This window comes from Ambystoma mexicanum, chromosome 8 (assembly GCF_040938575.1).
Source record: "Ambystoma mexicanum isolate Mex_15411 chromosome 8, UKY_AmexF1_1, whole genome shotgun sequence".
Taxonomy (NCBI): Eukaryota; Metazoa; Chordata; class Amphibia; order Caudata; family Ambystomatidae; genus Ambystoma; species Ambystoma mexicanum.
In genome coordinates, this window is record NC_090929.1 from 895424747 (window position 1) to 895496835 (window position 72089).

A 72089-nucleotide genomic window follows, 5' to 3' on the forward strand; every position below is an offset into this window, starting at 1 on the left:
AAGACGATAAATGCCATATTGACGGTAAATCACGGCTAACAAAAACTGCCTTGATGTCATGATGCCTGCCCCCGGGAAGCCAGACCAGGCCCAGCAACCCCGGAAGCAGGCATCATGCCATTTGGAGCATGCCCAAAAACCCCAGTTAGGGGCTGTTTGGGTGCAGTCCTGGCGCCTATGGCGCCAGGCTCATTTCAGAAAACGTACCTAATGCAGACCATGCTGCAAACTCACCTGGTGCAGACCATGCTGCACGAAGCCAAAAGCTAAATCGGGCTTAGGAGGGACTATTTACTTAAGGGACTACTTTTTTCTCGGGTGGGGGCTGTGGAAGAATACTTACCTGGGACTTCTTCCTAGGCTATTTAAACCACGCCCGGACAGCCACACGTGCTTCGCATTATTCTGCATTCAGCAGCGTAACGCTCACGGTGCCTCCAGCATCTTCCAGTCTTCAGCCACGCCCGCTTCAGTCCTGGACCACCTGGAAACGAAAAGAAAGAAGGAGAAGAGGTTCAAACTTGAAACCTTACCTGAATTCTTGATCCATCGCGCCGTCGATATTGAAGAAGGAGTCATCGCACGCGCATCGTCACGCACCTCGCAGCGCCGCGCTGTTCTCACCATCCAGTGCAGGTTTTCCTCACTCCATCACCGCCGCTCCCCGGCCCTAATGGGAAACCACTGGACATTACAAGCTACCCCCCAAAGACTTACCCGATTTACCGCAGGGGGAACTCACCTCATATCGGGTCGGCGCAGTTAACTCTGCATCATCGCCGTACCCCGGCCCCTAAGGGGAAAACCACTATAGACTTACCTGACTCTCACCAACTGCCCTTTGGACTCTTCGTGGTGGTTAAGTTGGCAACCTACAAGGAATCGGAAAGAGTGAAGATCAGATATTTGAACTCTTACAAACTATTGGATCCTAGAGTCAATACTGGAACTCACCAATTCCTCCACGCCAGTGAAGTAACTGGTCATCTATGCGCCCCTCCGCTCGATGCAGGATGGAGAGCTCACCTTTCTAAACCATCAGGTGAGAACAAGAGGGAACATCGGGAGTGGTCAGTGGGCAGACAACGGGAGTGGAAGGTGGGTTAACGCTCGAATTACGGGAGGTTAAATCCCTTTCTCCTTTGCAGAAAGATATTCATACGAGCCGACAAACAAAGTAAGTGGGGGTGTCCAGTCAGTCATCTCGGCTCTACGTGGCACCAGGCCGGTCCAGATCGACGTCCCTGTGGGAACCAGGTGAGCGTAACTGTCATGATGGCCGCTCCCGGGGAGCCGGTTCAAGCCCTGCGTCCCCGAAAGCGGACATCCAGTCCCCAAGGAAGGACCCAGCAACCCCATATAGGGGCCCTTTGGACAGTGTCCTGGCGCCTATGGTGCCAGGCTCATAAAAGACATCAGTCCTGGTGCCATAGGCGCCAGGCTCATTATGGGAGTGCTTGGGTGCACTTACCTGATGCAGACCATGAGGCCTTGAGGCCTGAAAGGAACTACTTTACCTGTGGGACTAATTTACCATCCGGGCGTGGTCGGGGAAGGATACATACCTGATTGGAGGAAGGATACATACCTGGAGCTTCTTCCAAGGCTATTTAAACCCCACCCGAACAGCCACACATGCTTCGCGTTGTTCTGCAACTAGCAGCTGGACGGTCACCGTGTCTGTTCCTGCATCCTGACTTCTGCCACGCCTGCCAGCATCCTGGATCACCTGCAAAGGAAGAGAAGAAGAGAACAGACGAAGGAAAAGTCCTTACCTGCTAAAACCGCATCCCGGACACATCTCGCCGACAATACTGAAAAGGAAGACTTTTATTTAAAAGCTCATCGCGTCGATCGCTGCAGCGCCGCATTCCACTCACCTTTACAGGGCGCCTCCATGTTCAGCAGCGATCATCCGGATTTGCAGTCACGCTCCAGCGCCTAGGGAGAAAAAGACCAGAACAAAAGGTGAGAGAGAGAAGGGAATAAGGAAAGCTAAATCTCCATGTTAAGACTTACCTGTTGATTCATTCCCTCTCCATTTCGAGTCCGCGCCGCATCCTGGCATTTCCGGACTCCGACCCCTAAGGGGAAAAAGAGACATCAGCGTTAATGAGCGAATGAAAAGACATTACCAAAAAACGCTCATTAAAGACTTACCTGATTTCTACAAGGATTTCACCTCTCATCTCGGGTCGGTGCCTGTTCCCCGGCATTCCGTACCCCGGCCCCTATGGGGAAAAAGACACTAGCATTAGTACATTAATGCATGGACACAAGGGGAACCTCTTATCAAAAAACTTACCTGGAAGCCAAGCAAGTTTGGTTCTCACCAATCCGAAAATCCAGTGAAGTAACTGGATACCAACGCGCCCCTGCATCAAAAGCAGGATGGAGAGCTCGTCCTTCCAGACCCTAAGGTGAGACGCTACGAGGAATCACAGAAGGGTTTCGAGGAGGGTGAGAGGGGAAAGTGGGAGGCCGATTGCATTACCCCGCAGACAGTTAATCCCCTATTTTCGCCTACAGAAGGATACTTCTGCGATCCAGACAAGCCAGATTTGGGGGCCCGGTCCAGTGTGTCTTCCGAACCCTGCGCATCACCTTAGAAGAGGTCACAGCAGCGCGAACCAGGCCAGCGCCTCCGTGGCAGTCAGGTGAGCGTTACAGAACGCGAAGCCTTCCTACAAATTCCCACCCAGGCGCTATGGAAAGTTCTGAGACTGATCAGTTGGCCCAATTACTGGGGGAATTACGGGCCGAAGTACATGCCGCTCGTCAAGAGATTAATGCCCTCACGAGGGAATTAATAATATCAAAGGAAAGAACTGATGACCTGGCCAGACAGCTTTTGCAAGGTCAAGCTGGGCAAACTCCTCTACCCGGTTCCGGAGGGAACCCCGCTCCTGTGGTTTCCAGTAACCCTGTGCAGATTAATCTACCTGGAAACATGCCGCTGGCCCCACCCGAACGCTTTGCTGGGGACCCCAAACGATTCGCCGTATTCATGAATCAGTGTCGTTTGCACTTCCTATGCAGACCTGGGGCCTTCCCTAATGATCAGACCAAGGTAGCCTTTGTATTGACATATCTCAGCGGCTGCGCTGCCGATTGGTCAGTTCCAATGGTTACTCAAGATGACCCGATTCTCCGTGATTTTCAAAGGTTTCAAGCAAGCATGGAAAGGTTATTTGCTCGACACTCTCAGGGGCAGGCTCTGGATGACGAACTTCTATCCCTGCGACAGGGCAATCAGGACCTCCTATCCTATATTGCAACCTTTAATAGACTAATTGTGGAAACGGGATGGCCAGAGGATAAAAGAGTCACGTTGTTTTATCGAGGCCTACGCGGAGAACGTAAAGATGTCTTGGCCCAAGTTGTAAATCCGCCCCAAGAATGCAGAGAGTATATAGACTTAGTGGTCCAATTGGATCACAGACTTCAAAACAGAAAAGCAGATCGGTCCAGGTTTGAGACCCGGGTGTTGGTCAAGACCCATGCTATTCCCAAGGGAGTTGATGTCTCTGAGCCTATGAAAATTGGAGGGGTTAAAGGACCCTTAACTCAAAAGGAACGTGAAAGGAGGCGGCAGTTAAAATTATGTCTTTATTGTGGGAATTCTGGACACTTTCTACGAGATTGCCCGGCAAAACCGCCCCGAAAGGCGGTAGGAGCCGCTGATAAAAACCATGAAGACTCTGTTTCGGGAAACGACTCTGCCCGACAAGTGTAGGGGTCCGCTTGCCGAGCTTGAAAACTAACTCTCAGACCTCGCATTTCATTGTGCCAATGGTTCTTGTAGATCCAGAACAGCCTAAGCGGTTGCATGCAATAAAGGCATACATCGATAGTGAGGCTATTGGAAACTATGTGGATCGTGAATTGGTCTCTAGGATTAACCTCCCTCTCCGTCCTAAAACCAGCAAAGATGTCATCACCACAGTCGATGGAACTGAAATTGCCTCTGGACCGGTAACACATTCCACTACTGAGGTGACTCTTATTGATCCCGACGGCCATCGGGAGGGTGTTGTGTTTGATGTAATCAAGGCTCCACAGTTTCAGGTTATTCTTGGAATCCCTTGGTTAGAGACACATCATCCTCAAATTGATTGGCAAGCAAAGAGAATAACCTTCCCGGATTGTTCACAGACCTGCTACCCAGAAAACCTGAAGATTAATCTAGCATCTGTAACCTCTGCCTACATGCAACTACCTCCGGAATACCAAGACTTTCAGGACGTCTTCCAAAAGGAACAGGCCAACATGTTACCTCCTCACAGATCGTACGATTGCCAAATCGATCTGGTGCCCGGTGCACAACCCCCTTGTAGCAGGATTTATGCCCTTACCAAACCTGAGAATCTGCATTTGAGACAATATTTGGATCAATACCTAGCTAATGGTTTTATTCGCCCGTCAAAGTCCCCGGCATCCTCGGCTTTGTTCTTCGTGCCCAAAAAAGAAGGCGACCTTAGAACTTGTATCGATTACCGCTCATTGAACCAGATAACGGTTAAAAACCGTTATCCTCTGCCTCTGATCCCTGAACTCCTTGACCAGGTGAAGGACACTTGCATATACACCAAGTTAGATCTCCGGGGGGCTTATCATCTGGTACGAGTTAAAGAAGGCGACGAATGGAAAACTGCCTTCCGTACTAAATACAGATTATTCGAGTACCAGGTGATGCCTTTCGGATTGTGTAACGCGCCGGCTGCCTTCCAATACTTCATGAATGATGTCCTTCGGGAACTCATCGATGTTTGTGTTGTCGTATATATCGATGACATTCTGGTGTACTCCTCTTCGGAATCTGATCACAGAAAACACGTCAGGGCAGTACTTGAAAAACTGCGCCAACACAAACTATTTGCTAAATTGGAGAAATGTGTTTTCCATACCACAGAAGTCGAGTTTGTAGGTTTCATCCTGACACCCAAAGGAGTCCGAATGGACTCAAGAAAAGTGGATGCCATCCTCAAATGGCCATCACCTAGCTCTGTAAAAGGGGTTCAAAGTATGCTCGGCTTTGCCAATTTCTATAGCAGGTTTATCCTGGAATTTTCACGCGTGGTACAACCCATTACTGCACTCTTGAGGAAAAATAAACGTTTTGAATGGTCTGAAGAAGCTGAGCAGGCCTTTCAGGATTTAAAAGCTAAGTTTACCTCCGCACCTATATTGAAACACCCACGTCCAGATCTCCCTTATGTCGTCGAGACTGATGCATCCAGCCTAGCCATGGGAGCTGCCCAGTCCCAAAGAGATCCCGAAACCAACCAACTGCATCCCGTAGCATTTTGGTCCAGAAAATTCTCGGCACCCGAGGTTAATTATGCAATCACGGACAAAGAACTGTTAGCCATTAAGTCCGCTTTTAAAGCCTGGCGGCATTATCTGCTTGGCGCTCGACATACCATCACACTGATCACTGATCACCGGAATATACAGTATTTGAAAACCGCCAAGGCTCAGTCATCACGGCAGCTCCGATGGGCTTTGTTTTTCGCTGAATTTGATTTCGTGATTACCTATCGACCTGGCTGCAAGAATGGCAAATCAGGCGCCTTATCCCGAATTGGAATGGGAGAATCTGATATAAACTCAGAACCAGTACCAATAATTCCCGAACAGAGGATTCTAGGCATGACTTCATTACAGACGCTTGAAGATATTCAAGCCAGAGTGAAACAACTCCTGGACACTACAACCTTACAGGATTGGATACAAAATGGGTCAGACTTTACCATAGATAATGGTTTACCTTATTTCCAAGGACGCTTATTCCTGCCACATAAGGAATTACACGAACTAGTTATTTCCGGTTATCATGATACATTAATAGAGGGACACCCCGGTATTGCCAAGACAGAGGAAAAGGTGAAACGACAATTTTGGTGGCCCTCTTGGCGAAAAGATGTTAAATCTTTTGTGACGTCCTGTGGTGTTTGCGCCCAAAATAAAAGTCAAAAGAAAAGGCCAGCCGGTCTCCTTCAACCTCTAGACATACCGCCAGCACCCTGGCACACCCTATCAATGGATTTTATTACGGACCTGCCTCCTTGTTCGGGGTACAATACTATTCTGGTAATTGTGGATTTGTTTTCCAAAATGGCCCACTTTATTCCTTTGAAAGGTTTACCTTCAGCTTCTGTCCTAGCCAAAGAATTCCTCGAAAATATTGTTCGGCTACATGGATTCCCATCTATACTAATCTCTGACCGGGGAAGCCAATTAATTTCCCACTTCTGGCGCAAATGTTGTCGAATGGCGCAGATCGACGTAAGATCATCGACCAGTCACCACCCTCAGACCGATGGTCAGACCGAGAGGACAAATCAGACCCTTGAGCAGTACTTACGGTGTATGTTACAGCAATCTGAAAGCAACTGGAAAGACATTCTTTGGATAGCCGAATACGCATATAATAATTCGGTACACTCTGGAACTGGCCACAGTCCTTTTTATACTTTGTTTGGGCATCACCCTCGAACCTCAAACCTTGACTCACCTCAGAACCTCGGAATGCCTACAGTAGAACATCTGCATTCTACAATTACCCAAGCCTTTATAGAGGCAACTACGCATTTACAACAAACCAAGAGAAAATACAAGGAGAATGCTGATCTACATCGGAGTGAAGCACCTCCGTATCAGATTGGGGATCAAGTTTGGTTAGCTACCAGACATTTACCACTCAAAGGGCCTCGAACTTTTAACCCAAAATATCTGGGACCTTATTCTATTACGGCAATAATTAACCCAGTGGCTGTTAAACTTGATTTACCAGCTAGTATGCAAATTCACCCTGTTTTTCATGTGTCACTTCTGAAACCAGTGGTACCCGGAACCCGACTACTCAAACCTCCAGAACCTATTCTAATAGATGGGGAGCCCGAATTCGAAGTGAAGAACATTTTAGACTCAAAAATGTTTAGGTCAAAACTGTTCTACCTAATTGATTGCAAGGGGTACGGACCTCAGGAGAGGTCGTGGGAACCCAGTGACCATGTGCATGCACCTCGATTAGTCAGGAAATTCCACCGACTCTTCCCAGACAAACCAAAACCCCCTGAGGGAACAACCTTGGGAGGGGCCTTGGGGGGGAGTGCTGTCATGATGCCTGCTCCCGGGGAGCCGGTTCAAGCCCTGCGTCCCCGAAAGCGGACATCCAGTCCCCAAGGAAGGACCCAGCAACCCCATATAGGGGCCCTTTGGACAGTGTCCTGGCGCCTATGGCGCCAGGCTCATAAAAGACATCAGTCCTGGTGCCATAGGCGCCAGGCTCATTATGGGAGTGCTTGGGTGCACTTACCTGATGCAGACCATGCTGCAGGATCCCGGCCTCCTTGAGGCCTGAAAGGAACTACTTTACCTGTGGGACTAATTTACCATCCGGGCGTGGTCGGGGAAGGATACATACCTGATTGGAGGAAGGATACATACCTGGAACTTCTTCCAAGGCTATTTAAACCCCACCCGAACAGCCACATGTGCTTCGCGTTGTTCTGCATCTAGCAGCTGGACGCTCACCGTGTCTGCTCCTGCATCCTGACTTCTGCCACGCCTGCCAGCATCCTGGATCACCTGCAAAGGAAGAGAAGAAGAGAACAGAAGAAGGAAAAGTCCTTACCTGCTAAAACCGCATCCCGGAGACCTCTCGCCGACAATCCTGAAAAGGAAGACTTTTATTTAAAAGCTCATCGCGTCGATCGCTGCAGTACCGCATTCCACTCACCTTTACTGGGCGCCTCCATGTTCACCAGCGATCATCCGGATTCGCAGTCACGCCCCAGCGCCTAGGGAGAGAAAGACCAGAACAAAAGGTGAGAGCGAGAAGGGAATAAGATAAGCTAAATCTCCATGTTAAGACTTACCTGTTGATTCATTCCCTCTCCATTTCGGGTCCGTGCCGCATCCTGGCATTTCTGGACCCCGGCCCCTAAGGGGAAAAAGAGACATCAGCGTTAATGAGCGAATGAAAAGACATTACCAAAAAACGCTCATTAAAGACTTACCTGATTTCTACAAGGATTTCACCTCTCATCTCGGGTCGGTGCCTGTTCCCCGGCATTCCATACCCCAGCCCCTATGGGGAAAAAGACACTAGCATTAGTACATTAATGCATGGACACAAGGGGAACCTCTTATCAAAAAACTTACCTGGAAGCCAAGCAAGTTTGGTTCTCACCAATCCGAAAATCCAGTGAAGTAGCTGGATACCAACGCGCCCCTGCATCAGAAGCAGGATGGAGAGCTCGTCCTTCCAGACCCTAAGGTGAGACGCTACGAGGAATCACAGAAGGGTTTCGAGGAGGGTGAGAGGGGAAAGTGGGAGGCCGATTGCATTACCCCACAGACAGTTAATCCCCTATTTTCGCCTACAGAAGGATACTTCTGCGAGCCAGACAAGCCAGATTTGGGGGCCGTGTCCAGTCCGTCTTCCGAACCCTGCGCATCACCTTAGAAGAGGTCACAGCAGCGCGAACCAGGCCAGCGCCTCCGTGGGAGTCAGGTGAGCGTTACAGTAACAGAACGCAAAGCCTACCCCCAAATACCCACCTGGGCGTCATGGAGACCTCGGAAACGGATCAGTTGGCCCACTTATTAGGGGAATTAAGGGCCGAAGTGCATTCCGCCCGTCAAGAAACTAATGCCTTCAGGAGAGAACTGATAGTATCAAAAGAACGAACCGATGATTTGGCCAGACAACTATTGCAAAGCCAGGCTGGACAAACACCTCTACCAGGACTTGGGGCAAGTCCAGCTCCTGTACCACTGAGTAACCCGGTGCAGATAAATCTACCTGGAGCCGTTCCCTTGGCTCCGCCTGAACGCTTTGCCGGAGACCCAAAAAGGTTTGCTATATTCATGAATCAATGCCACTTTCACTTTTTATGTAGACCTGGAGCCTTCCCGAACGATCAGGCCAAGGTGGCCTTTGTGCTGTCATATCTCAGCGGCAGTGCGGCGGATTGGTCCATTCCACTAGTCAATCAGGATGACCCGATTCTTCGAGATTTCCAGGGTTTTCGAACAAGCATGGAAAGACTATTCGCCCGACACTCCCAAGGACAGGCTTTGGATAACGAACGTTTATCCTTACGGCAAGGCAATCAGGATCTTTTATCTTACATTGCAACCTTTAACAGATTAGTAGTGGAAACTGAATGGCCTGAAGCCAAGCGAATCACATTATTCCATCGAGGGCTTTGAGGAGAACTCAAAGATGTTTTAACCCAAATAGTGAGCCGGCCTCAGGACTGTGCTGAATATTTAGATTTAGTGGTCCAGTTGGATCACAGACTTCAAACCAGAAAGGCTGACCGAGCCAAGTTTGAGAATAGGGTGTTGGTTAAAACCCACGTAAGCTCCAAGGGAGTAGATGCCCCAGAACCTATGCAACTTGGGGGGGTTAGAGGACCCCTAACGTAGAAGGAAAGAGAAAGAAGACGACAACTGCAATTATGTCTCTATTCGGAGCTACCGGTCATTTCCTTCGGAACTGCCAAGTAAAACCACCAAAGAAAACTATAGGAGCAGCAGACGAAAGCCATTTAGAACATGACTCGGGAAAAGATCAAGCCCGGCAAGTGTAGAGGTCCGCTTGCTGAGCCTAAAGAAGGACACTCTGACCTCGCATTTCACCATACCCATGGTCCTTGTGGATCCAGAGCAACCATCACGCATGCACGTGGTAAAGGCATACGTTGATAGTGCAGCCATAGGTAACTAATTGGCTTCCAGGATGAATCTATCTCTCACCCGAAAGACCACTGCCGATGTCGTCACCACAGTGGATGGAACGGAAATTGTCTCTGGGCCCGTAACTCATTCCACTGCAGAAATGACATTGCTGGGTCAAGATGGGCACCGAGAGGTTATTGTGTTTGATTTGATCAAGGCCCCAGAGTTCCAACTAATACTGGGAAGACCTTGGTTAGAAAAACATAATCCCTGCATTGTTTGGCGAGAGAAGAGACTAACCTTCCCAGAATGTGCTCACACCTGCTACCCTAAGAAAACTCAAAACTCAGTCCTGGCCCCAGTAATCCCAACTGCCACGCAATTACCTGCTGAATACCAAGACTTTCAGGATGTCTTCCAAAAGGAACAGGCAAACACTTTACCACCTCACAGATCGTATGATTGTCAAATAGTTCTGGTACCAGGAGCACAACCACCTTGCAGCAGAATCTATGCCCTTACGGAACCCGAAAACCTCCACTTGCGTCAGTACCTTGACCAGTACCTTGCTAATGGTTTCATTCGCACGTCCAAGTCCCCTGCATCTTCAGCTTTGTTCTTCGTACCAAAAAAGGAAGGCGACCTTAGAACATGCATAGACTACCGCGCTCTGAATCAGATAACCATCAAGAATCGATACCCATTGCCTTTGATACCTGAACTACTAGACCAGGTGAAGGATGCTTGTATATACGCTAAACTAGACCTTCGGGGGGCATATCATCTGGTACGTGTCAAAGAGGGCGATGAATGGAAGACTGCTTTTCGCACCAAGTACGGATTATTTGAGAACCAGGTGATGCCTTTCGGACTATGCAATGCACCAGCAGCCTTCCAATTCTTCATGAATGATGTCCTCCGAGAGCTCATCGATGTTTGTGTGGTCGTTTACATCGACGATATCTTAGTATACTCCTTATCAGAATCAGATCATGTAAAACACGTCCGAGCAGTCCTAGAGAAGTTACGCCAGCATAAACTATATGCTAAACTGGAAAAGTGCGTCTTTCACACTGCAGAAGTGGAATTCCTTGAATTTATTCTGACCCCGAGAGGAATCAGGATGGATACACGTAAGGTGGACGCAATTCTTAATTGGCCTTTGCCAACTTCAATCAAAGGCGTCCAAAGCATGCTTGGCTTTGCCAATTTCTACCGCAGGTTTATCCCCGACTTCTCACACATTGTGCATCCCATTACAACGCTATTGCGAAAGAATAAACGCTTTGTGTGGACAGAGGAAGCCGAAAACGCCTTCCAAGAGTTAAAAGCAAAATTCACATCAGCCCCTGTATTAACACACCCCCACCCTGAGCTTCCATACATAGTGGAAACGGATGCCTCCAGTTCAGCCATGGGAGCAGTGCTCTCCCAAAGGGATCCCGAAACTAACCAGCTTCATCCAGTGGCATTCTGGTCAAGGAAGTTTTCGGCTCCCGAATTAAACTATGCCATTACCGACAAGGAGCAATTAGCCATCAAGTCCGCCTTCAAGGCTTGGCGGCGCTATCTGCTGGGTGCCAGACATACCATCCCGGTCGTCACCGATCACCGAAACTTGCAATACCTAAAGGCAGCTAAGGCCCAATCTTCGCACCAACTCCGTTGGGCATTATTCTTCGCCGAGTTTGATTTTGTAATAACCTATCGACCAGGTTGTAAAAATGGTAAAGCAGACGCCTTGTCCCGAATTGGAATGGGAGAAACAGAAATAGCCTTAGAACCAGTACCCATAATTCCCGAACAAAGGATCCTTGGCCTGACGTCCATACATTCACTGGAGGACATTCAAGAAAAGATCCACCAGCTCTTTGATTCAGTTGCCTTGCAGGACTGGGCCAAGACAGGTCCAGAGTATTCTGTCACCGATGATTTACCTTATTACCAAGGCCGGCTATTTCTGCCACAAAAGGAACTTCAAGAACTTGTCATTTCCCTGTACCATGATACCTTACTGGAAGGGCACCCTGGAATTGCAAAAACTGAAGCCAACATTAAGAAACAATTCTGGTGGCCCACCTGGCGCAAAGACATTAAATTGTTTGTCATGTCTTGTGGCATTTGCGCCCAAAATAAAAGTCAAAAGAAAAGACCCGCTGGACTATTACAACCTTTGGATATCCCACCCACTCCTTGGCATACCTTGTCATTAGACTTTATAACAGATCTACCCCAGTGCAATGGCTTTAACACCATTTTAGTTATTCTACACCTTTTTTCCAAAATGGCTCACTTTATTCCTTTAAAAGGGACACCTTCAGCTTTAGCCCTGGCCAAAGAGTTCCTTGAAAACATTGTTCGCCTACAACGGCTTTCCATCCGTGTTGATTTCGGACCGGGGCAGTCAATTCATTCCGCATTTTTGGAAAAAATGTTGCCAATTGGCGCAGATAGATGTTAGGCTTTCCACCAGTCACCACCCTCAGACCGACGGTCAAACAGAGAGGACCAACCAGACTCTTGAGCAGTACTTGCGTTGTATGCTACATCTGTCTGAGAGTACTTGGAAAGACATTCTTTGGATTGCCGAGTATGCGTACAATAATTCCGTACACTCGGGAACCGGACAAAGTCCTTTTTTTACCATCTATGGACACCATCCTCGAACCTCAGACCTTGATTCGCCCCAACACTTGGAGATGCCTGCGGTGGACCATCTCTACTGTTATTACACAAGCCTTTAAGGAAGCAACTGCACATTTGCGAAAGGCTAAGGAAAAATACAAGAAAGATGCGGAACTGCACAGGAGTGAAGCACCGCATTACCAGATAGGGGACCAAGTATGGTTGGCCACTAAGCACATCCCACTCAAGGGAACACGGACCTTTAACCCTAGGTATTTAGGACCTTACTCCATCAAGGCCATCATTGACCCGGTGGCTGTCAAGTTGGACCTACCTGCTCATATGCGGATTCATCCCGTTTTTCACGTATCCCTTTTGAAGCCAGTACAACCAGGAACAAGACTAACCAAACCTCCGGACCCCATCCTCATAGACGAAGAGCCTGAATTTGAGGTTAAGAGCATCTTGGACTCAAAAAAAGTGAGATCAAAAATCTTTTATCTAATCGACTGGAAAGGCTACGGTCCTCAGGAAAGGTCTTGGGAACCTAGTGACCATGTGCATGCACCTCAATTAGTGAAGAGGTTCCACTGAGAATTTCCTAACAAACCAAGGCCAGGGGGAAGAACGACTTTAGGAGGGGCCTTGAGGGGGAGTGCTGTCATGATGCCTGCCCCCGGGAAGCCAGACCAGGCCCAGCAACCCCGGAAGCAGGCATCATGCCATTTGGAGCATGCCCAAAAACCCCAGTTAGGGGCTGTTTGGGTGCAGTCCTGGCGCCTATGGCGCCAGGCTCATAAGGATAAAGTCAGTCCTGGCGCCATGGGCGCCAGGCTCATTTCAGAAAACTTACCTAATGCAGACCATGCTGCAAACTCACCTGGTGCAGACCATGCTGCACGAAGCCACAAGTCAAATGGGGCTTAGGAGGGACTATTTACTTAAGGGACTACTTTTTTCTCGGGTGGGGGCTGTGGAAGAATACTTACCTGGGACTTCTTCCTAGGCTATTTAAACCACGCCCGGACAGCCACACGTGCTTCGCATTATTCTGCATTCAGCAGCGTAACGCTCACCGTGCCTCCAGCATCTTCCAGTCTTCAGCCACGCCCGCTTCAGTCCTGGACCACCTGGAAACGAAAAGAAAGAAGGAGAAGAGGTTCAAACTTGAAACCTTACCTGAATTCTTGATCCATCGCGCCGTCGATATTGAAGAAGGAGTCATCGCACGCGCATCGTCACGCACCTCGCAGCGCCGCGCTGTACTCACCATCCAGTGCAGGTTTTCCTCACTCCATAGCAGATTGTGCATTTCCAAACCGCTCTCCGATATCTAAGGGGACAAGAAAAGCCAGGTGAGCACGGGAATGCAAAAGGGCAATACAAGCTACCCCCAAAGACTTACCGGATTACCACGGGTGGTACTCACCTCATCTCGGGTCGGCGCAGTTAACTCTGCATCACCGCCGCACCCCGGCCCTAAGGGGAAACCACTGGACATTACAAGCTACCCCCCAAAGACTTACCCGATTTACCGCAGGGGGAACTCACCTCATATCGGGTCGGCGCAGTTAACTCTGCATCATCGCCGTACCCCGGCCCCTAAGGGGAAAACCACTATAGACTTACCTGACTCTCACCAACTGCCCTTTGGACTCTTCGTGGTGGTTAAGTTGGCAACCTACAAGGAATCGGAAAGAGTGAAGATCAGACATTTGAACTCTTACAAACTATTGGATCCTAGAGTCAATACTGGAACTCACCAATTCCTCCACGCCAGTGAAGTAACTGGTCATCTACGCGCCCCTCCGCTCGATGCAGGATGGAGAGCCCACCTTTCTAAACCATCAGGTGAGAACAAGAGGGAACATCGGGAGTGGTCAGTGGGCAGACAACGGGAGTGGAAGGTGGGTTAACGATCGAATTATGGGAAGTTAAATCCCTTTCTCCTTTGAAGAAAGATATTCATACGAGCCGACAAACAAAGTAAGTGGGGGTGTCCAGTCAGTCATCTCGGCTCTACGTGGCACCAGGCCGGTCCAGATCGACGTCCCTGTGGGAACCAGGTGAGCGTAACTGTCATGATGCCCGCTCCCGGGGAGCCGGTTCAAGCCCTGCGTCCCCGAAAGCGGACATCCAGTCCCCAAGGAAGGACCCAGCAACCCCATATAGGGGCCCTTTGGACAGTGTCCTGGCGCCTATGGTGCCAGGCTCATAAAAGACATCAGTCCTGGTGCCATAGGCGCCAGGCTCATTATGGGAGTGCTTGGGTGCACTTACCTGATGCAGACCATGCTGCAGGATCTCGACCTCCTTGAGGCCTGAAAGGAACTACTTTAGCTGTGGGACTAATTTACCATCCGGGCGTGGTCGGGGAAGGATACATACCTGATTGGAGGAAGGATACATACCTGGAGCTTCTTCCAAGGCTATTTAAACCCCACCCGAACAGCCACACGTGCTTCGCGTTGTTCTGCAACTAGCAGCTGGACGGTCACTGTGTCTGTTCCTGCATCCTGACTTCTGCCACGCCTGCCAGCATCCTGGATCACCTGCAAAGGAAGAGAAGAAGAGAACAGACGAAGGAAAAGTCCTTACCTGCTAAAACCGCATCCCGGACACATCTCGCCGACAATACTGAAAAGGAAGACTTTTATTTAAAAGCTCATCGCGTCGATCGCTGCAGCGCCGCATTCCACTCACCTTTACAGGGCGCCTCCATGTTCAGCAGCGATCATCCGGATTTGCAGTCACGCTCCAGCGCCTAGGGAGAAAAAGACCAGAACAAAAGGTGAGAGAGAGAAGGGAATAAGGAAAGGTAAATCTCCATGTTAAGACTTACCTGTTGATTCATTCCCTCTCCATTTCGAGTCCGCGCCGCATCCTGGCATTTCCGGACCCCGACCCCTAAGGGGAAAAAGAGACATCAGCGTTAATGAGCGAATGAAAAGACATTACCAAAAAACGCTCATTAAAGACTTACCTGATTTCTACAAGGATTTCACCTCTCATCTCGGGTCGGTGCCTGTTCCCCGGCATTCCGTACCCCGGCCCCTATGGGGAAAAAGACACTAGCATTAGTACATTAATGCATGGACACAAGGGGAACCTCTTATCAAAAAACTTACCTGGAAGCCAAGCAAGTTTGGTTCTCACCAATCCGAAAATCCAGTGAAGTAACTGGATACCAACGTGCCCCTGCATCAGAAGCAGGATGGAGAGCTCGTCCTTCCAGACCCTAAGGTGAGACGCTACGAGGAATCACAGAAGGGTTTCGAGGAGGGTGAGAGGGGAAAGTGGGAGGCCGATTGCATTACCCCGCAGACAGTTAATCCCCTATTTTCGCCTACAGAAGGATACTTCTGCGATCCAGACAAGCCAGATTTGGGGGCCCGGTCCAGTGTGTCTTCCGAACCCTGCGCATCACCTTAGAAGAGGTCACAGCAGCGCGAACCAGGCCAGCGCCTCCGTGGCAGTCAGGTGAGCGTTACAGAACGCGAAGCCTTCCTACAAATTCCCACCCAGGCGCTATGGAAAGTTCTGAGACTGATCAGTTGGCCCAATTACTGGGGAATTACGGGCCGAAGTACATGCCGCTCGTCAAGAGATTAATGCCCTCACGAGGGAATTAATAATATCAAAGGAAAGAACTGATGACCTGGCCAGACAGCTTTTGCAAGGTCAAGCTGGGCAAACTCCTCTACCCGGTTCCGGAGGGAACCCCGCTCCTGTGGTTTCCAGTAACCCTGTGCAGATTAATCTACCTGGAAACATGCCGCTGGCCCCACCCGAACGCTTTGCTGGGGACCCCAAACGATTCGCCGTATTCATGAATCAGTGTCGTTTGCACTTCCTATGCAGACCTGGGGCCTTCCCTAATGATCAGACCAAGGTAGCCTTTGTATTGTCATATCTCAGCGGCTGCGCTGCCGATTGGTCAGTTCCAATGGTTACTCAAGATGACCCGATTCTCCGTGATTTTCAAAGGTTTCAAGCAAGCATGGAAAGGTTATTTGCTCGACACTCTCAGGGGCAGGCTCTGGATGACGAACTTCTATCCCTGCGACAGGGCAATCAGGACCTCCTATCCTATATTGCAACCTTTAATAGACTAATTGTGGAAACGGGATGGCCAGAGGATAAAAGAGTCACGTTGTTTTATCGAGGCCTACGCGGAGAACGTAAAGATGTCTTGGCCCAAGTTGTAAATCCGCCCCAAGAATGCAGAGTATATAGACTTAGTGGTCCAATTGGATCACAGACTTCAAAACAGAAAAGCAGATCGGTCCAGGTTTGAGACCCGGGTGTTGGTCAAGACCCATGCTATTCCCAAGGGAGTTGATGTCTCTGAGCCTATGAAAATTGGAGGGGTTAAAGGACCCTTAACTCAAAAGGAACGTGAAAGGAGGCGGCAGTTAAAATTATGTCTTTATTGTGGGAATTCTGGACACTTTCTACGAGATTGCCCGGCAAAACCGCCCCGAAAGGCGGTTGGAGCCGCTGATAAAAACCATGAAGACTCTGTTTCGGGAAACGACTCCGCCCGACAAGTGTAGGGGTCCGCTTGCCGAGCTTGAAAACTAACTCTCAGACCTCGCATTTCATTGTGCCAATGGTTCTTGTAGATCCAGAACAGCCTAAGCGGTTGCATGCAATAAAGGCATACATCGATAGTGAGGCTATTGGAAACTATGTGGATCGTGAATTGGTCTCTAGGATTAACCTCCCTCTCCGTCCTAAAACCAGCAAAGATGTCATCACCACAGTCGATGGAACTGAAATTGCCTCTGGACCGGTAACACATTCCACTACTGAGGTGACTCTTATTGATCCCGACGGCCATCGGGAGGGTGTTGTGTTTGATGTAATCAAGGCTCCACAGTTTCAGGTTATTCTTGGAATCCCTTGGTTAGAGACACATAATCCTCAAATTGATTGGCAAGCTAAGAGAATAACCTTCCCGGATTGTACACAGACCTGCTACCCAGAAAACCTGAAGATTAATCTAGCATCTGTAACCTCTGCCTACATGCAACTACCTCCGGAATACCAAGACTTTCAGGACGTCTTCCAAAAGGAACAGGCCAACATGTTACCTCCTCACAGATCGTACGATTGCCAAATCGATCTGGTGCCCGGTGCACAACCCCCTTGTAGCAGGATTTATGCCCTTACCAAACCTGAGAATCTGCATTTGAGACAATATTTGGATCAATACCTAGCTAATGGTTTTATTCGCCCGTCAAAGTCCCCGGCATCCTCGGCTTTGTTCTTCGTGCCCAAAAAAGAAGGCGACCTTAGAACTTGTATCGATTACCGCGCATTGAACCAGATAACGGTTAAAAACCGTTATCCTCTGCCTCTGATCCCTGAACTCCTTGACCAGGTGAAGGACACTTGCATATACACCAAGTTAGATCTCCGGGGGGCTTATCATCTGGTACAAGTTAAAGAAGGCGACGAATGGAAAACTGCCTTCCGTACTAAATACAGATTATTCGAGTACCAGGTGATGCGTACAATTAGACCATCTTCACCCAAGGGGAGACCAAACTTTAAAAATCTGAATGAAATTAGAGTACAACTGGATCATGTTAAAACTAACCGATAGTTTGTTAGATAGTCAGGTCAAAAGGACTCCTTTAGATCTGCCCCTTAATAATAGTAGGGTCAGTGTAAAAGCAAAACAAAATCTGATATATGGACAGGCGACGTTCTCTTCATCTCGTGTAGTAAAATGACATCATATCTAGGCAATAATGCAAGCCCTATCGCATCATTGCATTTAGAAGAATTACCAGCTACATTTCAGGAAACAAGTTGCCACCAGCATCTAGCACCTACTCCTGGTTCAGGATATGTTATTTAAAGTGCCATTATCATCCATCACAGAGTCCATGTTATCAGTTATATGCTCAGTTAGGTCTATCACACCCTCACCGTCCTTGCAATATTCAGTGCACATGTGAAGGTTTGATGTAGCCCACACTACTGGACACTTTTCATGAATACATTATATTTCCTTTGCATTTAGAATAGAGGGAACACAAGGCCTTTAAGTGAACAGAAAATGGACAATGTCACAAATGGGAAGTTATTCCGGTCTGCATTCAAATGTTTTAAATATTGTTGTCCATTGTTGTTTTTTTTCAGAAACCTTGATGAACATGGCGAATGTAAAGTTCTTTACTGGGTCACAAGTGTGGTAGATGCCAGGCAGTGCTAATACACCTGCCCACACTACGTGTCTGCTCTACTGTGGGGAAAGAGGGAGGTGGCTCAAACATTATGTTTATGTGCCTCTGGTTTAGAATGTCGAAAAGGTGTTATCCCTTATCAGGTGCTAGTGATATGGACTTCCGCAGACTCCAAAAGAGAATAGAACCACTAGCTCAGGTCATCACGGCCAGTGGCTGCCAAGCGACATGACCTGGACTTTAACTGTAATTTCGGAAATAGTAGGTCTTTAAACTCCAGTGCAGATACAGTGTCTTGAAAAAAGCTGGTATTTTGAACATGCCACTGTTTTCATTTCACCAGGTGTGTCATTCACAGCATTGTTTGTGCTGTTATGTTTTTAGGGAAAACTAACTTAACAAAATTTGGGGTGAACTGCAAATATGAACAGAAAAAAAGGCCTGCTCACTTAATGGCAGCTGTTAGGAAAGATTTCATATTGTAGGTAATTTTCCTTCCATGTGGCAACCCCCAAACTTTTTGCTGTTGTTTTACACCCTGATCTAGACTTTGCCAGAGAAGCGCAGCCTTCCGCCGCACTCCTCTGGGCTTTTGCTCCATTCTTACGGGGAAACTGACATGCCCTTAAGATGGTCAGTACTGGGAAACGTTGTTTTCCGTAGTTCTTTCCTCATGTTGCAGCTTTCACGCAACATGGCACAAGAGGGCACTGTAAGCTAAGTTACTGCACTCTTGGGTCTCTAGTCATTCTAGAGTCCCTAGTAACTCTCGATGGATTTATAACGAACTGTGCAAGTATGTCACGGACGGGACTGGTGGCAGCGATTGTTTCTTTGTGTTTTGAACTCCCTTTTGCCCTGTTAACCGTGCTTCTCGCGTTTGGCCAAAATGGCTGGCCTGGCTTCCAAAATGGCCAGACCACAAGGTTCTTTGTCCTGTCCGCTGACCGTCTTGCCCCTTCATCTTCCCCCAGGTCGAACCGACCCGGTGCCATCCTTTTTTGGGCATGTACTTTCCCGTGAAACACAGATGCTTTTGCGGGCTTCTACAGGCCTGTTGTAAGCCTCCAGGATGTGGCCTGGGATGTCTGGTCCCAATACACATCCTGGGTGCCAGAGAGTCTAGTGTGTCTTGAATGCCTGGGACCACCGTGGTCCGTGATAGGTCCACGTATGGTGTGAGTGTTTTGTGAGCAGATCTCCCATTGGGCCCTCTTCGTTTTGGCGCAAAGGGAACCCTGGATACGAGGAGGCTGGAAACACCGCTACCATGTCGATCTCCTGAGTTCTCACAAACAAAGGATAAAGGAGCCAAGTATCCTGCAACTAAGAAGCTGAGTCAAGGAATCGCTGGTGACCCGCTGAAGGTTTGGCACCCTGCACTGCTGTCGTCCTGTGAGACCCCTCTGCCTCTGATCGAACTTGAAGGCCTGTACTTCGACCCTTTAGAATAGTGGGAACAACTATTCTCGGCATCTTCACCAACTCCTGTACGTGAGCGTTCAGAAGCGTCCCTGGGCCATCCAGCAGACTGACCAGCCTACACAGGAAGCTTACTCTGTTACCGCCGTCTGGCAGCTGCTGAAATCCGAGCCCTGGACACTCTCACACGCCTCGCACTCTTGGTGTTCCCAGGTCTGAAGTGAGAAGTGTACATTGGGCCTGGAATACAAGCGGCTGCCGAGTTGCCCTGTTGAGGTAACCATCTGTGCGTGTTCGTTGCGTTTGGGACACCCTCGACCCTGAGTTCTGCTGCCGCGGAATCTACACGGCGCCGAGACGTCCCTCTGATCGCATCTGAACCTGCCAGCGAAGAAACTAACTCGGAGAAGCCTGGGTCTGCCTGCATCGGGGACCGATGAGTAGTCAATGCCATGAACCGGTCTCCCTCCTGCAGAAGCCTGTGGCTTTCCCCCGCTGTTGAAAAGCAGCACCCCTTTCTCCGTACTCGCGCCCTGCTTCTGCCCACAAGTGGAGGCTGCGCTTGAGTAGTGGAGGTCTGTTCGCCATTGTTTGTTCACCTCTCTGAACTGCCTGATTTCCCCAAAGAGACACTCCTTGGCCCGTTGGCACCCGCGTGTGCAGGTACTTTTGAGCACAAGGCTCCACTCTTCGTAGGGCTCGGACTTCCTTCTAGTTAGGTGGTCTCTGATGCCGAACTGGGCCTAACGATTACTTGCACTGACTGTTTTCCTCCCCATCTAGGTGGTCTGCATATTTCGTGCTCCTAACTTGTTAGACCCCTCGGTCCTGTATATATATTGTATTGATTGTGATGTGTTGGTTTACTTGCGTTTTATCGTGATTCTTTACTATGGTCGATGTAACAAAGGCCTTGTAATAAATGTGTCTATATTTTTAATATAACACCTGCCTGGATTAATTTGTAAGCGTCCTTGCTTTGTGTGCTCATTGCGGGCTTTCAGTCACCCTCACCCCTCTTGAGACCTAGTCTTGACCGCCGCCATCGCTACCCTGATTGGTCTGGCTTGTCCAGAGGTTACCCTGTTCCAAGAAACTAGGCTGGCCTTCTGAACCTCTGCCCCTCCAGGACAAAGTTCAGAAATCCATCTTAACAAATTGGTGTACAGCGGTGGGATCCGACTGAAGGTATCCAGTGTTGCGCACGAGCGAAGGCATTTCAAGTTATTCCTACCAGGACACGTAGTGAATTGTCGTAGTATAACTTTTAAAATGCCATAGTCCTATCTAACAGTATGGAAACAGGTACCTTGTTAACTTTAAATGCTTCTAAATCCAAAACATTGAAAAAGATATGTGCTGAAAGAGGTGTCTCCTCGCAAGGCACAAAAATGGAGTCCAAAGAATCATGGCGTGGCAAGAAGCTCAGCTTGACGCTATAGCTTCCGAGGACAGTGCAGAAGGAGGTGAGGCTGCTCTCACTGGTAGAACTAACAGTTCTGCCGCTGCACTAGTCCACCGCGACCATGAGGACAGGGAGGATGCAATGGCCAATGTTTCCTCTGCCAGTGCTGATGGGGAAGCCATGCTTGAATTCAAGAAACAAGAGCTGCTGTTTAGGCAGAAGGAGCTTGAGTTCAATATGGCCAAACTCCAGGAAGAGCTTGAGTTCAATAGGGTCAAGCTAAAAATCGAACAGGCAGAAAAACAGAAAGACAGGGATCACCAGTTGGAACTGGCCAAGCTTCAGGTTGCAAATGGATCCAAGGGTCCTGGACATGGGCCTGGGGCCTCCTCTCATCCAAGGGTTCCAAAAGATCTGCTCAGTGTATATGAGGAAAATAATGACATTATGGACTGGCTGAATACATTTGAGTATGCATGTGAAGTTCAACAAGTTGACAATGCTGATAAAATTGCCTGGTTACTCAGCAGACTGTCCCATTCTGGCTGCAGTGCCATTATGGAAATGTCGAAGGCTGAGCGAGCAGATTTTGCAATGTTGAGGCAAACTCTCATTTTAAAGTTTGGAAAGACTCCTGCCCAATATTTAAAACGATTCCGAGAGTATAAGAAAAAAGAAGGTGGTGCTTGGGTATCTTATGTAACCGAATCCTTAAAAAACTTGACTGGCTGGGTCGAAGGTTATAAGGTTTCTACCTTTGAAGGTATGATAAGTCTTGTCATGCTGGAACATATTTTTGCATCTTCTTTCCCTGAGCTTAAGCAGCATTTGGCGGATTCTAAGGAGATAGATCCAAAGAAACTTGCCATTGCAGCAGATTTATGGGTGTCACATTGAGTGTCCCATAAGGACAAAACTCATCCTAGTAAGCAGGAGGAAGGGAAAAAGTCCAAAGATAAGGAGGGTGGAGAATCTGATAAATCTTCTTCTCAAAAGGGCCACAAAAAGAAAAATAAGGGTAAGACACAAGAGAACTCACAGGGTAGTGGAGGTCAGCCTCCGAAACAGAACTCTGGTTTTAGTAAGCCTCCCTACGTAAACAGACCCAATGGATCTCGTTTTGCTTGTGGAGCAACTGACCATGTGAAGGGGGATCCCCGGTGTAAGGTTAAACCTTTGGGGGTCCACTCCGCTAATCTGGCCTTCTCCTCCAACGAGGAAGAAGCGATTACAGGAGCATCCTTCTCCTCAGACTCCTTCCCCAGTGGGATAAAAGCTGAGGTAGTTTTAGTTTCCCTGGGTTCCTGGGAGCCTAAAGTCGCAGAGGCTTATGCTAGGATTCCAGATAATACCAAGCACTACTTTAAAGACAGTGTGATGATCAATGGAGTCGATACTCCAGCTCTTAGGGATAGTGGGTGCAGTCGAACTGTAGTGGATTCTACCTTGGTAGACTCAGAGGAAGTTGCCAGAGCTACTCTGATGCCCACTAAGTTGGCTGACGGCCCACCTCACATGTTTCCAGTAATACCTGTACATCTTACTCTCAATGGTACAGCAGTCAGGATTCCAGTGAGCATTCAGAGGAACGTCCCAGGAAAGGTCTTGTTGGGCAACGATCTCAGAGCTTTAGGGCTCGTGGGAGACACTGCTGACAGACCCTGAACACGGTCTCAAACACTGGCAGCATTGGCCAAGACCAATGCACTGCCCCAGCCAAAGGGGAAACCCAAGGCTAAAGGAGTAAAGAAATCAAAACGAGGGAAAGAAAATATTCCCCCAAACTCACCTACCACTGTGGTGGAGGAAGTTGGTCAATCGCCCGAACCTGACAAGGAGGCGGCGATACCTGAAGTATTTGAGCCCAATGACCATCCTGAACTAAAAGACTTGTTAGTAGAAGGTGGTCCTGACAGGGAAGAGTTCAGTAAAGGCCAACGTGAGTGCCCATCTCTGGAAGGCCTAAGGAGACAGACCTGCTCCCAGCTTGAGGGTGAACCTCCTGGGAAGAATCAGATTTATTGGGAAGGTGGACTCCTGTACAGTGAGCACACAGAGTCTACAGAAGGAGACCATAGGAGGTTGGTGGTTCTCCTTGCTGTAAGACCCTTCCTCCTGCAGCTGGTGCATGAAGTGCCCCTTGCTGGTCACCTTGGTATTAAGAGGACCAAGCAAGGGTTATCCATGCACTTCTACTGGCCCAAGATGGGGGTGCAAGTAGAAAGTCACTGCAGGAGTTGTGCCTCCTGCCAGTTATCTGGTAAGAGTGGCTCAACAATCCAAGCTCCATTGGTACCACTCCCAATTGTGGGAATACCATTCGAAAGGGTAGGGATCGACATCGTTGGTCCCCTTGACCCGCAAACATCCTCAGGCAATAGGTGTATCCTGGTGCTGGTCGACTATGCTACCAGATATCCTGAGGCCATCCCATTGAAAACTGTAACTGCCAAGTCAGTTGCAAAAGCATTACTTGGCATCTTTACTAGGGTTGGCTTCCCTAAAGAAGTTGTGTCTGACAGAGGCAGCAACTTTATGTCAAAGTATATGCAGGCTATGTGGAAGGAATGTGGGGTCACCTACAAGTTCTCCTCCGCATACCACCCCTAGACCAATGGTCTGGTGGAACGGTTCAACAGAACGTTAAAGAGTATGATTGGGGCTCTGTAATAACCTCAAAGAAGAAAATGGGATCTTCTTTTACCATGCTTACTGTTTGCCTACCGAGAGGTACCACAGGAGGGTGTTGGCTTCAGCCACTTTGAACTTCTGTTTGGTCACCCTGTGCGGGGACCCTTAGCCATAGTCAAGGAGGGATGGGAGATGCCCACTCCCCCTATTACTACCAACGTAGTAGACTATGGGCCTCATCACGAGTTGGGCGGTAATGCCAGCGCTATTAGCGCCGGCGCTAATAGCCCTACCGCCAAACCCCCCGGCGCTATTAGCGCCGGATCATGGGTTTGGCGGAAGGGTTATTGCCCATTCCCCATTGGGCCCATTCGGGAATTCCTCATTCCACATTGGGCCCAATGGGGAAAATTTGCGCTATTACCGCCGGCGGATTTCCCACTGGCGGTAATAGCACCGAAAATCTGCAATTTTGCTGTGGATTTATCCGCCAAGGCCATGATCTGGCGGACCCTTAAATGCGATGGTAATAGTGCTAACGCCGCATTTAAGGGTTACTGCCAGACTCGTGATGAGGCCCTATGTGTTAGGGCTCAGAAAACGGATGGTACTTCTGATGGGTCTGGCTAGTGACAAGTTGAAGGCAGGACAAGCGCTGGTGAAACATTGGTATGACCAGAAAGCTTCCCTCATCAACTTTACACTTGGTCAGCAAGTCCTGATTATGAATCCCATAAGGCCTAGAGCTTTACAGGACAAATGGTCAGGCCCTTACACAGTGGTGGAGCCCCTGGGTGAGGTCAACTATTTAGTGGACCTTGGAAGGCCTGGACAGGCTCCAAAAGTGTTCCACGTAAATAGGCTGAAGGCTTTCGTCCCAAGAGTCGAAATCGCAGCACTCCTACTGGCTTCAGATGTTGAGAAAGAGGAGTCTGAACCTCTCCCCGACATGTTCCAAAGTGGTCCTTCAGATAGCTCCTTTGAGGGTGTCCGAGTGGCCCCTCACCTGACTTCTGATCAGCAGGCTGAGGTGAAAAGTTTGCTTAGGCAATTTTCCCCCCTGTTTTCCCAGTCCCCTGGTTTGACACCTTGGTGCAAACATAACATAGACACAGGAGGCAGCGTACCTACCAAAAGTAGAGGGTACAGAATGTCAGACAAAGTACGGTCTTACATTAAGACAGAGGTCAACAAAATGTTAGACCTTGGGGTGATTGAACTCTCTAGTAGTCCTTGGTCCAGCCCTGTGGTGTTGGTTCCAAAAGCAGGCACTTCTGAATTGAAGTTCTGCGTGGATTACAGGGCTCTGAATGCTGTCACCAAGACAGATGCACACCCCTTGCCTCGAACAGATGAGCTGGTGGATACCTTGGGTGCCTCCAAGTACCTCAGCACGTCTGACCTCACTGCGGGCTATTGGCAAATAGCCTTAGCAGAACATGCCAAGGAGAAGACAGCGTTTTCCACTCCAGACGGTCTTTACCAATTCAGGGTAATGCCGTTCGGGTTGAAGAATGCACCTGCCACTTTCCAGAGGCTTGTGAATCATGTGTTGAATGGGTTGGATGAATTCTGTCTTGCATATCTGGATGACATAGCAGTTTTCAGCGCCACCTGGGAAGACCATGTGAAACACCTCGGGATTGTGCTACAGGCTCTTCGGAAAGCACACTTGACCATAAAGGCTAGTAAATGCCAGATTGGACAAGGCTCAGTGGTTTACCTTGGACATGAAGTAGGTGGAGGGAGGATACAGCCTCTTCCCAGTAAAGTACAAGCAGTACAAGACTGGCCTACCCCCACTACACAGACCCAAGTGAGAGCCTTCCTAGGTCTCAACGGGTATTACCGCAACTTCATGGCAGACTATGGCACCTGACTGCCCTCACCACTCCGAAGAAACCCAAGAAGGTAACTTGGACCGACGAGTGTGAGAAGGCCTTCAACGGCTTAAAAGACTCCTGTCCTTAGGGCCCCGGATTATCAAAGACCTTTTATTGTCAGACAGACGCCTCTGACACTGGGATAGGAGCTGTACTATCGCAAGTAGATGTCAAGGGTAAGGAACACCCTATTGGGTTCATTAGTTGCCAGCTTAAGGACAGAGAGCTCAGATGGTTCACAGTAGAGAAAGAATGCTTCTCTGCTGTGTGGGCCCTACGGAAGCTGAGGCCCTACCACTATGGGACCCACTTCACTGTGCAAACTGAACATAAGCCCTTAAAGTGGCTGATGAACATGAAGGGAGAGAATCCAAAGTTGCTTAAGTGGTCCATAAGTCTACAAGGCTTTGACTTCACTATTGAGCATAGGCCAGGTGTCCAACATAGCAATGCTGATGGGTTGTCCAGAATGTTTAACCGACCTGAACAAGAGACTCATCCAGGGGTGGATTAGTTCCCCCTGTCCTTAGTCTGGGAGCGGCGAGTGTTAGGAAAGATTTCATATTGTAGGTAATTTTCCTTCCATGGGGCAACCCCCAAACGTTTTGCTGTTGTTTTACACCCTGATATAGACTTAGCCAGAGAAGCGCAGCCTTCCGCCGCACTCCTCTGGGCTTTTGCTCCATACTTACGGGGAAACTGACATGCCCTTAAGACAGTCAGTACCGGGAAACGTTGTTTTCCGTAGTTCTTTCCTCATGTTGCAGCTTTCGCGCAACATGGCACAAGAGGGCACTGTAAGCTAAGTTACTGCACTCTTGGGTCTGTAGTCATTCTACAGGTCCTAGTAACTCTCGATGGACTTATAACGAACTGTGCAAGTATGTCAAGGACGGAACTGGTGGCAGCGATTGTTTCTTTGTGTTTTTAACTCCCTTTTGCCTTGTTAACCGCGCTTCTCGCGTTTGGCCAAAATGGGTGGCCTGGCTTCCAAAATGGCCAGACCACGAGGTTCTTTGTCCTGTCCGCTGACCTTCTTGCGCCTTTCCTTCCCCCAGGCGAGCCAACCCAGGGCCATCCTTATTTGGGCATGTACTTTCCAGCAAAACACAGATGCTTTTGCAGGCTTCTGCAGGCCTGTTGTGAGCCTCCAGGATGTGGGCTGTGATGTCTGGTCCCAATGCACATCCTGGGTGCCAGAGAGTCTAGTGTGTCTTGAATGCCTGGGACCACCGTGGTCGTGATAGGTCCACGTATGGTGTGAGTGTTTTGTGAGCAGACCTCCCATTGTGCCCTCTTCGTTTTGGCGCGAAGGGAACCCTGGATAAGAGGAGGCTGGAAACACCACTACCATGTCGATCTCCTGAGTTTTCACGAACAAAGGATAAAAGAGCCAAGTATCCTGCAACTAAGAAGCTGAGTCGAGGAATCGCTGGTGACCCGCTGAAGGTTTGGCACCCTGCACTGCTGTCGTCCTGTGAGACCCCTCTGCCTCTGATCGAACAAGAAGGCCTGTACTGGTACTTTGACCCTTTATTATAGTGGGAACAACTATTCTCGGCATCTTCACCAACTCCTGTACGTGAGCCTTCGGAAGCGTCCCTGGGCCATCCAGCGGACTGACCAGCCTACACAGGAAGCTTGCTCTGTTACCGCCGTCTGGCTGCTGCTGAAATCCGAGCCCTCGACACTCTCACACGCTTCGTACACTTGGTGTTCCCAGGTCTGAAGTGAGAAGTGTACATTGGGTCTGGAATACAAGCAGCTGCGAGTTGCCCTGTTGAGGTAACCATCTGTGCGTGTTCACTGCGTTTGGGACACCCTTGACCCTGACTTCTGCTGCCGCGGAATCTACATGGCGCCGAGACATCCCTCTGATCGCATCTGAACCTGCCAGCGAAGAAACTAACTCGGAGAAGCCTGGGTCTGCCTGCATCGGGGACCGGTGAGTAGTCAATACCCTGAACCGGTCTCCCTCCTGCAGAAGCCTGTGGCTTTCCCCCGCTGTTGAAAAGCAGCACCCCTTTCTCCCTACTTGCGCCCTGCTTCTGCCCACAAGTGGAGGCTGCGCTTGAGCAGCGGAGGTCTGTTCGCCATCGTTTGTTCACCTATCTGAACTGCCTTATTTCCCCGAAGAGACACTCCTTGGCCCGTTGACACCCGCGTGTGCAGGTACTTTTAAGCACAAGTCTCCACTCTTCGTAGGGCTCGGACTTCCTTCTAGTTAGGTGGTCTCTGATGTCGAACTGGGCCTAACGATTACTTGCACTGCCTGTTTTCCTCCCCATCTAGGTGTTCTGCATATTTCGTGCTCCTAACTCTTTAGACCCCTCGGTCTTGTATATATATTGTATTGATTGTGATGTGTTGGTTTACTTGAGTTTTATCGTGATTCTTTACTTTGGTCGATGTTACAAAGGCCTTGTAATAAATGTGTCTATATTTTTAATGTAACACCTGCCTGGAGTAATTTGTAAGCGTCCTTGCTTTGTGTGCTCATTGCGGGCTTTCAGTCACCCTCACCCCTCTTGAGACCTAGTCTTGACCGCTGACATCGCTACCCTGATTGGTCTGGCTTGTCCAGAGGTTACCCTGTTCCAAGAAACTAGGCTGGCCTTCTGAACCTCTGCCCCTCCAGGACAGAGTTCCGAAATCCATCTTAACAGCAGCTGGCAACACTTTGGGCAATGACCAACAGAGGTGAACTGGGGGGTTTCAGTTTCAGTCCTAGAATCCGTAAATCATCCTCAATGGACGATGGGGGTCAAAAGAAACTTGCCATTTGGTGCCATAAGACCATACAGCAGCCTGAAAACACATAAATAAATGATTCACTATTAAAATTCTTCATGCACCCATTTGTCACATAGGACTGGTTTAGTGGTTACGTCATAACGAGGAAACCTAGATACTTCTGAGCACAGATCACCTAGTAAACCAAATGTGTGTTTTATGACCTCAGGAGTACCCCTTCATCACATGTGCCTCATTTCCCATATCCCATCAAAATTGTAAGCACTTAACAACAGGCAAACTCATTTGTAAATCCCCATATACAAGGTGGACATACATTTTTAATGAAGAATGCAACTGACCTCTCCCACTACCGTAGGAATGTTACTGCACACCTACTACTGTATAATTGTATATAATGTTTATCCCTCTGCTACTGTAGATAATTACCCGGTTTATTGTATAATATGTATAATGTGTAAATTGTGTACTGCTTAAAATGTAAGAACAGCGCTCAGTTGCCTCAGGGCTGGCGGCGCTATACAAATAAACTAAATACAAATACAAATACAATGCCAGAATCCACTAGGAATGTATTTGGTGATGATTTGTTCCTGTAAACTGAACACTCATCTCTGTTGGGAAAGGTTGCACCTGGCAGGTTCCACAAAATATGGGCCTGTTGCCCAATGCAGGAAGTGGCTGCTGAGGTAGGAGCTGTTGCATCAGATGAGAAACTCAACACCCTGCCTTGGGGGTAAAGGAAAACAAGGCAATTAGGGCTGAGCTGTTCCTTGACATATCTTAATGTGTTGGGATTTCGAAATTCTTGTTGAGATCATACTCAAAGTATGTAGAACAACTTGCTTCGGGGGCGGGGGTGGTACTCATCTCACGTATATATATGGCTCAGGCTCAGACGAGGAGGCAAAGCTCAAAGGGACTCTTCCATTATTTCCTGTCTTCATTTTCGGGCAACCGGTGCTAGAGACGACCATGTCAGCCAAGGGAGGATGCAAGGAACCTCAGCAGCCTCAGTGTCAAGAGCCCCAAGTCCAGGGCAAGTGCCAAGAACGTAAGTAACAATATTATCAATAATGGCGACAGAGTAAATCGCTCTTTGCACTTAAATGATTGCTATTTACAACCCAGCCCATCTGTGCTCACTTTATCGACCTTTGAAGGATTAAAGACTGAGTGGGTGTTGCAGGTTTTCAAACGTGTGAAATACAGGTTACAAACAGCTCTCTGCAGTAAGTGTTGAACCCACTGATCTATCTCACTGATTGTCTTTTTCAAAACATTGATCATTTGGTCTGACAATATGAGCTGTTCGATGGGTAAACATAGTATATTTCCGCAATGAAAAATAGTCCATGTTCACTTAGTATTTTTTGTTCATTAACTATTTACAGTGCTGTTCTAATGCAATCCCTATATAAAGATTTCACCCAGCTTTAACAGTATCACCATATATAATAATGTCTAAATCGCAATAACCTATACTTACTTATACAGCATGACACACTATTAGACTTGGCAGATCACCACAACACCCTAGATGGCTGGAATATTTTAACACCAAAAAGACTTTAGTATGTCGGAGGGGAGTAAATTACCTCAGTAGTAGGAATACCTATATAACTCAGTCCAACACAGCACAATTTCATACATGAGAAATACAATACATAGACACAAATGTCCAGCAGGAGAATTGACAAGTATATGTGATTAAAAACAACAGTTGTCCCAACTCTTTTGCAAAGTTATGTTTGGCCCACAGGATCTCTGCCTTCACCTCCTTCAGTGTTATGAGGATGACACACAGCTCTCTTTCAGGCTACCCTCGGCCTCTTCCCCCTCCTCGCTCATCCCTGACTGTCCGCAATTCAATCCTGATCTGCTGCTAATGATCTCTGCCTTAATGCCAGTAAGACAGAGATTGTCCTCATTGGGACCCCTGCTCCCGTTTTCCAACTTGCACTCTGGCCGGCCTCCCTTGATTCTGTGCCCTCACCCAGCAGTGAGGAAACATCTCTAGGGGTATTCTTCGACTCCACTCTCTGCTTCTCTTCTCACATCTCGGACATCTCTAAAAAGTCCCGCTACCAGCTGCACCTCCTCAGAGGTATTCTACCTTTTCTCACTTTCCCCCAAAGGCTCACTGTCTGCAAAACCCTGGTTCTCTCTAGACTGGACTACTGCAACAGTCTCTTTCTCGATCTTCCTACTTCTACTCTCCGACCTCTTCAACTTATCCAGATTAGAACTGTAAGACTTATCCTTGGCCGCAAGCCCAGGGACCACATTTCTCTGGCACTGAAATCCCTCCACTGGCTCCCAGTGGCTGCAAGGATCAAGTTCAAGTCCGTCTGCATGGTACACAAGGCTTTCTGGGCCGGGGCCCGCACTACCTACAACGTTCTCTGCCTAAATACTCTCCTTCTAGAGCCCTCCGCTCGGCCTCCTCCAACTCTGCAGGTGAGCCATTTCTCCAAACAGAGATTTGGGGGTAGAACTTTATCCTCTGCAGGTACCTCCCTCTGGAACAGCCTCCCTGCCTCTTTCCATCTTGAGCTGGACCTCCTCAAGTTCCGGAAACTCCTCAATATCTTCCTCTTCTTTTCCTCTTTCACTCTCCCTCTCCCCTGCTAACCTCCCTTCTCTTCTCTCCTGTTTCTCTCCTCCTTTATCCTCCCCAACTCTGCTCAGTTTTGCTGACTGGCCGTCTGGTGCACCTCCAGAGCCTCACAGGTCTTAGGCTCCCCTGCCATTCCTACACTTGCCTCCAGGTCTCTGCACTCTGCTACACACTTCTGCACTCGGAATATGTTCCATGTGAGGGGCAACCTCTCTGCACTTAACCCAGGCCCCTGATGGACTGGGTGCACTTGCTCCCCCCTCCCTCGCACTTCCTGTCTATGCACTTGCACGTCCTTGAATGCATTAGGCCTAGCAAGATCGTTTATCCTGTCCTCTCTTTGTCCCCCCTCCCTAGCTCGGTTGTACCTGAACTACTTGTGCATGGGCCCATTATTGATGATGACCAATCATCAATCAATCTGACTGTCACAAGGCCTAGTATGGTAGTTTCTTGTTTTTTATGTACTTTTCCCCCTTGTCCCCCCTCCTTCTCTCCACACTCGTTGTCATGCACTTGTACTATCTGACAAGTCCTTTAGCCTAGTATGGCAGCTTATTGATTGTATCCTCCCCCCACCCCTCTTCACTCCTTCCCCCCTGTTATGCACTTGTAATAGTAGAAATGCCTCAGGCCTAGTATGCTAGTTAATTTTGTTAGATAATTCGGAAACTTGAAGGCCTTAGAATGACTACTGTATTCCCTTGTTCCCTTCCCGCTTTGAAGCACTTCACATGTGTATAAGCGCTTTACAAATAAACATTTACAATTACAATTATTTATCTGTGTTACATTGACACAAATATATCTTAAATACAGGTCAATAACCAGTGAAAATTGACATGACCCATTACTTTGCTGCATAGTTGGGGAATTTACAAAGTTTGCTCGTGCAAGGACTCAACAACACGTGTTTAAGTGCAAACGAACAGGAAAGGGAAGTATGCAAAAGCTATGTCCAAATGTCCGTCACCTGTATATGTCAAACTCAATGTTTGCATCTTGGCGCTAGAGCAACCGTCTGCAACCCACAGCTCGCCAGCTTCAGCCCTACCCAGCTTAGTCAATGGTGAGTGATCATGGGAGTCATAGTCCAAAACATCTGGGAACCACAGAGCACACTGTGTTTATTGTATTAGGGTGCAAGGACCTGGGTCCCAAGAGGGGTGCAGATGGCAGTTAAGGACACTCTATCATGTCTCGTAACTTAAGGTCTGGTCATCAGGGAAAGCAAAGGATAAATTATCTATTGAAGGCTTTGCAAGAAGTGAAAACCCTATCAAATTTGCATTGACTTTGTGGGTTTATTAGTGCCAACCAATACACAGGCTCCCAAATGAAGAGCAGGTTAGTGCCGGTGGATTGGCTGGAGTAAATTCCTGTAGGACAATTTAATGGAGCTCTAGAAATTGCAGGCATCTGTGCAATTAATTGTGATCTAGTCATCAACAAATCTCTGCGAGAGGTTGAGTTGCACTCACATCTTTATGACCAAATTGCAGATTGGAGTATGCTCAAGAAACCTAGAGAATTACTCAAATGTATGGATTAGGCTCAGGTTGCGCTTCTTGTGACAGTTGGGCAAAGTGTGAAAAATTGATGTGCGCACTTGTAGCAACTTAATGCTGTTGTCATGGCGGGCACAGAGATACCCAAGAGTTTCCTCAGAGATCTTCAGGCTTTCATTTCCCACGTTTAGACAGTGAGCTGGTAAAGCTGCAAGCTCCAGATATCTTTCTGTAGCTTGGTGTTGACAGTCCTCTCATTTGAAAACCGGATGTGGAGCTTCCGTGACCGTCGGAAGTGTCTCTCATAGTGAGGACACCATGACTGTCCATTTCGGCTATCAGCCGACAGCTTTGGAGTAAAAGTATCAGCCATTTTGCAGGCAGCCATCACAGAGTTGAGATCCATTACTGACCAGATCTTCAATGCGAGACCTGAGTCCGCACATCTACAGCATATAATGACTGAGATAAAATATGTCTATTGAGCAGACAGAACTCATAAAGGAACAGGCCTCATGTGCCCAGAAATGTATCAGGCCACAGCAGAATTCACAGCAGGCATATGTCCTGGTGCATGCAGGTAGGATAGCAATTACCCTGCGAGAGATAGGAAGAAACATGAGGTCCAAGGTCAGAACACCCACTTAGCTGTCCCCTCCCCCCTTCCTCCCGTTCATGTTGGAGTGTCTTCCGGCATGAACCTTGAAAATGCAATATCAAAATTGTATCATAACCACTTCTTCTCTGAGAGAGTCAATAGCTTGATATTAAAATCATGTTTATTGTAGACTCAGAAGTAGCCCAAACTGAAGCTATCAGAAACTGAGAGCCTAGATTTCTTGACAGCAAAATTAGAGGCGGCCCCATTAATGTTTTTAGGTAATAATGCTTGATGGAAGGCACATATTCTTTTCCTTTCTTAAAAGACATGATCTGGTGCTGTCAAGAGACATCTGATGGGAGCAATTGATGCCCCATTTTACCTACCATTCTTCTTTCGACTCTGCTCCTAAATCTCATTGTCCCCCCTTTGCCCCACAATCCTCCAACTAGTGCTTTTGTAGCCCACCCACCACCACATCCGGGCTCAACTTTACCACGCCGCTCCCTACGCTCTTAGTCAGTCCCATCCCTTCACTGACCTGTGCCCTATAAGTCAGAAGAGACTTGGAGTAGTTCCCTTCTTCTTTGTTCCTGGGCAGGCACCTCCTTTTGTAGCTTTTAAAACTTGTTAAACAGCTGTCACAATATGCTGTGTGCTGATAGCCATAACCCCCTCATTGGGCAGCATTTAAATTTGGTAATGGTGCATGGGTTCGCAATAGGGTACTGACTTTGCTGTGTCCTGTAACTTGGGCTTTGGGCCATTACCAAGTGGTAATGCTCCCTGCTTAGGGAGTTCTTCCTTATATAATAATAGCATTGTTTTCTAATATAGCACTACTTAGTAGACCCCTCCAACTTCTAAGCGCTGTAATAACAGGTGTTATCATTTCTCAATAATTTTTAATGGTACTTGGTTAATTGGCACTGGAAGGATGTAAGGCTATGTCTTACTTGGGCTTTCGACCTTGCAGAGTGCAGGCTGCTCTCATGTCAAAGATCAACATTTTACTCATGAGCTGTCCACCCTTAGAATCATCTAATCTGAGCTTCAATCCTTTTGTGGGCAGTGACCACTACCATGACCATCCAAAAGGATGCCTTTTGTTTGCCCACCTATGAGCCTTGTGGTGGGAACTTCAGAACTCTATTCTCTACTTCCTGGATTCCACGGTTGCATGTACCATTCTGTCGACCATGATGCTCTTGCCCTGTGGGTGAAAGAAGGCTGCCCACCTGCGCTAAGAGCAATATTCAGCCACCATGGATGGTGCATCTAGTTTTGTGATTGTGCCCCTATTGTTGCTGAAAATGTTTCCAAGTAATGTGATGTATTAGGAAGACCTTGATTTCCAAACAGATGTTTTTGTGCTAACCTTAATATCTTGCTTTTTTTTTAGCCTGTGAACCGGTGCAGCAGTGCCAGGACCAGACTCCTCAATGTGTCCCAGGTGAGAGAGATTAAATCAGCAACACAATCACCTGTTTTCAACCCCTTTGACCTCTAATCACTGAATACACTGTGGAGCATATCCAAGGCAGACTCAGCACCTGCAATCCTACATCCTACCCCCAATCGCAGACCCATCTCCACCCATGACAACAAGAACGGCAGAAACTGTGTAAATCATCCTTGCTGGAACTTAAGCAATACAACGCCCCTCCTGTGTTTATCCTAGATCCTTCCCGACTTAAACATTACATCACATCAAGTGAGAACCCACCAAGCTTATGGTAATGCCTCAAAGGAAAGTGGTGAGCAGTCATTACACTCTCAGGTTATGTTCCTATAGACAGTAAAGTTCACATATGATCATCTTCCACTGGCGTGACTTCATAGCAGGGGAGTGCAGCATTGCATCGGCCTCTCAGGTCTCTGGTGGTGTGGTGAAGGAAGGAGGCTGACTAAAGGGGGAGGCTAAGGAGGTGCCCAGGACCGTAGATATTTTTCTTTCATCCCAGGATGTCTATGCATTCCACTTACGGGCCTTATCCACCACGTGTATTGCTGGTCAATACAGTCAGAGGCGGATGTGGAAAATGGACACTGAGTGGCCACACAACAGCAGGGTTCATTTCCATGAAGAGCTCAGAATGATAGTCACTCAGACCCTTAGGTGAAATATATCCCCATTGTTGGTATTTACTCATCTACAAGTGTATATATACTATAAAACCCAACCTCCACCTCTTCTCACTTGTCCTTTCCGCTTACCATGCTCGGTAGCTCTATGCTGACCAAACACACCCTTTAAGAGAGATGTGTTATTTTACAATATAGAACTATTAGCAGCCTGTGAGTCCAATAATATGGCTTCATGCAGCATAATGTATATCCTGTGCATGCTGCTACCAGCCCACATAAGAGGATAACTTACTGAGATTATCTTTGCAAGAATGAATGAACATGGTTTCCAACAAATGACTGATACAACATAAATGACTGCAACATTTTCAGCAACCTGTACATAAATATGTATACTGTGTTGCTCAACTATGAAATAACAGACTGCTACACAGGCTCCTCTCAGCTGCCCTATTCTGTCCACCTGCTTCAAAATGTTAGTTGATGTCACTTCATTTGTAAGATGTGTATATTCATGCATGAGCAGGGATCCAACCAACATCTGCAGCACCCTGTGACCTGCGCATAAAACATACACACAAAGAAAACCATCTGTGGCCCAGTGCAAATATAACATCTCATAATCTTGTAAAAAAGGATCATAGTTGAGAATAGAAACTGAGTATTTATTGTTTGAAAAGGTCCTTCAAGATGTTCACGTATCTGCCTGCCACCCAAGGGTCTCTTCACCAGGGATACACTCACTCAAACAGCAATAGGCTGAACTTTACATTTAATGTCATTTCTTTTCTTTCACTTCACACTAACTAAGCTTGTTCTACGCAAGTCCTCTCATCCCTGGAAGCACCTGGAGATAACATCCCCTGCCAAAGATCAAAAAGGGGGCTGTGTAGCTAAACCTATGTCTCAATCCAGGAATTTCATGAAGTATTTTCACAATTAAACTATACAGGCCTTCCTCTCTGCAAACATACTGCAATGTATGATCAGTGCATTGAGTGGAGGGGCCATCATGTTGCACAGCATGCAAATGCCTGCACATCTTTGGAAGGGCATGGTTAGAACTGTCTCACTTTACAAGTGAACAAAAAACATTGCAAACTTTAGAGATTCGAGTTAAAAAAGCTTACGAGGCAGTGATAACCAAAGAACAACATGCAATTACAACAGCATGGCAAGGCTTTCCACTCTAGTACAGACCTGAAACTCTGGATGTTCAAACAGTGCTTAAACGGCTTGGGGGAATTGTTCACTCTGGCAGGAAATTACTCTAAAAAGGCCATTCTTTGTGTTCAGAGCATCGAGAAAAAGGGCTCACCTGGCTCCTAGATTATGGAATTCATGACCTTTTGATGTACAGTCTTCTTCTACTCTTCATTTATTTAAAACACGTCCAAAACAGTATTTGTCTCTCTGACCCAAGAATGCTCTGCTGGATTTTCTCTTTTTCAAGCATGGCTGTACTTATTGGTGTTAGCTTCATTTGCTCTTCCATTTATATTGTACTGTTGTTCACTTTTGAAAAAAGCTTTGGCTAATGGTGTGCTATAAGTACTATGAATAAATAAATAAATACCAATGAAGTAAAACATTTAAGTTGCTAAACCTTTTGTTAGAACAGATGCAAAGAGGTGAAAGCCACAGAAACCAGTCTTTGTAGTAGCTGGTCTGTAGAACCTTTCAATATCTACTTAAAAGTGAGAAATGTTCCAACTTTTCCTTATGTATACAACTATAATCAAAAAATGTAATTTTCTACTGAAAACACCATTTCCGTACATTTATCCATTTGCTGCAACACAGTCAACCCTCCGAGAATGTGGTAATGGACTGAAGGAGTGTGCTGGCCCTGGCCATCAGTGAGCTGCGTGTATATATAACTAGCAAGACAATGATGTGTACTGGGCAATTATGAAAGCAAAACCCTTCAAGGTCTCACATACTCCATCCAGCACAGGATCAAATAATTGGTGAACTTTCTATGTGCCTACACAAACATCTGACATCTTAAATACTGAACACAGTATCAAACCATTTGTTTTTTTAGCATTGAACTATTTTGACTTCCCAAAAAATGTGCTTTCTATTATAATCTGTGCCCGGAAATGTTATGTTATTTGATATTTATATTGCGCTCATCACCACCATAGTGATCTTACTGGCCTTGTCCTAGAAGAGGGGTATTGTGACCTTGCCAGCTTGTTGCCAGAACATGGTCCTTCAATATGAAAGGAGGAGGGTTGAGGGGAAGGGAAGCTTATAGGACATGGGGATTAGACAATAGACAAATAAGTGGTTTAAATATACAGGATGATGAGGAGAGATTATGTTTGTGAACTGTGATCAGCTATTGTTAGGCTTGAGAGAAAATGCTAGGAATGTGCAGCTGGCTTTAATAACAAGGCTTAACTGTGATGTCAGTATCTAGACCAGACAATGCTTGGTGCGAGATATGATTGGTTTGTGGTTGAATGATGGACTGAGATGTGCTCAAGCAGAAAGCAAAATCAGATTTAGTAAAATGAATCAGTGATGATAATTAATGTTGAAGTGGGTCTGGATCAAGAAACAGCACGTATAATTACCATAAGATCCTAATTGTGCATCCTCAGTACATCTATATCTCCCAGCTACCACCAACTCTTTGCTAACACTATTCTTCTCATTCTTGCCAAACAGAGCCTTGCCCACCTCCATGTCAAGACCAGAAGTCGGTAAAAGGTGTTAAGAAGTGTTAATTGCACTTGGGAGGGACCAGTTCTCCTACATTCTGCCTCAGGAAGAAGAATCCCCAATTCTACAAGTTGTGATGAAAACCAGAAAAGTTATTCATTATTAAATATATCATTTCTTATTTCAGAAGAGATAAACAACTGATGACTGGGGTCACTCCTGTAATACAGGGGCACTGCTGCAGTAGATATGAACCTGTTGTCTTACCTATAATAAATGCACCCTGAAATCTAAAGAACCTGGTGTCTGTCACTCTGCTTCATTCCTAGCAATAGCTGCAAAACTGAGGAAATGATTGGAAAAGACTCAGTGGGGCCTGTGAGGCCCCCCCTTATCTCTATAGATAAGCAAGATGTGGTAAAAGACTATCATCAAAAATATCCTGAAATATGTCTACAAATAAAACACTCCCCCCCCCCGCAGCGAGAGTACTGTAGCAAGGATGCACATGCCAAGTGTAGAACACACCATCAGATATATAATAGTGCCAATTTTAATGATGATAATTATACTGTTAACAGGTTAACAGCAATAATAATGATGAATATGTTACGGTTTATCATTTTTAATACCATTATTCCTATTGCAAAGGGATATGGTGGACTGTTGCAAAGTTATGGGGTTTTGACCAAAAACACATACATAAGCAAAAAAAAAAACAAACAAAAAAAAAAATATATATATATATATTTATATATATATATATGTTGAAAACTCTGCACCAAGGTCCAGGAAAGGTGGAAAGCACTCCAGGAAACAGTCTTGCTTGCAATAGTCACAGCAAAACACTGAGGCAGGAAACCAGTTAATGTCAGCCAAAAATCAATACTTTAATTCATAAAATGTCCAGGAAGGGAGAAACAAACACGAAAAACGACACGTTTCACGGTGACAGACCGCTTGTTCACGTTTAGGGCAACAAACACAATGGAACGACTATTTATACAGTCATCAACTCTGTGACTTCTGTGTAGAGAGTCGTGCACACTTTCTTTTCTTGTCTCTTGTAAAAGTACGCCATCTTGGAATGGGTTAAAGCGTGTTAAATCTCATTAAGCTTAATAGCAAAGAAAAACAAAACATGCTTATTTGGAAATGCTCGGCTGACCAAGGGCAAATGGTTATTGTTGACAAAAAACCCTTTATGTGAGGTAAGTTCTCGTAAAAATGAATGAATAAATAATTACATGCAGTATCTAAAATAAAGTGCGTAGTGCACTCATTCTTTCAAATTGCTTGATTCAAGTGTACTTAATTTAACCCGTGCAAACACCTGAACCGGTATTCACGAGCTGTGCAAAATTCCCAAAGTACAACAAATGTTGTTAAAGTGCTATGTGCATTTGATAACCTGAAAATTAATTTTACAGTTTATTAAGTGCCTAGTGCATTTAGCAGCACGACAGAATCCTTAGTGCATCCTTAAAAACAGATGTATTTTACACTTGAATCATTTGTAAATAGCATGAATTAAGAACAGTTTTACCAGATCATTATTTGGGCAATTGCCTCCATATAATAAAACCTCACTTTCAAAACAGCCCCATGCGATATAAATGACCCTAAAATCAATAATAAACCAATGGGAGTAAGAGACAGATTGAAATTAAAGAAATTAAAGAAAAATGTGCATATTACTGTTGTTCCATTGTGTTACATTGATACTTCAACAAAGAATATCCTTTGGTTGCCCTGGCAAGAAAAAGAAGTGAAAAAATAAAAACTAAAAGACAAGAGAGGTCTAGAATTCTTGTGAATCTCGGAATGGCAAAAAAAGGAAAAAATAAATAGACCCTCGAATCGTTATGATTGTGAGAAAACATAACACCCATATTTGAAACAGACCAAAAGCCGAAAACAATCAAATACATTTTCAATGTGGGTTGACGCAATCCTATAAATACAATATATTATAAGAAAAGGAGCAATATGTAAACAAAGAGAAAAGTCTTAAGTACACATAATTTTTGAGGTAGCTGGAACCCAACTCAGCATGCCACGGTCTGGGATCGTCTTTGGCAGATCAATGTTTTACTTTTATTACTTTTTAGACCTATTAAGTTCCTAGGAATGTGTATAATTCTTCATCTAGGTTGTGGCCCTGGGGTTTCTTTGTCTCATAGGGGGTCATTACGACCCAGGCGCTAATTGCGCCAACTTTACCACCATGGTGTAAACTACGTAAACTACGGATTTACCGCCCCATTCCATTTTCCCTTCCCCATTCCCATTTTTGCCCCATAGGGCATAATGGGAGTGGGGAAGGCGCTAATTACGCCACCGTAAATTAGGGTGGCGTAATTAGCATCATGGCAGGTTAGCGCCATGGATTTTAACGGCTGCTAAAAGCAGCCGTTAAAATCAGAATCAGGCGTTAAGGGTTAACAACGGCGTTAACCCTTAACGCCTGGGTCGTAATGAGGCCCATAGTCCAAGATATATCTGGTTTCCATTTGTCGCAAGAGGAGTTCACGGTTTCCCCCCCTTGTTGTTTTTTGGATAGCATATATTCCAAAGTATCCAAAACCGTCGAGTTTTCCTCCGTGCTTTTCTTGGAAATGTAGGGCCATTGGGTATGTTGGATCGACATTTTTAATTGCTCTGATATGTTGCAAAATTCTAAGTTTTAACTTGCCGATCGTACTCCCTACATACCACTTATCGCACGGGCAGGTAAGGACATACACAACGTACTCTGTTTCGCAAGTGATTCTAGATTTTATGATCACATTATTGTTCAGAACAGGATGTTGATATTGTTTGATATTTTTAGCAAATTTGCAAGCCTTACATTTGGTACATCTTTGAAAACCCTCTGGGGCGGTAATTAACCAGCTTTGAGTCACAGGTACTGTTCTTGGGCTCATATAGCTTGATACCAGATTATCTTTCAAAGAAGCTGAGCGCCTATAAGTAATATTGATGTTGGGCCCTAAGGTACGTCCCAGATGCTCGTCCTGCCTAAGTACATGCCAATGTTTGTGTATTATTTGGCGAATGTTCTTAGAGGCTTTGCTGTATGTCAAAATGAGACGTGTCTCTTGTTCTTCTGTTTCATTTTCAATATGAGCCTTGGGCATTAGCAAAATCTTGCGATCCATTTGCCGTACTTTATGAAAGGCTCTCTCCAACACTTTTTTTTGGTAACCTCTTTGCTGGAATCTTTGTGCCATTAGTCTACACTCCTTGTCATAAGTTTCCAATTGCGAGCAATTCCGTCTGATGCGGATGAATTCACCATAGGGAATGCTCCATTTTAATGAGGTGGGGTGGTTGCTCTTAGCATGCAATGGTGTGTTGGAGCTAGTTGGCTTTCTATACAATTCAGTCACCAAACTGTCATTGTCCACATTGACAAGTATGTCCAAATAGACAACGGTGGTCTTGCTGTGGCTCTCGATGAACTGAAGATTGTATTAATTTATATTAAGTAACTTCACAAACTCCAACCATTCGTTTGCGGGTCCGTCCCATATTACAAATAAATCATCTATGTAACGCAGCCACAGGACCACCTTATCTGTTAAGTGACTGTTGGGGGGAACCCACACTACAGATTCTCCCACCATCCCATCATTAGATTTGCATATGGGGGAGCAAACGTAGTCCCCATGGCTGTGCCTTGCAATTGGGTGTAAAACTTGTTGTCAGTTAAGAAGCTGTTATTTGTTAAGCAGAGATTGATCATTTCTAAAATCATCTTACCATGTTCAAGATAATTCAATGATCTGGTGTTTAAGAAATGCTCACAGGACTTTAATCCATCTGTGTGTCTGATCGAAGTATACAGGTAGACAACATCTAATGTGGCTAGTAGATATGTCCTTTCCCAAGGTACGCCGTCAATTTTATTTAGGAAATCCTTTGTGTCTTGTAAATATGACGGCAAGCTTGTGACAAATTTTATCAATGTTTCATCTACTAATTTAGACACATTTTCGAGTAGTGCCCCACATAAAGTCACTATGGGTCTCCCCGGAGGTCTGGTTTTGCTTTTATGAATTTTTGGCAAGAAGTAAATTGTGGGCATCATTGGAAATCTAGGATGCAAATATTTACACGTCTTCCTCCAAAAGACCCTTTTCCTTCCATTTCATCAGCAACTCAAAAAGTTGATTATTCATTTCTAATGTTGGATCCTTGTCCAGCAATTTATAGCATTTCTGATCCCTCAGTTGTCTATTGGCCTCAGTGATGTAATCAGACCTATTCATAATCACAATGTTGGTACCTTTGTCAGAGGGTTTGATGATGTAATCATCCAATTTTTTCATGCTTGAAAGGTTCTCTAGTTCTTGTCGAGTTAAGTTATTTTTGGAAATGTTGGTTTTAGTTTTCCTTATCTTTTTGAGGTCAGTTATCACCAGATCTTGAAAAGCCTCTATGTTGCCACCAGGATTGAACATGGGATTGAAACGTGATTTAAGTCTCAAGTTGCTCTTACTAGGCCAGTCAGTGCTAATGTTCATAAGTTCCCACTGAGGGTCGCTTATGTCTTCATCATCTTGCCACTCGGTTTCTAGATGAATGAGATCTCGTAAAGCATTCATGTCTTCAATTATCAGGGGAGTGTATCCCGATCGGGATATATATATTTATTTTTTTATTTTTTTACAGGGCCTGTGGTAGCGGCCCTGTAGTTATGGTCAAGTTGCCCAACCGATAGAAGAGTACTTTTTGAGCGGCTTATAACTTCGTCCCCCCAGACTGAATCCTCATAAAAATTTGCAGAATAGGTATATGGCCCCGTCAGATTGATCCTGCAACGTTTGGTGAGGTTTCTTCAAAGTTGTTTAAGTCCAAAATAAATTGGAAAAATGTATAGAAGTTATAGAGGGGGGTTCCCAAAATGTGTGGTTTTTCCCATAGACACAATGGAAAATAAATTTTGGTCACGCCTACAGCCCAAACCGCTGGACGGAATTTCAGCAAATTTGGGGCAGGAGCAGCAGCTTGATCTCGAAAGCTTGCTTTTGTAATTTTGGTGTAAATCCATCCAGTAGTTTTTTTTTTTTGAAATGACCAAAATGTAGGTAAAAAAGAAAGAGTGATATCAGGGTTCAGTTGGCGGACTCACCTCCCTGTCGTTCCACGTAAGAGCCTCCGATTGATCCAGAGCTGATGTCAGGTCCGCGGACATCGGACACACCCACTGATTGGATGGTAAAAAGCATGAGGTGCGTCATATTTTTTCAAAACGCCCACCATGTTGGATTTGCGGAAAGGCGCCAGTGTCCACGGACATTGCAGTAAAATCATATTGAAAAACACAACATTGCACTTGCAAAACTTGTTAATCAATCTTTGGGGAGGTGAGGGGTGGTGTGGTTGGGATGGGGTATGGCCTTAAAAAGCCAAAAAACAGGTGCTTTTATTCCCCAATGTCCGCAAACAGTGTTCGTGAACATCTCAGATGTTCGTGGACATCTATGCTTATTTGTACATTACTGGGTTGGTGACAAGCAGTTTTGGATGGCTTATAACTTTGGTGCCACTCAGTGAAACTGCATGAAATTTAGGAATTTCATTCTAGACCTGATACTGAATGGTTTTCCAAAGTGTGGTGCTGTCTTGTCAAGAAGGAACAAAATTAGAGGGAGGGGTCCCAAAATATTGTGAAGGCTTATAAATGTGATGCCATTTGACGAATCTGCACAAAAGTTTGCAAAACAATTTTAAATCTAGATATAAATGTTTTTGCATAGTTTGGTGGGATTTTGATAAGAGGGGGCAACATAAGAGGGGTGGTCTCAAAATATCGTAAAGGCCTATAAATAAGATGCAATTTGACGAATCTGCACAAAAGTTTGAAAAGGGATATTAGATCTAGATATACAGGTTTTTTGCAAAGTTTAGTGGGATTTTGTCAGGAGGGGGATACATTTTAGATAACTTATAACTTTCTTTCCATTTTACAAATGTGGACAAAGGTTTTCAGAAAGATTATGCTGTATTGTGCCTGTCTGAGGTGCGGTAGCTTGTGATGTCATGTGCAATGTTTATGAGTGGATGATGGAATGTTCTGAGTGAGTGTTCTGCGTAGTGGCAGTTACAGCTGGCTGGCCCTGGGTGATGGGAGCCGGTGTTTGTCTCAGCTAATGTCCTTTATGTCTTCTTGTGGATCTGTAACCAAGAACCTGGAAATAAACTTACATGAAGTTAATCTGAAGTGCCTGGAACCCACTTTTTAACAATGGCGACGAGTCGGTCTCTGGTAACCTATGTGCCACAATCTAAAGGACTGAAGACCCTGCTGCGGGGGGTGCAGGAAGGACAAGCTACTGGAGACGGACAACACTGCCCCCAAAAACTGTAAGTCCCATCACCCAGGGCGCAGGGGGAGCCAGAGGATGAAAGCCCCATCGTTGGTGGGACCAGCGCTCATAAGTTGTGAGCAAGCTAGGCCCCAAGGGGGTCATCAGGGAGAAGCCCTGACATGCTTCCCCAGGGCGCAGGGTAAGGCAGAGGAAAAGACTTCCCTGGCAAGCTGGCCCAACTTGTAAAAAGGTATGCTTAAGCTTTTTGCTGCCCGAGCTGTAGAGAGGAACTGGCCCACTGGGAGCATCCTGCGCGGTGCCTGTTAATTTAAATGGGAAGTAGCTGTCTAAAAAAGATGTGGGAGGATTCCCCATAAGTGGAGAGTGAAGCTATTCCATTGACAGAAGAGAGACTTCGAAGTTTCTTGGCTTGTGGTTGTGACCCAAGAGTCCAGCAAGTGGCGCAGAAAAGTGTTCTAGGGCTTTGCTGCTGAGGCCGGAATATCAGCGCACCTCATGTGTGTGAAGAGGTGTTGCGCCATATAGGCGCAGAAGTAGTCGGTGTGCGCTGTTTTTGAAACAAAGTGAAACCTAGATGAGTTTGCAATTACTGAGTGAAGGTGCTGCGGCCGTCTCAGTAATTGACAGATAGGCCATTCGACAGCGTAGGAGCTATGATTTGCTCTGTTACTTGGTTGAGATTGATAACGTCGAACAAGGGACACAGGGAGTTGGCGAAGTTGACGAAGTAGCGGAATGCTGAACCCCTAGTGTTCTGCAGGCCAACTGTATGCAGTAAAAGAAACCGTGTGAGGTGGAGTGAGGCTCGAGTAAAGCACCATACAGGATGGACGCAACGTGGATGCGTCATGTGTCTTCATCATCCGGAATGAAAAAAAAAAAAAAACAGTTTAAGGAAGGACTGGACTGGACATTAAGGGAATGAGGAATAAAGACTTGCTTCATCAGACATCGTTCCGTCTCGGATGGTGAGGTGCAATGGAGCGGCCGACGGCAAGGACAATAAGGGAAGTTCTGCTACATCTCATTTTCACTGTCTGGCATAGTAAAGGTTTCTAGTGTTGTGCTGTGTTATGGTTTATGCATGCATTTGGGTTCAACAATGAGCTTTTAACCAGGTAGTGCTTGGGGGAAAGGAAATATACATAGTGAATGTATTTTGAGGTAGATGGTTATGCACAACATTTATAAGGTTGATTCTACTATTAGCGAGTTTCAGTGAGGTTTAAATGCTGGTATGTATCGCATTTGTGTCCGTTTGGATGGTATACATACTTTACACGTTTGAGGATTTGCAGGTTCTATGATCGTTGGACATTATAGATAAAACTGCACATTTAAATGCATAGAAGTATACTGTGGAGATTGCGTGAGTGTGTAAGAGCTAATCTAACATTTTGAGGAATTTTAGGTGTTAGGTTGTTATATGTTAAATAACAACATGGACCTTTATTTATGTACACCATAACCTTAATAAGGTTGATGGAGTCTTAGGCTCATAAAACCGTGCTTAGGTTGTTATATGTTAAATAACAACATGGACTTTTAGTTATGCTGAAGAGCCTTGATAAGGTTGATGGAGTCTTAGGCTCATAAAACCATGATTTTTTGTGATGCATGTTACTTGCAGCAAGATATGGGTATGGCATGTCGTGATGAAATGCATTTTGCATTTCATTTTTGTATAATTTAAAACAAGCATACAGTTACAGCGTTCAATAGTTTGGAATACATGTTATATCTGAATATGGTGACACTGTATATTATGTGAAATGTTTGTGTATGGATGGAGACAGAGAGACTGTGTGAGCTTGGTAATGGATTGGGTGTGGAGTGTTGACAATTTAGATACAAATGTTGAGCTTCTGTATTTCTCTTTGGATATCGGTCAGGTTAATGGAGCTTAACTGATTTGGTACAAGTTCAGTAGTATGAGTAGTCCCAAACTTCTTTGAAAAAATATATATACTACAAAGTGAACAAAAAATTATCTTTTGATTGAAAAAAATAACAACAATATTAAGATTCAATTGTTTTTCAAGATGGTTTTATCCACAAGAATTCTATCAAAAAAATAAGTCTCATAAAAACATGAGAGATCACTAATGCTTTCTTAGTGAGGAAGAAATCGCCACATTCGCTTTTTCAATCAGACCAACAAATTGCCAATGCATTTCGGAATTCAATTTCCTTCATCAGGGCAGGTCTACAGGTAATGTATATGGGTACATACATTTAACAATAATAAAGAAAACAGTTCATCATGGTACAAAAACCATCACATAATAGTGCAAAAAAACACATGTTATAATATCAATTACATACCATTCAGTCGAAGTCGCAGAAGAGGGTGCAGAAGTAAGTGAATAGGGTAGAAAAATAGAAGAAAAGAGAACAATAAGGCTCTGTATGATATCCATGGAGAATAGTAAAATGAATGCAGAAAGCATTTTACCTGAGTATGTGAACTTGAATACTCGGAGTGTGGTGTAGTGCATGTAAAACATGTAAATAACAGAAGCTGCCTGACGTGAATCAGCGCAGAAATCCAGCCGTCAGAAGATTGGCTGCAACCAAAAAGTATACGAGTTTGAGGGCCAGTGAAGTCTGTGATTGAAAACAGAATTACAACGTTAAACGCGCTTACCGTGTGCAGTGCGGGGGACAGGAGTTCTCCTCTTGCTGTCTCGCGTTCGACTGTGGCTTTCGCATCGAAGCGTTGCCAAGGCAACGCTTCCATTTATTACCACGTAATCGCAAAGCCGCCCAGATGGGCGCGTGGTCACAATTGCAAGGCTGCTATGGAGCCAGTAAGGTGAGGCAGAGAGGATTCAGACATTTACCTGATCTTGTAGATGTAAATGGGAAATAATGGAGTGTAAAAAGGAGAAAAGTGGAGAAAGTAAAAGAATGGAAACAGAAGAAATACTCAGTTGTGGATAATGAATAGGAAAGAAGAAAGTGTCATGCAAATGGTAACACAGATCAGGTAAATGTCTGAATTCTCTCAGCATCAACTTACTGGCTCCATAGCAGCCTTGCAATTGTGACCGCACGCCCATCTGGGCGGCTTTGCGATCACGTGGTAATAAATGGAAGCATTGCCTTGGCAAAGCTTCGATGCGAAAGCCACAGTCGAACGCGAGACAGCAAGAGGAGAACTCCTGTCCCCCGCGCTGCACACGGTAAGCGCGTTTAACGTTGTAATTCTGTTTTCAATCACGGACTTCACCGGCCCTCAAACTCGTATACTTTTTGGTTGCAGCCAATCTTCTGACGGCTGGATTTTTGCGCTGATTCACGTCAGGCAGCTTCTGTTATTTACATGTTTTACATGCACTACGCCACACTCCGCGTATTCAAGTTCACATACTCAGGTAAAATGCTTTCTGCATTCATTTTACTATTCTCCATGGATATCATACAGAGCCTTATTGTTCTCTTTTCTTCTATTTTTCTACCCTATTCACTTACTTCTGCACCCTCTTCTGCGACTTCGACTGAATGGTATGTAATTGATATTATAACATGTGTTTTTTTGCACTATTATGTGATGGTTTTTGTACCATGATGAACTGTTTTCTTTATTATTGTTAAATTTATGTACCCATATACATTACCTGTAGACCTGCCCTGATGAAGGAAATTGAATTCCGAAATGCATTGGCAATTTGTTGGTCTGATTGAAAAAGCGAATGTGGCGATTTCTTCCTCACTAAGAAAGCATTAGTGATCTCTCATGTTTTTATGAGACTTATTTTTTTGATAGAATTCTTGTGGATAAAACCATCTTGAAAAACAATTGAATCTTAATATTGTTGTTATTTTTTTCAATCAAAAGATAATTTTTTGTTCACTTTGTAGTATATATATTTTTTCAAAGAAGTTTTGGACTACTCATACACCCGGATGGGGTCCTTTTGGAGAGCGGCTGTGTGACCCTGTATTTCACTTGGTCTTCTGCCTCACATGTATTTTGAGTTTGGGTGTCTCCAAATTTGTCTCAGCCAGCTCCCTTCTGAATATTTAAACACGAATTATTGGAACAAACGTTTTGCTTTGTTTTAGAATTTCAAATATTTGCAACACATGGACGTATAATTAAGTGGTGCCCACTCATCTTCCTTCCTACAAGTTCAGTAGTAGTCATATTTTGCTTTTAGAGCAAGGTAGCAAAGAAAAAGTTTAGTATGGTTTTCTAATTCATGTCCAGGTTTTGGTCTGGATGTGAGGTTTGCTGGATTCGGTAAAAGTTGAGCAGCCATGGGGTTGTTCTAGAGCGAGGTAGCTCCTCGGCTCTTTTAGGAGAAAGCCAATTGGTTTGGTTTGTCCAAACCATTTTTGGGTATTGGTCTGGTTATGGAGTTCATTCGAATTGGTAAAGTTCGAACAGCAAGGTTGTTGTTCAGAACGGAGGTAGCGCCTCCTCTAGGGTTCTTTGCCCTTCTCATCACAGAGGACAGTACGTAGCTGGTGGTAAAGGGGTAGCTGGGGATGCCTGGTAATGACCCGTTGGTATGGGGTGTGGTGTGACCTGAGATGATGAGAACATTTGTTTTTTATGTTATTTGTGACATTCATTGTGGTTTTCGTTACATCTATGGGTTCAGCAGTCGACTCGTGTGAAGTTACCAGCCTTACTAATAAGAATGTTTTTCTTTACCAGTCAATGATGTTGGCATTGGGAGTGCGTGGCCACTGCTCCAAATGTGTTGGGAAGGTTTGTACATCCTGGTCTGGTGTAATGGGTATGGTGTTGAGTCCATGGGTGTTTGAGGTTTCTGTGATGTTATGTTTTTCCGCTTTGTGAAACCCTTTTGGAGTGAGGTTGTGGTTGTCTTTTTGGAGGCCTTGAGGTCTCAGTTCTCTAGAGTGGCAGTCTAGAGGCCTGTTTGAGTTCCAGGGTGGCAGCCTGGACACCCGCGTTGTTGTAGGCGGGGGCAGGTGGTAGGAGGCGAAGCAGCTTTGTGGTGGTTTAAGAATGTAGGTGAAGCAGCCCTGTTTCAGGGTTGGCCAAGTCCTGGGGCGAGAGGCCAGTTGCCTGTTTGTGGCAGGAACAGGCAGATGGATGACAGTAGTTTTGCGATTGGTACATGGAATGTAGTTTGTCAGGGTGTGATGTTTTGATGGTTGGGTTTTGGCTGTGGAAGTGTCCGTCTGCTAGTTGAGTGTCATGTAGGCGTATATCTTGGTTGGTGGTAGTTGTGTTGTTCTGGTATGTGACTTGTTCTGTGTGTATGGTTTAGTAAAGGAGGGAGGTGTGTTGTATTGTGCCTGTCTAAGGTGAGGTAGCTTGTGATGTCATGTGGAATGTTTATGAGTGGATGATGGAATGCTCCGAGTGACTGTCCTGCGTAGTGGCAGTTACAGCTGGCTGGCCCTGGGTGATGGGAGCCGGTGTTTGTCTCAGCTAATGTCCTTTATGTCTTCTTGTGGATCTGTAACTAAGAATCTGGAAATAAACTTACCTGAAGTTAATCTGTAGTGCCTGGAACCTACTTTTTAACAGATTAGAGACCCAACCTTGAATGTTTGTGCAGTGTTTCAATGGATTTTGTCAAGTTGAGGCTCAGTTATATGACTATTGTATGGATGTACATTTTAACACTTTTGAAAAAACAAAACATGGGTGGTTTTCCAGCAAACTTGTAAAAGGAGTACTGGCAAGGACCTGAAAGCATGGTTTTGCAAATGTGTCCATGTTTTATTTTTTGACAAGTTTCATAATGTAGGTACAAAAAATAGTCATATACCTTTGGTGACTGAGGTATAGTCTTTGGCCATGGGCAGTGGCCAGATTGTCCAGGTCATGGCATACGGTCATGACCCAGACAATCAGGCTAATGGCCATGACCATGAGGGACGACCAATGGGGATAGAGTGACCATGTCCACCAGGGACCGCCTATGTGGTAAGGTTTTTTGAATTTGGGATAGGTTTGAAAGAGGAAAAAAATGTGCTTGTGGTAATATGGTCACTGGGTTCTCTCTTCGCCTTCTGCAGGCCGTCATGGAAAGGGAAGAGGGGCTCTGTACAGAGCCCTGCCTTCCCTTTCCATGGTGGCCATCTGGGAAAAGGATTTTCCTTCCTACAGTGGGACGCTGTGCGCGTCCCGGTGAAGAAAGAAAAATCCTTTTGTTTCAGCACCCCGGGTTACCGCTTTGGCAACCTGGGGTGCTAATGGCCTTCTTCCCCCATTGCAGGTGCAGGAATGGGGAATAAGGATCCGGAGCCCTCGTTATCCACCCTTGCTTCGTTTTGGCCGATAACTTGGGCTGGCGGGCCGTAACCCCCCATTCTAGTCCCTGGAACAGCGGATGACCACCACATTATTCCCATTAGCATAATACAGAATCCTAATTTAAAATGTAAGGTGGGGAGGGAAATGAGGGAAATGAGGGAAGATGCACCAAGCACTAATCTGGAGGGGCAGGTGAACAGGGGAAGATGTTGCGCGTGTGTTACATCTAAGGTAGGCGGCAGTGTTTCTCATGCTCCTTGATTACAGCTTCATAAGCACTTCGAAATTGCTCCCCCTGCATAGTCGTGTGTTGCAGTATATACAGAGAACTGTTGTCTTCGAAAGATATGGATCAACAGCCTCTTTTATTGCTTGCAAGGTAGCTAGTGGGATACTGTGTCCCACAGAAGTAGGCTGTGCGGTTACAGTATTGTTTGAGGAAGATGAGGTGGAGGAAGACAGCCTATTTCTTGCTAAGAAAGGAACAGCCTCTTTGAGAGCGTTTCAGTGTTTGAATTGGGGTGGCGGCGCATGGGGATGGTCCCATAGGAGTACTGTCCAGGGAGTCCACAGATTAGTACAACGTTGCACTCAGTGCATTTCACTTTGGTAGCTTTAGCCTTTGGTACATTCCAACAGTTGTAAAGAACTGACGCACCCATGATTCTTTCTTGGTGCTATAGCTAGGCATTTCCTCTACCTCATCTTCTTGGTCCTCTTCATTGTCTTTAGAAGTCCTGTGCTTTTTTTGTTGCGTAGCTACTCCAGTTGGTGGTGGTGATGGCTCTTGGGGAAGAGGGATGTCAATAGCTGATGGCATTTTTAAGATAAATAGCAGTTTTGTTAATATTCTTCCAAGTATGTTCTCTGTACTAGATTGTTAATGTATAATGAGTAAGAATAGGTGTAGGAGCTATGTAAGGTAAACATTTTGAGTTTGAAAGTTCCTAGATCAGTAGAAAGTGCAGTTCTGAACTGTCCATGAAACACAGACCCGATCGCGAAGTGCGGACGCATTCAGGAACACGCCATCATGCCGCGCGTGTGTTCGCATGACACTGTCCGAAAAGTCTGCAATGACGTCAGACGTTCGCGCTGTCGACAAACACAAAAACAGTGGAAAAAGCTGCAATAAATGTATAGAAGTGTTAAAAAGGATGCTAGAAGGTGGGAAATGGCAGAGTTTTAAGGTGAAACTTGGTATATCGGAGTAAAATGTTGCTATATGGGGATAAATATGATATTAGTAAGTTGTAGGAAGTTGTAGGAAATTAGCATGCACTCGTAAACACCCATGAAATTCAATGAAAATACATTGTTAAAGGGACATTATGGTTAAATTGCACTAATAAAAACCTCAGAAATTCAATGAAAAAACCTTGTTAAAGGGACGTTATGGTTACAAATAAAACAGAAAAACCTAAGAAATTTGCCAGTTATGGTAAGCTAAGCAACCATAACTCGTGCCACCACCATGCACTGCTAAGACTGACACCCACGACATCAAAGATGACATCACATCACATCAATGTAACCATAATGTCCCGTTAACAAAGTTTTTTCATTGAATTTCATAGATTTTTATTGGTGCAACTTAACCATAATGTCCCTTTAACAATGTTTTGTCAGTGAGTATATATATATATACATGTTTTTATTATTATTATTATTATTCAGTAAGACAATAGTCAACTTTAAATACTCATCATTACAACAACAACACGAACATCAAAATCTTAAAATATTTCTCAGTGTTTCAACATACATACATACATGTATCCCAAACATCTTCCACTGTATCATACTCCGGACCATCCCAAGACAATATGTCCTACTCCTAAGTAAGTTCCTTCAATGCTTGACAGTCTAAGATGAGATGCTTTACCATCTCAATTATCATATCACCACAAATTCGACACAGCCTAGCCTCCCTCAAGAGCCCCTTTTGAGCCGCTTGCTTTTCAAGAGTCATAACACTGTTACATTTCATTCTTAAATATTTCCATATGAGGCCATACCCCAAAAAGCTATGCACATATGAAGGTACAGCCTCACGCCCCATGTAATCTGTTACGAATAGGCCAGAGGTAGATTTCCCTGCAAGCTCCACCAAATGTTGGTCTCTAGAATAGTCCTCAAGGAGAAGGTGTATCTTATCCTAAATATGGGAGGATAAAAGCATCTTCAGTGGCCCTGTTCAGCCACCCCAGAGTACGGCCCACAAGGTTAGCAATGTTACCAGATGTCATGAATGCATTTTTGCTAACTATGCGGTCAGCTAAACACCCCAAAATTCAATTCCATACAATAGTATGGGCAATATTCTACTCTGGTACAACTTTAAGATAATACCGACCTTGGAAATTCTGAGCTGTATATTCTGTAAGTGTGCTTTCCCATTTAGTCTGTCACCTATGACACCCAAATACTTATAGGCGCTAACAACCTCAATATCATCACTGTTAAGTATCCATGATAAAGGTTTGCTCCTGGACATAGCAAGATGATTGGCAAAATAACATTATGTTCGTTTTGTTGATGTTAATTCCTAAGGAATTGAGAATGGTGTAGTCATGTAATCAATCTAATAATGCCTGTACTCCCCACGCAATTAAGTCTAGCAGCACCAAGTCATCGGCTAACGCAAGCCATTGTATGTCAATTTTGCCTAGCTTAGGAGGAATCGAGATGGGATTAGCTCTAATGCCCCCGAAATCATCCAGATATAATTTAAACAGGGTAGGTGCTACTATGCATCCCTGTTTAAGACCAGAACAGGTCTTGATCCATTTAATCGTCCCACCAAGATGGTTCATTCTCACCCTGACCTTAGAATCAGCATGCAGGACGATAATCATGGTAAGCAAACCTCTAGGGATATTCCAGTTGGTTAATTTCTGCCACAACCTATTTCCGTCAACAGTGTCAAAAGCCACACTGTAGTCTACGAATCCTACATAGACCGGGTGCTTCTGAAGAATACAAGCATGCTCTAAAATGGTAATCGGAGACAAACCATTGTCAACTGTGCTGGAGCCCTGCCTGAACCCGGTTTGGTTACGCAGGGTAATGTTATCCTGAATCCATTGATTTAATTTACCTAGCAATACCTTAGCAAATAGCAGGGGCATCCAGCATTGCTAACAGATTGTAATTGCATGGATCTTGTCCATTGACTTTTTTTTATAAATATGAACAATGATGTTTTCTTTCCATGTGGCAGGGAGTAACTGGGTTTTACCAATGAGAGTGAAAAGCCAGTGAAGGGCGCGAGCCCAAACTTCCAGGTTGTTTTTAATAGCTGATTACAGGTCTCGTCAGGCCCATGCGCCCTACATGATTTACAGGCACTAATCACGTTCCTCATGTCTATCAAATTCCATTGATAGACCCACCGCTCAGTTATGTCATTAATATTAACAGCCAAACAGGTAGAGTGATTGTCCAAGGTAGATTCTATGTGCCTTACCTATTCTGACTCCAACACATCACAAACAATAGAACTATATTAATAAGTCGCCAAACGTTTTTAGTGTCGTTCTTTACACTGCAGAATACTAGTTGACACCACTTCCTCCTGCATTCTAGATGATAATTGTGTGATTTTAGCCATACTCTATATTTACTCTATATGTAACACTGGCTTTGGCGACCAGACGCACATGCTCCTTAGGCTCTAGAACATCACACGGTATGTCCCTTAGCTCCATTCTTAGTTGTCTTTCCCTATGTCTCGTTTATCAAACGGGTGTTGATGAGCTAAGCATACTTGGTAGGCACCTTAATTAATAAACCTTTTTTCTCTCTAAGAATGCAAATACTGATGCATGCAATGTGTAATTGATAACTTCCAATTCCCTCTTTGGCAATTTCAGAAGTCAAATCACTCTGATGCATGCCTTCATATGTGGAGCTAAAACTTACAAGCAACCAAGTTGCCATATCTCTTGCGATAGAAGAAACAAATTATTGGTATACCAAGCAAAACGATAATTCTTTGGATTAGTAATAATTATCCCCTTCTTTCCTCCTGGGGGTTCTCAATACACACATGTGTGTGCACACAGACGCACACAGACACACACACTCACATTCATACTCATTCACCCACCACTCACTCACCCATACACATTCTCTACCAACCACTCACCCATACACATTCTCTCACAGCCACACATACTGCATTCTCCACAACGCTACCCACCCACAGCGAAGATTTACACATAATCACATTCATACTCCTTCACCCACCAGTCCTTTACCCATATACCTTCTCTCACATTCACTCACACTACATTCTCCACACGGGCACCCAGACAAAACATTCAAACATCCACATAATTGAATCCATGCCCATTCACCCACCAGTAACTCACCCAAACACCTTCTCTCACATCCACACACACAGAATTCTCCACCCAGCCACCCACCCACTCAGAACAGACACACACAATCAGATTCATACTCATTCACCCACAAGTCTCTTACCCATACATCTTCTCTCACATCCACACACACACACACACACACACACAGTTCTCCACACAGCCACCCACCCACTCAGAACAGACACACACAATCAGATTCATACTCATTCACCCACAGGTCTCTTACCCATACATCTTCTCTCACATCCACACACACAGTTCTCCACACAGCCACCCACCACCCAGAACAGACACACATAATCACATTCATACCTTTTCACCCACCAGTCACTCACCCATACACATTCTCTCACATCCACTCACACTGCATTCTCCACACAGGCAGCCTTCCTCCAAGAAAATTGATACTCACACACACATAATCACATTCATACTCATTCACACAATAGTCACTCACCCATACACATTCTCTCACAACCACCCATACTGCATTATCCACAAAGGTACTATGACAAATCTGAAGATGTTGTCCCTTCTTCCCTATGGGGAGACATTTCCCATGGGGATAGAGTGGTGCATCCACAGTGAAATAATCCCCCAGGGGGTGGTGCACCAAGGGAGGATCACATGGGGAGGGAAGACCCTATGGAATTGGGGTCACTGGTTCTCAGAGAACACAGTATTCTTCCACCTTAATACACCCAGTGCCCTCTCAAATACCAAATCCCTGCCATTCCTTTGTAGGCAGAACCAATATACTCTGTAGCAAGGTTAGTGACTTTAATATACTTGAAAACCTTCACTGAGTGGAAAAGACTGAGTGTTCTGCCTCCGAGTGGAAAACCAGTACTGGGAATCAGAGGATCACTAAGAGGAAAAAAAGGGAGCAGTCTAGTCTTTTTCGCAATGTCAAGTGCCGGAATGAACACAGCTGGCTGGCTCGGGATTTCAAAAGAAGCTTAGCTGTGAAGTTGAAGGAGCTCAATCCTCCGAGGAAGAACAGCGGGTAGCCTGCACCGGGTGGGCATAGAGAAGCCGAGCGAGAAGCCAAAAAGTGAGCTGAAGGAAAACCCGACTGAGGTACAAGCTGAGAGGACAGGGTTGTTGCTAACCTCCAGGCGACCATGGCAACTACAAACCACTTGCAAGGCAAAACGAGCAACCAGAGAAGAAGAGACACCTGCGGGACCACTGCAGACCCCACCATTCACTACAGAAATGCTAGAGCCTCGACAAGCAACACTGGAGCTGGGGAATCGCTGGTACTGATTCACATAGAAAGAACAGGCACACAGGTTTGCCAAAATGTGTTGCGGGTCTGTCGAAGCTCAGGAGTGAATATAAAAGCTGGAAGAGAAGGGTCTGCGACACAAAATTGACTGAAAGAAAGTTGCATACATGGCAGGAGAGTGAACCAAAGGGCAGCAAACATGTGTTAGTCTGGGACCTTCACGCAAATTAAGAAGCAAGAAGCACAGGGCCTGGGACCCTGAAGTTGCATACTTGGCAGGAGAGTAAACCGAAGGGTAGTGAACGTGTGCCAGTAAGGGACCCACACGCAAATAAAGAAACAAGAAGCATAGTGTCTAGTATCCTGAAGTTGCATACTTGGCAGTTGAGTGAACTAAGGGGCAGCAAACCTGTGCAAGTCTGGAACCCACACCTATATCAGAGACTAAAGTCTGAAGCCAGAACGGTCTGGAATCCAGTGGGAGAGGCATTTTATAAGAACCTCTTTTGCGAGTCTGGGACTGGCTCTCTCCAAAAGATTGGAAAGCAGGGGAACAGAGACTCTAGAGTTGTGAAAGGCATAACCTATACTTGGTAGAGGTGTATGCCAAGTGAGCGGAATTGAAAGACTGTTAATGCAAGAGATCATTCTTGGTGTGCTAACCAGTTTCTTGGAATGATAAGAGCGTCGCCCTACTTTTGGAACTTGCTGTTTTGGAACATTGTTTTTCCATCACTTTATTAGCAGGGAGCCTGGAGACTTTTCTATTTACTGCAAACACTAAGAACTCTGTTTATTTGAAGTTAAGACATACCTTGCACAGTTATAGTAGTATATTAATGTTAGGGGCAGAAGTAGGTTTTCTTTGGATACGATAGGGACTGACTCTTCTAGTTTTGGAACTTCCTGACATTTTCATTAGTTTTTTTAGAGACAGGGAAACCCATCATAGTTTAGGGACAGAGAGGCATTTTTTCAACCCTATTTCCTTTAATAAACAGCTTTCCCCAAAATCCTACCAACCATCTGTCCAACTCTGACTTCTGGACCTTTACCGTGCCCACCCACCCAGACGATTTACACACACACACGCAATCACATTCATACCCATTCACCCACCAGTCACTCACCTATTTACCTTCTCTCACATACACTCACACTGGCACCCACCCACCCAGAACATTCACACACTCACATTATCACATTCATTATTCACCCACCAATCACTCACTCATACATCTTTTCTCACAGCCACTCACACTGCATTCTCCACACAGACACGCACCCACCCAGAACATTGAAACATACACTATCACTTTCATACTCATTCACCCACCAGTCACTGATCCATACCATATACATCTGACATGCCCATCACACATACAAAATGCACATACACATTTATTTTTAAAAAGCCTTACCTTTGTCCCGCTTAAGCTTCGGACAGCCGTGGTGTCACTCCAGGGCTCATGCTCCTCTGCGCCGCTCACAGACATGAACCAGGAAGCTGGGAAAGCTTCCTGCATATGATCTGATGAGGTGCGAGGAAGCTGGATGAGACGGTATATGAGCTGAATGTGGCATGTAACACGTGCCACATATTGTGTTCAGCACCAATCCCCACAGAGCTGGAGGTAGAGCTCCTCCTTCCCACACTGCGAGCCCTGGCCCAGCCTTCACCCTGATGAATGAGAACTGGGGCTGCCCCCAACTAGACCTAGTGTGATTGGGCCCGCACACCAGAGGGGCTGTCGCGGCCACCGGTATGTCTGTGTACTCAGTATCAAACAGCAAACTAAACACACCCACTGCTGTACCGCAGCAGAAACATAAAGCCTCTACAAACTGCATACACTGTGCAACACCAAACCAAACCCAACAAACTGCAGACAACTAAAGATCATACACATAAACCATCCCACACACCGAACACCACCTAACCTTCACCGACTACACACAAACAAACGCTGCACACAGAGACTGTTATTTATGAACTGAAACTACCAACACCACATCAAAGCTCACTAGCGCTTCCCCCTTCGATCCCACTAAAAGCCCTCCTTCCTTTCCAGATCCGCCAGAGCTTTTGGAGACCATGAACATGGCAGTGGTGCGTGGTACAAATCACAGTAAGATGACATACCATCTTAATAAAACACTGATCTCTTCTTTCTAAGGCTTTCTTCTTCTTCTTCTTCTTCTTCTTCTTCTTCTTCTTCTTCTTCTTCTTCTTCTTCTTCTTCTTCTAGTACTTGTAAACCTCTGGTGCATCTTCTTCACTCTTCCCCTCTGAAGAGGTATAGTTCACAATCTTCTGACCTTCCTCCTGCTGATATTCTACTGTCTCCATGCTACCAGCTTGGCCTGCTGCCCCATCTTCCACTGCATGTATTACTTCACTCTGGGGTTCTTCTCCTTTTCACTCCCGCTCTAGTGTTTGATGACTCTCTCCCACTTTGGGGCTCTTCTTCTGCTCACTCTCCACTCTGATGTGTTCTCAGGCTCTCCCCAATATGGGCTGTTCTCAGGATCTCCCCACTTCCGTGCACCTACTACTCTAATTCCTCTCTTTGGGGTGTTCAAGTTTGTTAAGATGGATTTCTGAACTCTGACCTGGTGGGCAGAGGTTCAGAAGGCCATTCTAGTTTCCTGGACAGGGTAACCTTCTGGACAAGCCAGACCAATCGAGGTAGTATTGACAGCGGCCAAGACTAGGTCTCAGGAGGTGTGAGGGTGACTGAAAGCCCACAATGAGCACACACAGTAAAGGACACTACAAATCACTCACAGTCAGGTGTATATATCAAAAATACATATACATTTATTCAGGGCCTTTGAAGTCAAACAGTGAGCAAATATCAACAGTAATACTTCAAACCAATACAACACTACTATGAAACATATATACAGTTACCAAGTGGCCTAAAGGAATAGTGCACAGTATGGGACCACAACCTATGAAGAAAGGGAGCAACCAGTGCAAATAGACTTAGGCAGTTCTTCATCAATCAATCCCTAACTAAGAGGCAGTCCAGTCCCTATGAAGAGTGGAGCCTGACGCTCAAAAGTACTTTCGGATGCAGGTGCACGCGATGGTGCAGTAGCGTGAAAATACTGGGTCTCTTGCAGGGGCTGTAGCGACTCAAGAAGGCGGCTGAGGCGATGAAGAATAGGTTCCCACTATTCCAGGAGGGTCTCCCCAAGAGGGCAGAACAAGTTCCAGGAGTTGGGAATAGGACGGTAGCACAGGCTACCTGTGGAAAGGTGAGTGGCCCTTAGGGGACACTCGTGCGTAAAAAGGGATCAATGCGCTACGGGCCATCGGTAAGGGTTGCAAGTACTCACCGACCCCTGGCCCACTACAGACCAAACTTCGGCAGTCGAGTTCACTTTGGTTGCAGGTTCAGATGCTGCAATTGTGCGGCTCTACTGCTTTCAGCTGCTGAGTTACAGCGATGATTCTGTGGCAGGACAGTGGTGATTTCTCCGTTCCTCATGAAGGGATCAGGCCTGTTTCACTGCAGCAGGATTCAGGGAACAGAATGTCACAGCAGAAAGGCACCTACGAAGTTTTTCACCAGGGCTTGGCGACACAGTGACCGTGTGCACTCGGGTTCAGGTGTACTCTCCTAATTCCAGACCTAGGGTGCCAAGGTGTACGAAACTCGGCAGGAGAGTGCCTTGGACCCAGTGCTTACGATCTCCCAAGTTTCAAGTGTCAACTCAAAACAGCAGCGGTTTCAGAGCAAAGGTCCTGTGCAAGCTGGTCAGTTTGCTGGTTGGCCCAGGGACACTTCCGAAGAGGCTTGCTTGCATGTTAAGATGAAGGTGCTGTGAATAGTTGTTCCCACTATTCAAATGGGGCAAAGCGCCTTTGCAGACCTTTTGGTAAGATAAGATGTAGTGGGGTCCTGCGGGAACACATCAGGCTCAGGGTGGTAAACCTTCCAGCGGGTCACCAGCGGTTCCTCGACTCAGCTTCTGAGTTTCAGGATGCTTGCATCCTATCCTAGATTTAGTGAAAACTCAAGAGATCGACCTGTTATGGGTGGTCGGAGCCTTCTCTTATCCAGAATCTCCTTTGCGCCAAAATGAAGAGGACCCAATGGGATATCTGCTCACATACAGGCACACCAGACATGGACCAATCGCGGACCATGGTGGTCCCAGTCATTCTCAGCACACCATTCTCTCTGGCACCCAGGATGTGTATCGGAACTAGACAGCCCAGCCCACATCCTGGAGGCACACACACAAGGCATGAAGAAGCCCGCTAAAGCTTGGCGTTTCACGGGAGAATGCATGACCAAATAAGGACTGACCCGGGTCTGTTCGACCTGGGGAAGGCAAAGGGAGAAGATGGCCAAAGGACAGGACAAAGAACCTTGTGGCATGGCCATTGTGGAGCCAGGCCACCTTCCTATGCCAACCACTGTAAATGTGGTTTGCATGGCAAGAAAGGGTTACACATATGTGAAAGTAAAAGCTGCCACTAGCCCTGTCCAAGGCACACCTGTACTTCTACCAAAAAATCCTTTGAGGGAGTCTAGGGCCTTTGGAAACTAAAGTAAGACCCCAGCGCACTGTACTGTAAGGTACATTGTGCACTGGTAACATGTTGCAGAAAAGTTACAACATAGGAAAGGACTAAGGGAAACAAAGTCTGTCAGTACTGACTATTTTTAAGGGCATGTCAGATTCCCCATAACAAAGTGAGTGAAAACCCAGCGGAAAGCAGCAGAAGGCTGTGCTCCACTGGCAAAAGTCAGGCTAGGCTTGTCAGACAACAGCAAAAAGTTGGAGGGTTCACAACTGGAAGGAAAATTACACATAAAAGGGAAACTTTCCTAACAAGGCTTTCCTCCCTCTGGGGTGTTCTCAGGCTCTTCCCTCTTTGGGGCTCTTCTTACTTCTATCATTCCCCACTCCGGGGTGTTCTCATGCTCTCCCCACTCTGGGCTGCTCCCAGTCTCTCTGCATGCTAGTCTCTTCTTAATCTTGCTCCCCACTCTGGAGTGTTCTCAGGCTCTCCCCCTCAGTGGTAGAAGTGTACTGAAAAAAATAGTAGAACTCATGACCTCGGTAGGGGAGAGGGTAGGTGGAAGCATAGTGCAACATGTGGCTGGGTGTTGCAGCCGTGGCAATGCACTAGTCTAAGAGACTAGTAACAAAGGCTCCTATAATAACTTTGCACCTGCCCAAGGACATGAATGGACAAATCCTCTGTATAGAAGGATGTATACGAATTGTTCGAACTACAATTGTTCGAATCACAATTGACCTTTGCACAATTGACCGAATTATGAAGGTCAATTGTTACATATTTGCGGGGGGAAACCCCCCGCAACCCCCAATTATATATATATATATATATATGTATATATATATATATATACATATATATATATATATATAACCAAAGCAAATATGCGGTCAATTGTGCAAAGGTCAATTCGGACCCTTGACTTTCGATCAATTGGGTCATTCGAACAATTGTGTTCGAACAATTTGGGTAATACCGTATAGAATGGTGGATATGGTCGTAAAAGGTAGAGGAATGGTAAACAGAAAAAAAATTAAAGTAGTGGAACACCGCTCCCTACCGTTCCCACTCACTTCTATCACTGCTCCCCACTCTGAAGTGTTCTCAGGCTCTCTCCACTTTGGGGTGTTCTCATCCTGCTACTTCACTCCTGGTTTTACTTCTTCCCCCCTTTCCTCTGCTGCTATTCCCAATTTACACTCCACTCCTGTTTTTACTTCCTTCTTCTTTCCCTCCATTTTCTCCCATTTAACTCTCACCACGTTTTTGTCATCTGTAGTGATCACAACCTCCTCTCTCTTGCTGCCACCTCTCCAGCTCCCCTCTGCAGCAAACATCTATCTACAGTCTCCAAAGTCTGCAGTACTTCTCTAGCAATCTTCCCTCTCCAGCCTCCTCCAGAGAGGAGCCACCTGTTCCTCTCAGTCACCACACCAAACTGGGCTGCTTGGCTTATATAGCAACTTGACGCCTCCCCCTCATTCAAAAGAGTGCTGATAGTCCGCATCTGTGAGCCTAAAGGGTGTGAGGCTTGGGATTAACTGGGCTCTCTCACTTCCTGATAGATTGAGGCTGTGCAGGCTGGGTTTAGACTGTGAGAACCCTGGTGGTCATTTGGAAACTCTGTGTTCAGCGAGAGGCTGAACAGGCTGCTTATGTGAATGATATCATGTTGTGCTGCTGTTGGGAAGACAAGTGTGTAAGGCATTTCGAGGAGTGTTTGGGAGTCCTTGAATGGATTATTTAATTTCCGTTATCCATTCCGGGATATCTGGTTGGTATAGATGGGCATTATGGGAGATGCAGTCCCTCTGATGGTAGTTTGCTTGTACATTTTCAATGTTTGGACCCAGAGGCAGGTTTACCTGTGTCTTCTCTGGCTCAAGTGAGAAGACTGGGTATGTTGTCAAGTCTACCGTTTACCCATCACTGAATTCCATTTCTGAGGTCCGGTCCGTGTTTTGTTTATGTTTCTGAAGGGAATTGTGTGAAATGTATTTTTCTATTACTGGTTTGTCTCCTTGCGTCTCCTGGCTCATTGTCACTAGAAGAAGGTGCCAGTAGGGTACTTCATCAGAATACCATATAATTTAGAGGATGCACTGCTTGTTTGAACAGGTTCTATCAGCAGGTGGTGCACACTTATATCAATTCCAGGACCACAATAAAATAATTCAGAATTCTCTATTAGCAGTGAAGCCCACCTCCAATATATTCTTATTGCTGTAGGTTGCTCCAATATGCTAATTTGCCTCTACAGATGCACCTGGTTTTACATTTGTTCACAGGTTTAACATTCTCACACCTTCTTTTACAACGGCATGACATCACTCTGGTGAATAAAGTAAGAGGAGTCAACACATATTTACCCAGCTAATGGTAGTCATTATGGATTTTTTATGGGAACATATGCCTAGATATTATCAATATATATATATATATATATATATATATATATATATATATATATATATATATGTATATATATATATATATATATATGGTACTGTAGCAAGTGGTAACTGGTGATAATGCGTAAAGGACAAACCAAAATAAACATCGCCAACAAAAGGGGCCAACTTTTCTAAACACCACATTTCTGAGAAGTACAGGAAGAATATATGTAATCTGGCATCAATCTCCCAAATATGGCCACAATCTATTTGATACAATTGGTACAGGAAAATAATAGTAAAAAATGAAATGCTTTACATAAAATTGGAAGAAGAGAACAAGTAAATGGCACCATCAAAAACAATAGGAATGAAGCATGAGTGATAACTTCATAAATGATACCTGAGAATGACTGTCCCTTTAATTATAAAAGGCAAATGGAACCAGCTGCATTTTATAAATCACAGCAGAGGTGAGGTAAACATCCAATGTGACCTCATCATCAGAACCCAGCAACCTCTGTGACCTCACCGAATCAGAACTCTGCAAAGTGGACATTTGTGTTCAGAAAGTCAGGAGTTAAGAGGTTTCTCTGATTGCTCTGGCCTATGGTACACATCTGTCTTTAGAGTGAATTCTGAGATATTTTTCATCTGCGAATACCACTCTACATTGCCCTTTCAGTGCGTGGAGTAGACAAACCACCTTTTCGTAAAAGGCAAAAGCCTTTTTCTCAGCTTGCCGGTCTACATTGTCTGAAGCCACAGCAGATCTCTGGGGCCCACCTGATCCTGGGAGTTGGTGTCCTCACCTTTCTGAAGATCTTTTTGAAGAGGTACTGTTTCATTTTTGCTTTCTTACCAGTGGTATGTGTCCCAACCTTTGGGATTGACTGTTTAAAGGGTTTGAGGCAGAGGGGGACAGGGGGATGTTAACTGTTCAGTAGAGTGTAATTAACAAGATCAGGGGTTGAACAATAAAAACTCTACTCCTCCATCCTGCTCCCCGTATGCATGGCAGGGCTGCCAGTAAGTCCTGTTTGCTAGATGGTGTGGCATTTCCTGGAGGAAGGCTTGTAGTATGCAGATCTTGGGCAAATATAACACTTTTCACACTCCTCTGAGAATCAGACACCATTTCTGTTGTTCATACAATGGTTGTTCTTCACACACTTACATACTGTACATACTGTGTTTTATTATTCTTTTTAGGCTGCTCTGGTGCCTGGGGTTCCTCTGCGATATCAAGCATTCTCCATCAGCTGTCCATTTAGGCGTACTTCAAGATGCCTGGCGTGAGTGACAATCTATTATTCAGAATATGGTCATGCTGTAGAGCAGAACAACAAGTGTCAGACCTTTGGTTGGAGTCACTATTGGAAACCATTCTCTTCTGGCTGGTGTTCATTTTGGGCCTGTGCCCTCGCTTTGATATTTGATAGTCCACAGCTGGACTGGCTCAGATTCCTTTTCAACATTCCTGATGGTTTGGGATTTGGATTTGGCGTAGCCTGTTCAGTTCTCACTTTTGGTTGATGCATATCTAACTGCCCCGGTCTTTTTTTTCTTGGGTACAATTGAATTGTTTGCTGTTTACACCATAATGAGAGACGGATATGACACATGCAAAGCATTGCACTGTTGTGTGAATTAGCTATGCATATATCTTCCATGTTGCACTGGGAACGTCAAGTGTCCTGCCTGTTGCTGCCCTCTATCTTGCTTGGTTTAATGACCCTAGAATGGAGTGGCTTCCTTACAAGTAAGAGATGTTTTACTTGCAATATTTCTTAGGTTTAAAACTAAAGCATGCGATGAGCAAACTAGGTTGGGATGTTTTTTTAATGTTATGTTCATTGGGCTGCAATGTATCATATCACATACACTAGTAATGTGAGCAGATACAGTAAATGCACACTGTAGTCATAACAGCTATCTACAGAAGTAACACTTCTTTGTACTAAGAGAAAAAGGTCCCTTCATACCGTGTGATTTCTTGATAATCTACAATGGCTGGTGTGTCTTTCTCTGTGTCATTTGCTTGGTTCTTCCTGGGCTTGGTTGCTTCTCTTTGATGGTTGGAGTTCTGCCTGGACTGGGGTTCCTCTTTTGCAACTAAGATCTTGCTGGGTCTCATTCTTCTCTTTGCCTCTTAATGCATTGTTTGTAAGGTTCTCTTCGATAATGTCCACTGGAGAAAAGTGGCCAGGTACAGGATTCTTTTGCTGCACCCCGAAAGCCTTCCCTAACATATTATATAGGGTGGGTATAATTTACTATTATATACTCCAGTCGTAGAATATTTGGGGAAAGTGCTTGATTTTCTTGGGAGTAGGCGTTTGTGAAAATGCCACCCCCTGGTGACCATTTGCCAGCCGACTTTGCCACTGGATACCGTTTATAACTTTACTGGTCCTGCATATTTCTCTTTGCTGGTTCATCCTTTGGCTTTGGTTAGACATTTATTTTGGGTGAAGTGGATAGGTAAGCCTGTAAACTGAAAGTATAGGTGGGTTTACAGAGTAAGCTTTGGTATGATGGAAGTGCTTAGGGGTATGTTAAATATACTCCCTACCACTGCACACCCATAGCGATTGAAATTGGTATGGATTGTTAAGCATCCCGGCCCAAAATGTGTTCCTGTAGATATTATTTGCCATTTTGGTAATCAGCCGCGCCCTGATTTGCCGGATTGGGCTATTTCCCCTACATAAATTATCCAAAGAAAACCCTGTTGTGCAGAAAAGTCAGGTGTGTGTGGGGGGAATAACAGTTTTTGCATTATTTTATTCTTTGAAACTCATGTCTATTTATATTGGAAATATCGTGAATTCCCTTGTTTCTCCTGCTGGGTAGATGGGCTAAGAGGAAAGAAAAATCCTGGAAAGCGATTGGGGGTTGGATCCAATCAGTGGAACATAACTGAATAATAGAGAAGGTGCTGTGTGTTACCAAAAGACAATTAATGTTGTGATATTAAATGTACAAATGGTCCCTGTTACTCATATTGTTATGTATGGGTCAATAGCATGAGCGTAAGGTCTTTTTAAAAATGCTTCAGACCTGGATTTGAGCCAGAATTTCCCATATCTGGAATAAACCTAAAACGACTTCATGATCTCAGATACTGAAAACAGCAAATGGCTTTATCCCATCTGTCAGTCAAAACTATAGCCACAGTTATCCTAGGATGCTGAAGCCTCCTGAGTGCCACATTTCGTATCCATGACATGCACGCTCTCTGCATGCTGGGGGTTCTGAACTGATTCCAGCCACATGTGTTTCCTGTGCACTGGACCCTTGATGTAGGCGGAATGGCAGAGGGTCTGTGCTGAAAGACAGTGTGACACCTTGCTCCACAAATCTCAAGACAATTAATAGGTTTTGAATGTTTATTTGAGCAGGAATGTGTATCTGGAGAATCACGATGATGTTGGTGGTGCCTACTGCTCACCTCAAGGTCCCCTTGGGCTTCCACCACTTTAACCCTTTGCTTCTTTACCCAATATGATGGCTCTTAAATGCCATTAAAACTATCGCCAGGTAGACCCTACTGTCTTGATCTCTCTCGTTTCCCTAAATGGCACTAAAGCCTGTGGTCTTTTCTAAATATCTGAAAAAAGTATAGGTGGGCACCACTTTTTCACAACGAAATCAGTACTTAAGGTATGATAAGTTACAAACATAGTACAGAGCACTGCAGACAAACTGTCCCCGGCAGCAGGATAAGAACCCAAATCTGAACGATACACCTGGAGACCCTCATCACTGAGTGTAAATTACTCCTTGAAATTATGATAAACAATATTATTATACTGTCAAAAGTCAAAGAAAACAATACATATATTGCAATGATGATGAATAACATGCATAGTGAGGAAACAGATTCATATAAAACAAGCATTGGCAAAGCCAATAGTTTAGACTTGTGTATAAGTATTAGGCATTTGTCAGGCACTGTTATTAGATGTCCAGGTACTCGCACCATTTTGCATCTCCTACAATCAACGGTCAGTTAATAGCACCAGGCCTGTGCCTGGCAAGTGCCTTTCCCATGTCTACGCAAAAGCCAAAATTATTGGCATTGGGAATGCTTGTTTAATAGTGTATTGCAGTTAATTAATAATGTACATGACGTATTTGAATGAAGTATATATATTTTGTAGAAACTTGATTAGGCATTCCTTTATTTTGGAGTGTTATACCTCGCACTTTTTTTTCGCACTTTGGGTTGCTACTGAACCACATTCACCCCCCTCTTGAGAATATAGCCTTTCCCTGAGTTACCCCAAAAGGCAAACAAGATATATTTCTTAACTGTGCCTGTTTCGCCTTTATGATTGTGTTGGCTCTTAGTTTGTAGAAGTGTGAGGGCTGAATGTCCGCTTTAGACTGAAGTATGAGGGCTAAATGGGCACTTTGGACCACAGTTTAAGGGTTGAATGGGTGCTTTAGACTGACGTGTGAGGGCTGAACGAGCGCTTTAGACCGAAGTGTGAGGGCCGAATGGTCACTTTACAATGAAGTGTGAAGGCTGAATGGGTGCTTTATACCAAAGTGTGAGGGCTGAATGGGTGCTTTAGACTGAAGTGTGCTGGCTGAATGGGTGCTTTAGACTGAAGTGTGAGGGCTGAATGGGCGTTTTAGACCAAAGTGTCAGGGCTGAATAGGTGCTTTAGACTGAAGTGTGCGGGCTGAATGGGCACTTTAGACTGAAGTGTGAGGGCTGAATGGGCGCTTTAGACAAAAGTGTGAGGGCTGAATGGGTGCTTTAGAATGAAGTGTGAGGGCTGAATGGGTGCTTTAGAATGAAGTGTGAGGGCTGAATGGGCGCTTTAGAATGAAGTGTGAGGGTTCAATGGGTGCTTTAGACTGAAGTGTGCGGGCTGAATGGGCGCTTTAGACTGAAGTGTGAGGGTTGAATGGGCGCTTTAGACCAAAGTGTGAGGGCTGAATGGGTGCTTTAGAATGAAGTGTGAGGGCTGAATGGGTGCTTTAGAATGAAGTGTGAGGGCTGAATGGGCGCTTTAGAATGAAGTGTGAGGGCTGAATGGGTGCTTTAGAATGAAGTGTGAGGGCTGAATGGGTGCTTTAGAATGAAGTGTGAGGGCTGAATGGGCGCTTTAGAATGAAGTGTAAGGGCTGAATGGGTGCTTTAGAATGAAGTGTGACGGCTGAATGGGTGCTTTAGACTGAAGTGTGAGGGCTGAATGGGCGCTTTAGACCAAAGTGTGAGGGCTGAATAGGTGCTTTAGACTGAAGTGTGAGGGCTGAATGGGCGCTTTAGACCAAAGTGTGAGGGCTGAATAGGTGCTTTAGACTGAAGTATGCGGGCTGAATGGGCGCTTTAGACCGTACTCATCCTTGTACTCCTGTAGGGCATAAATCAATCCAAGACAGGAGCATAATATTGGCACCTGCGCACAGTCGTCCTACACTACCAGCTCATCCTGATGTGAATTCAAACCTCAGGTTGGTAGGAATATCAAATTCACTCCCATAACTTTGTGCTGTGCCCTATTTTTGTGTTACAATGCTGTATGCAACAATGTAAGTGAAGAACATGCATCTTCATATATGACCACCTAAAACAGCCATTGCCTATAATTTGTACAGAAACATACTGCTTCTTAAAGGCGTTCCCATATTTTCTGTGAGTCTTGTTCAGCTATTATTTCATGCCTGACCTTGTATAGTAAATCATGGTATGAGGATGGTGCAGTTTCTTCCAAGGCATAGCTGGTCTTGTCCCAGTTAAGTTGAATAATAGGGATCTATGTGATTATTGCGACGGCCGAAAATACCGACTTATTTATTTAAAACATTTACACCACATATATATGTGGGGGGAGACCCCCCACAGCCCCCTATATTAATATTATATTCTATACCCCCCACATATGTATGTGGTGTAAGGGGGGTAAACAAAAAAAAACAAGTCCGAATTTTCCTCCGTCGTAATTGTGAGGGCGACATTTTGGTATGATTCCAATAATAGGATGAGTTATGAAGGCATTGGTAGCAGGGCGTCTAGGCTGTGTCACATGATGTTGCCAGCGCATGGGGTGACACTCCCCTTTCTTGGTCACGCTCCCGCAGGCAGGAGTGTCACTTCATTGCCATGATGCAGGAGGGCGCACAAGCACTCTTGCAGAGCTGCAACCCTCACTTGCCCGTTGCACTTCTTCCTGGTGGCCAGACACAGGTGACAGGGTGTCTTGGCCATTCCTTTTCCTCCCCCAGGCAGGAGTCACTACTGTTGATGGAGAAGCAGTCCTGGCCACTCCTTCTTCCAGACAGGACAATTGGACAGGTGATGTCCCAGTTCGGGGTTGGCAGGAATCGCACTCAGGGCCACGTCGGCCTGGTAAATGGATGGTAGGCCAGGCAGGGCGACACTAGTGGCAGGGTATTGGGGCCACATGCTTCTTATTTTCCTCCCCCAGACAGGACTCACTGCTCTTTCTTTCCTTTTCCCGCAATCACTATGGCACGGGGCCACTTCTCGTTCTGTCCCCAGGTGGGAGTCACTTGCAGGGCCGGCAGAGCGACTCTAGTCGCAGGGTGTTAGCCATGCTCCCCCCAGGCAGGAGGTCTTTCGGTCACCTTCTGGGCCTGGCCGCATGAGCACTCTCTTGAGGTGAGAGCCGCAGCCAGGTGAGGGACTTGAGGGGCATAAGAGTTGGGCCCGCCCACCTGTCGGCAGGGTGGTTGCACTGGATGGTCTTCCCACGGCAGGAGATGTTATTTTTTTTAACTTTTACCATGGAACTTTCATGCAGCACTTTCCTCTCCCCCCACTCAGATGTTCACTTTACGGCAGCGGTGCAGTATACGGCAGGGTTCAGCCGCTTCTGCTGACCTTGAAGTTGGCATTTTGCCCTCCCCAAGGGCGGAGCTGCTTTTATTAGTGGCTGGCGTTCTCAGTAACCTTCAGGTTACAATTGCAGAGTTTTTCATGGATATTGAAATTCACCACTTGAATGTTCTTTTTTGCTAGATTCACACAGCTGGTTTTCCACTGCAGTTAACTGCCTCTATGCAGGGTCCATTTGGGGAGGAGCATCAGGCCCTTACTCACCCCCCAATGTTCTAACGCTGACTGTTCCTTTCCGAAATGGCAGGAAAAGATGCAACTGCCTCCAGACCATAAACTGGGATTGAGCATTTGTGTGCCTGTTCCCCACTGAAATAGCAGGGGGTGCCATGGCCCAGGATTGAGGTGTACTGGAAAAACGCATTTGTTTGTAGTACTCGAACAACAGAGTAAGTAGCGCTCGGTAACACAGACAGACTGGTCTTGAAGGGACATAGGATTGTGCTGCCGCTGTCCCTGCCCGAGAGGGCAATCGGACTGGTGCATGAGGGGCACCAGGGTGTCGTCAAAACTCTTGCATACCTCAAGTCACGCATCTGGCTGCCCCACATGCAATGTAGAGGGTTTGACCTCGTAGAAACCTGCAGCGCCAGCCGGTCCTCACGTCGGCCCGGACCACCAGAAACCATGGAATGCCTGCCACGAAGCACCCGCGTATGGGACTCCATCAGCATCGATTTTTGCACTGTCGCCAATGAGACTTACCTGCTAGTGGCAATTGATGAGCATACAAGGTACCCCAAAGTTGAACCCGCCCACTCAACAGAAGCAGCAGCTGTCACCACTGCTCTAGAGAAAATGTTTGCAACATATGGCATTCCGTCGGCGATCCGAAGCGACAGCGGCCCGCCGTTCACAAGCAAAGAGTTCCAACGCTTCATAGACGATCTGGGAATACACCACCATCACATAACACCGCACTGGCCACAAGCCAATGGGGACGCTGAAAGATTTATGGCATCCATCAACAAGACCATACGCATTGCGAAGAACGAAGGCCGCAGGTGGCTCCCCGAGCTCTACAGATTCCTGCGCACGTACCGGCTGACACCACACTCCTCAACTCGAGTCAGCCCAGCAGACAAGATGTTTGGTGTCCCCATCCAAGGGGGCCTGCCCCAACACCACTCCTGGAAACCGACCCTGGCCGAGTTAGAGGACATTGAAACAAGGAGGCGGCTACACAATGCCAAGGAGGCCTTGACCAGAAGGGCAGTAGCCAGCGACCTTCAGGTTGGGGACACTGTGCTGGTAGGAACTCGCAATCGGAAAGGGAAGATGTCCCTCGCGTACGAGTCTGAACCGTGGACGTATCCCGCCGAGAGCATGGCCTCGTGTCAGCCACCCGAGGACACACATCAGTGTCGAGGAATGCCTCGCATTCCAGAAAGTCCCGCCGACCTTGTGGGAGGAAAGCAACGCTGACAGTTATCCCGGAGGAAACCAGTCGACACAGACAGAGGACCCACAAGAAGGTCCGGAGGAATAGGTAATCCCAGAGTCTTCCATCTGCCAGGAAGAAGACAGAAGCAGGGACACACTCCACACCCCCCACCGAGAGAGGAACGGGCAGTATGCCCTTCGAAAGCAACCAGTGCCATCGACGAGGTTAAAAGGCTACATTCTCAACGGCGTCTACGTCCGGCCAGGCCGAAGGGACTTGAAGCAAGCACTAGCGAGAGATTAGAGATGCTGCGGCAATAGCAGTTTGGTTTGAACAGTTACATGTTTGGGGAGAGAGGCGGCCATATTTGAGTGACTATGTTTCTAATGCTTTGGATACAAGCGAGTTTCATTTTTTTCATGTTTGAAGAGCCATCTAAAAGTTGATCAGGGATGTGATGTTCACGTGACTACGGTCACATGAACAAGAAAATAAATACGAGCGAGGAGCCCGCCAAAAAGCAGTTCCCTCTCCGACACACCCCGACACTGTGTCCGTGTATTTGTCTGCGCTACGCGGTGCGCGCTATCCCAC

General features: G+C 45.8%; 1 long non-coding RNA gene across 1 annotated transcript; it reads left to right on the forward strand.

The window, feature by feature from the left end:
- The first annotated feature begins 29515 nt into the window (after positions 1-29515).
- On the forward strand, positions 29516-38398 carry LOC138472539 (uncharacterized). Its single transcript, XR_011268628.1, has 3 exons — positions 29516-29664; positions 34742-34792; positions 38107-38398. It is a non-coding gene; the product is annotated as an uncharacterized lncRNA (long non-coding RNA).
- Positions 38399-72089: the final 33691 nt, after the last annotated feature.